Genomic DNA, 72,089 nt, shown 5'->3' on the forward strand with positions numbered 1-72,089 from the left:
TGAACACTCAACCAGTACAGCAGCCGCATAGAGCCGCGGCTTGGCCCGCACAGACAGGACTTCAATAAGTGACAAAGGAGAAGTGATAAATTGATCAAAAATGACCACAATGAATCGGGCCCCTTGTGAGGCCACACATGTCCATTATGTGAGTGTGTCTGCGGTGCTTGTGGTTGGAATACATCAAGGGCTCAGGGGTCAAGGTTCAGCTTCATCCCAGACTGATGACCCTGCAGACTGACTGACCTTTGGGGCTCTAACAGCTGGGGGAGGACGAGGTGTAGTACTGGACCGACCATGGAGAGAGGATGGGGTAAGGGGGAAAGGGGCAATTAGATGATTTGAAATTTAGCACAGGAGAAGGAAGAAGGAAAGGAAACTTTAAAGAGAATATCGGCAGGGGGATAGATAGAGGTGTGGTTGCCACAGTGGACCTTGGGGTCCTTGTGGTTCTTGTCGATCTACTATGCTGCAGTCTCCCCTGGTTTTGGTGTTTGGCTCTGGTTTGAAGCAGTGAATTAACACCTGACCCCGGCATCTGACCCTACCCCCTTCCTCCAGCTACCCCCTCCAGATTAGCAAATATGTGCTATCTAGCCTGGACACACACACACACACACACACACACACACACACACACACACACACACACACATACACACATATGCCGCCGAAGAGAATCACAATCACACATGTACACACATAGCTACTTAATGTATAGAGAGTAAAAAAAGAACAATTCAGTGTGTGTACAATGTCCACACAACCTTTGCACATCCCATCGTCTGTCCACCGTCTAATTCCCCCGGGTGAAGCCTCAGTGTGTCACTGCTTGTCACAGTAACGGTCAGTTTGTAATGACTACCTCCCCCCAACACAATGACCGGGGAGGCAGACTCTCCCCCCACACACACACTGACCCTAGTCCAGTTTACCTGCAGGATGTATGGCCCAGTGTCGGCCCAACCACCACAGCTTTACTCCCCTGACATGTTCCCACCCTGGCACCTTGCCACACCCAATACCCGTTTACATCTGAACCCTTTTGATTTCCTACCCATGAAAATTAAACCATATATTCTTGCGCCAGGTCGGTAAGCACCATGAGCAACCCCTCTTATTATGTTTAAAAAAAGGTTAAAACCCTTGATGTTCATGTGTCAATTTGACCAGTGTTAGAATTTAATAACAATCACTTAAAGACTTATTGTCCAGTAAAACGTTCAATCTGGTCATTTATAATGCATCCATAACTGTAACACATGCTTTTAATGATGTTTTTTTAGAGCATATTTAACTTACAATGTTGATTTTGTTATTAGACTTAAATAGGCACAATGTATGTATTTTACAGCTTATAATGAACAGAACAGGCAATAATATACTAAGAACATGAGAAGCTAATGGTAAATAATTGCAAAAATCACCAATTTTTTTCATATAGGATAAAAGTAGCTATTGTGCTTTTGTTTTTTTGACCCCCTCAATTATCTCGTAGAACCACTAGTTAACAGTTACATCGCCAGTAAGAGCTTCCCGTTCATAAAGGTGCAACATGTGATTTGTGTGGATTTGACCGTGTTATAAAAACTGCTAAAATAAGAGACATACCAGCATTTACCAGCTACACCGGAAGCAATTTGATAGTATTATGTGACAAAGAAAATACAGCAATTGTATATGAACAACATTTGGTTTTCAAAAATCAGTGTATTAATGTATTAGTTCACATTAAGTCTGACTCATTTTCATTTAATTCATTTTTATTTTAATATCTGCTATGAGGCGCCAATATTGCACATTAATTTCTCTACATTACTTTACAAATTTGCATCTTTGCAATCTCATATCTTTCATCACTTATTGATGATTTTATTTTATAATTAGTTCAAGACTTTATATTATAAAATAATGACAAATACCAATCACAAGTTGCCAGTCTCCAACAATTAGTTACTTATGCTGATAAACCTATAACATAAAAAGAATCATACACATTTTAACTTAAAATGAAACAGAAGCTGTAGTTCCATTTTTAATTTTTATGAAGATATAACCAGATAAGGTGTAATTTGTTTTTGTAAATGTATTCAATTGAACACAAATGATTCCATTTCACAAACATAACAGATTTTTTCTTTTGATCAAAGAATCCATTAATCATAGTAGTGTTCCAGCGCTATTGTACTGGTAAATGTAAGAGTGATTATTATGTTTATTTATCAAATGAGAGGCTTTATTATCAATATTACCAGATATCAGAGTTTTCACTACATTGGTGGAAAAAAACGACTCCAGGCTCCTACAGTACCCCCATATTTGTTTGCCTCAAATGCAGGAATCGAGCTCCTAATTCTTGACAGTGTTAGCGGCATGCGTTGCCCATTGAGCTTTTGCAGTACCACATCCCCTTCCCTCTCATCCCATCTCCCCCAGCCTCCTCCGGGCTATTGTGTCGGATTGATGGCCGCTCTCCGGCCGATAGGTGAAAGGGGTGGGGGGGGGGGTCTCGGCAGGGCTGGTCAGCAGAATCTGTAGTGCCCGCCCTCCGCCTGTGAGTGTCAGCAGAGAGTAGCTGCTGTGTCTGGCTCCATTAGGCTTCCTACCTATCTCCCCACTGTGTCAGACAGAGGAGGAAGGCAGCAGAGAGAGGGGGAGAGCAGCGGGGAAGTTACCCAGAGGAGAGGCAGGACAACAGAAGAAGCAGGAAAAATACATCTTTTTATCCATGCTCTCACACCGTCAAAAAGCCCTGTACAGTTTCTCTTTCTGTGTCTCTCTTGCTCTCCTGCGTTCTCCTCCTCTCCTACCCTGCCCGCCCCTCTCACTTTGTCCCTCTCTCACCCAAACCCCTAATCCTCCTCCTTTTACCCCACACTCGTTCCTTAATCCTAAATCTCTTCTTCCCCTCTCTGCCAGCCCTTTTCTCAATTGTTCTCCGTGAACCTCTCTGTTACCCACCTCCTCCCTCGTCCCCTTCCTGTCTATCGCATCAGAACATGCCACCTCTCAGCATAACCCTTTTACACACTCCAGATGACTGAAGCACACCTTATTTTCTCTCCTTCATCTCTTGAACCTTTTCTTTCAGTTTTTTTCCCCCTGTTGTTCTCTTTGTTATCATCCACACATCTTTTTTTCACCCAACTAAAGCTCTGCCCATCACCTCTTTGCAATGCTTGTCTCACTCTCCTGCCTGATTTAAATGTCACTTATGTCACAGTAAGTGTCCAAAATAATTCTTCTATAGTAGTAACAATTATAGTACATTGTTTTTTTTCCCTTTCTGCCTCTCCCAGCCGGGCAGGCTTGAGCTCACACCAATTTTAGTCGCTGCAGCCATTTTGTTGGATGTGATCAATTTTCTGTGATTTGGCCTCAGTGATTTCCAGGCCGTCAGTTTCTCTGTTGAGTGAGGGTTGGGCAGTGTTGCCTTGTGTAACTCACCGCTTTCAGCCTTTTCCTAAGGATTATGAAGCTTTGGTCGTAGATAGTGGATAATACCCATGGCTGGGATTTTTCCATTATCAATTATATAACAAAACGACTGAATGTAATAATTTTTTCCCCACTTGCAAGATAAATGAAAGATGAAAAATGGAGAGAAGAAAAAAAAAGATAAATTGATGTTATAACCACAGTAGAGAAACTACTTTCACTTCCACAGAGCTGGACTTTTTTGTTGTGAGAGTAGGATGTAATTTCACCCCGGAGTTTAACCACACAATGTTTCACAAATAGTGTTTCCGTGCCACCTCAGCACTGCTCATATTATTCAGATAACAAGAGAGCCTCTGTCATGTCCTACAATATAGGATATGTTTTCTTAATCTGTCAATAGCTGCGGCCCCAGAAAGACTTCATTTTGGCTGAGCAATGAAAAGGCTCCAAAACATCAATGTGTCTGAGCAGGATAAGAAGAAAGAGCAATATTCCAAGTCTGTATCGCATCCCCTCCATATCCTCCCATTTGTATGGTGCAGATATTGGCTCTGAAGCGAGAAATCAGGATTGCGTTCTCCCAGAATGGCAGCTTTCGTCTGTCAAAAGTGGAATAGGAATGTTATATGGAACCAATGCATCCAGACTTGCCTGGACATCTCAACAATACCCCTTCACACTTTTTCTCTCTCTCCCGCTCCGATCCCCTACGTCTCTTTCCCTCAATAAGTTTCTCGCTCACCATCTCCATCACCACCACCACAGTGTGGAGGAAGCGCTATGGATTAGGCCTAAATGTAGAGTCATGACTGACTGCCTCTGATGCTGGGTCCACCATGGAAATAAAATCTGTGAAGAGAAGGAAAAAAAGAAACAAAATCCACTCTACTTTTTATGCCTCTCACTTCCATTCTCTTTGTGCGTTTAACGTGAAAAAGGATTGCTGAAAATATGTCAAGAAGAAAAAAAGGTTATAGGAAAAGAAAAGACATACAGTTATCCTTGCTTTGCCTAGCCTGTCACACTACAATGTGCATGGTTGATAACTAATTCCAAAAACATGCATGGGCCGGGTTTAGCTTTTCAAATAGCTTGTTCGTCTGAATGCGATTTAGAAGGATGTTTTTTTATGCAGCTGCCTGTGGCTGATCAATGCTGTTCCTCTTGTCATGGTGTAAGAATATGACATTGGAATACAGTAATTCAGCACTGTGCAAAGGGGAACTTTTTTGCATTGGCTTTTGGATAAGGCTTGGTTTGCCGGGTGTGATGTATATATGGATGGGGTTCGGGGGCTGCATCGTTGTCCCTAACTGTCAGTGCAGAGAAAGAGAGCAGTCTCAGGACTGCAGACAGTGATTTCACCGATGTACAAATGCTGCTTTTGCCTTCTGCCTTTTTTTTCTCCCGCTCACTCATCCTATTTTCAGCCTTTCATTTTTTTTTACACAAGGGGAAAATGAGGAAGAACAAAACCAACATATGAAAACTAAAACATGACAGAGAGAGAGAGAGGGAGGGAGGGAGGGAGGGAGGGAGGGAGGGAGGGGAGAAGGAACAGAGGAAGGAGAGGCAATCTCAGAAAACAAGAGGGCTTTCAAAAGTAAGGGATGAAAGCTAGTCAGGCTGTTATTTTTGAAAAATGATCCTTGTGTAGTGCTCCTCTTAAGAGCCAGGTACATATTATTTTATCTTCCTGAGGAGATCCTGCAAGGTGTTTTGCCTCTTTTTTCAAAAATGGTTTCTTTAAAGTTCCACGGTTTATCATCATTAATGTGATTTTTTTGACAGGCATATTCTAAATCACCTCTCAGCTTCCCTCTCAAATCAGTTGTGTGTGCGATATTAAAAGGTTCCCCATAAAATTCAGAAATTTCGCCATGCAACTGCTGTTTATCACCACAGTATCTTGACAACCAGTTGTTCAAAAATATATATTTATATGTCAGATTTATGTATCAGTCCCAAGCAGGAAGAGTGGCACCATGTTACAAGCAAGAACACGCACTCTCCCTCTCTAACACGTATCCTCTTTCCTTAACGGGTGTGTGTGTGTGGGGGGGGGGGGGTTGCTGCTGGCTGGACAGTGGCTGAAACCTGAAATAGAGTGAAGCTAGCGTCCACACAGAGTCATTTTGCGCGTCGCCATTTTGTCAGATTTTTACTCCGCCTCATTTCCTCTTACCGAAAAAGGGCATTGATATGACGTCGGGGGGAGGGAGATACGCCCATCTAGATGACGTATCCCTCCAGGGTGAAGTGAGGGCCAGCGGGCGGCTACCTGTCACTCTAGAGGCCGCAGCCCTTATTATTCATACATTTTAACCTCCAATAGTTCAAAAACTAGCGTAATCCCAAAAAATTCACCCCCCTCAATGTTGCCATGGAGCTATGATCTAAACATACAGACTAGAATGTTTTTTGGACCAGACCGTAAATAGATTTAATAATGCTGTGAAAATGTCCTTCTTAACATGGGAGTCAATAAGAAATTGCTCTGTGTTGGTATCACCTCTTAGTGGCCACTTGGTGAACTAAATCATTTGTCACTTCCTCATTGGATGCTGGTAGAACTCGCTGTGGTTGGGGCTTGGTATCGAAGCACAAAGATTACCATGTTGTTGTGAAAAATATTTATAATTGTAATTCGATTAGAATAATTTTTTTGTAAGATTCATTTACAATGAATGTTTCTGCGCTTTAAACACAGCTTAACCTTCACACACTGGCCTTTCAATGTGTTTCTCTGTCCAGATCTGAAGGAATTTCACTCGTCAATACGGCATATACGTTTGTATTGGAATGTGCCTCTGTATGTGTATGTGTGTGTGTGTGTTTCGGCGCATGTTCAACACGTGTCTCCCCGTATCAATAGGTTAATAGCTGAGATGTCAGTTTCAGTGACTGGCTGATTAGTTGTGTGTTCACTAATCCACTCTGGGGCAGGGAACTATTGGCTTTCCCATTGATTTTAGCGTGGTGAGCAGGCAGAAGATAGAGAGAGGGGAGATCTATTGATTGACCCCAAATTAGCCCCCCCCCCCCCAACCACCACCACCCACCAACCCGTTCTGCCGTTCCCGCACTCAACCCCGGCTTCCTCATTGGGTGCCTGGGCTGACAAACATTCAGTTTGATTGGACGCTTCAACCGGGCAGGAAAAAGAAAATCTCCTTGATTTGGAAGAGTCGGCTTGTTTGTGACTTGGGTCAATTGATTGGCTGCCTGTCAAGGATAAGTGCTAAACTACTGTACTGTCTGACTGACTGTAGGGAGCAGCTGGCTTGTATATAGCGCCACTTCCAGAGGGAGGGAATTACTTTTGTGTTTTCTGATCACCAACCGCAACCTTTTATTTGTCACCCCTCCTCAGCTCTGTTGCATGTGTCCTTTTCATTCTGGAGCTAAAAGCCAGAAGAATATTCACATGAAAAAGTTATGGATGAGAAATCTGTCTTCTTCCACCTTCCACCTGTATCTTCCAACTTCACCTCCTCTCCTCCGTTGTCCTTCATGACTGTCACCCCACTGCATCATAATCTTCTCTTTTACTGTTCTTTATCTCTGCTGTCCCTCACTCCCTGCCTTCCTCCACCCCTCCCTCCAGTCCCGCTTTTTTCCTTGAGTCTAAAGCTTTGAGCTTTTTCTCCTGAGCCTTTGCTTCCCATATATCACTCCATCTCATCCTTCTCTGTCTGCCTCTGATATTCCTCTTTAGGCCTCCATCTCCCCCTCTCCCTCTCCCCCTCTCCCCTGTGTCTATGTAAGCAAGAGAGAGGAGGTTGTTAAACATTTTTCTTCCCTCTTAATTGTTTTGACTGTGCCGATTGGCATCCCGATTAGGCCCATCGATTTCCTGGCGCTAAGTGCATTGATTTTTAAATTTCTTATTGATCCCCGCTCTAAATCTCCCACACACTTGCTCTCACACAGTCTCACCGTACGCAAGGGGCAGGGATGGAGAAAAACGGGTTGAGGAAAGGGGGAGATGAAGAGGGAAGAGGGAAAAGGGAAGAGATTGGTGTTAGGTAAATACACTGACCGGTGACAGTGTAGTGAATTAACCGAGTGGGAGACTGAGAAGAAGAGCAGGAGGTTAGGAGAGAAAAGAGAGTTATGAGCTGGGAGGGGAGGTGGACTGAAAAAAACTGCCCAACACATACAGCGCTGGTAGAAGAAACAAAAGAGCAAACAACACTGAGATATAAACCGTTTTTTTAATCATTACAGGAAATCGACGATACATTGTCACGATTTAAGCCCTTTTTGTCTTCAACACGTCGGGCCGTATCCTTGTAGAAAAGCCATAAAATGTTTAAGACAATCAATAATTTTGCAATTATTTCAAGCATCAAGAGGCACTGGCAGCGAGTATCGCCGGCCCTGGTATAGCCGTCCAGATGGAACACGTTCTTCTGTGAAAAATGAGTCACTTTATGGGTGAACAGAGGTTTATGAGGGATAGACAGATATTGGAAATGTCAGAGATGGAATGGAGTGTTTTGTCTTTGCCTTGCTATTTCACATGGTCTGCAGAGCCTGCTGGAGACGTGTGTGTGTTATTTCTGGCTTATGACTGTGTTAGGCTTTAGAGGCCCGCTGGACTCCGAATCTTACATGCCCACTGGTGTTTCTCTGAAGGTGGTGGACCTAATTGGCTGTATCCGAGTGTGTGTGTGTGTGTGTGTGTGTGTGTGTGTGTGTGTGTGTGTGTGTGTGTGTGTGTGTGTGTGTGTGTGTGTGTGTGTGTGTGTGTGTGTGTGTCAGGCTTGAATGCATGAGTGTGTGCGTCTGAGCTAAACTATCTGAACTAAACCGTGCCTCCCTTTGTGTGTGCACAAGAACATATGCGATTTTTTCACCTGTTTGTATATTTGTGTGTGTTCGACTGTCTGCGCTTTTGACCTTTTCCTGCTCATCTTAAGTGTTGAGGCTCCCATTCAGACATTCAGTAGATAGCATTTTCTTTTTATAGCCTCCGTACTTGACCAAATTGTGCTAACCTTTCTAAAGTCATTTGCTGCTTTTCTGTCTCAGCCTGCAGTTGAGTGCCTTGCACAACACTTTGACACTACAATACCATATGGACCATATTATGTAGCATTACTGTGTTGCAATTACAATTTACTCTCTGTAGATCCACTTATGATAAGTGCTTTCAAATGGCAAGCAAGAAAAAGCAACTATTGTCAACAACATGGAGAGTAAAAACTTCAATCTCACCACAGCAGTCAGTGAAAATGTTATGCTGTGTGCTGCACTTACATTGTATTATGATGTTTTAAAGACTGCTCTTTAATGGCTGCATTATTATAGTGAAGGTGAAGATGGCAATGGCAGTGACGTTGATGACCCTGACAGAGGAGACTATTTAGCCTGAGCTTTCAATGTTTACATTTTCTGCTGACAGTTTGCATCTGCAAAAAATGTAAAATAACATATTATTTCTTGGAAGAGTGTGTGTTGGCTAGACAATGAGAGATAACGTGTTTAAAATGCATTCGCTGGGCCAAGCTCCTGTTTGCCTTGTGATGGGGCCTGTGTTTGCTCTGGTGATAGGAATGGCCTCTCAGACACACACACACACACACACACACACACACACACACACACACTAACACACATGCACTGGTTTTAAAACACATTCATAGATGAAGAATGTGTGTCTTTATGTGATATTACACATTTACAAACACACACACACACTTGCAAGCTCCCGCAGACTATAAGGCTCCAGCTGCCTGATGGTCACTCTTACTGACCGCTTTTTTCTAGATGAGGAGTGGGAACCTGCAGACTCAGCACACACACACACACACACAACTACATCTGACACACATGCTTGTGCACGTATACACATATGACCAAGAGGCAGACACACACACACACACACACACACACACACAGCAGCACGACAGCGATTCACTCACACCCATACACCGTCCTTCGGCTCGCAGACGCCACTCACACAATCACAGAGACAGACACACACTTTGCCCAATGCACACTCGAAACATAACCTTGACCTGTCGTACTCCCAACCCGCAGTCTCATACATACTTCATCCATTCACTCAGGGATGTCACACACGCTCAAATACACTTTTGAGCACATATTGATCACATGGATTTTTAAAAATACAAAAGCATATCAATGTTCATGTTAGGATTTTTTTCAGAGTGTGATATTTGAAAATTATAAACACCTCCACCTCTAAAAAAAGACAATGACAATTTTAGGCCGGTTTTTGAATTGTATGAATTAAAGTTCTAATTTTAGCAATCCGGATCCTATGTTTTTGAAGAATTTATAAAAACTTTTACAAGGCTTTAAAACAAGACTATTCACACGTGAGAAAATAGAACCAAATTGCTTTTATTTTTTTTATTTTTTTTGTAATATCAAATGATATTACATTGATTCCAAATACATTTTCTCTCAGTCCACTAAGCGATCCATTGACTAATTGGTTTTTGAATTTGACATATTTTCTCCACACAAAATGGAACCATGACTCCTCGTGTCCATCCGAACGTGTCTCTAGAGCAGCACTATAGGCCTACGCAGTGATGAATTTCACTGTCAAAGACAAATTCAAAATAAATATCTCGCCATGGACTTCCAGCATGTGTCGCACTCTGATAATTTCCACAATATCCTCTGCACCCCCAGGGGCAGATTTTTTTTTCTGCTTTTTCTCTCTCCATCTTCTGTTTGTTTCTATCCCTGTAAAATGCTGGTTGCTCTGCTGAAATACTGCAGTGCTTTATCTGCCCTCTTTTTTCTCGCTTTAGCACCCCCCCCTCTTTTTTCTCCCCTCTCTGTCTTTCTCTCCCCTGGATGAGATGGGTGTAAACCCCCCCCCCCCCCCCCACCCACCCCAAACACACACACACACACACACACACACACACACACACACACACACACACACACACACACACACGCACACACACACACACACAAAGACACACACAAACACACACATACACCCTCCCCGTTTAGATGTTGTTGTTGTTGAAGATGGTGGTGGGGGGGCTGAGGGTGAGGCTGGGTGGACGGGTGAGGCGGAGAGGGGAGGGGAGGGGCTGGTAGCAGGAGAGCAGCCGGGACCCAATGACGTGGGTGCGACATGTAACCGTGGCGCAGGAGAGGAAATCAATACATGAAAGGATGAGGAGCACTGGGGTGGATTACCGTCTGGGGCCCTGGCTACTGGAGGGATGGAGGGAGATGGAGGAGGGGGGGGGGGTGTAGATGAGGCCTGGGGGGGTTGGAGAGTGTGCGGTATGTATGTGTGTGTGTGTGTGTGTGTGTGTACGTGGAGGAGTGGGGGGGGGGGGTGGAGGATGGAGGGCGAGAGAGGCCAGATTGTCCAGTCCCCTCTCTCCTGCATCCCCTCCCCTGACCAAGCAATGTTTGAATCTTGACCCCTCCTATCAACCCTTCCCTTGGCTTCTAAACACTGCTCAGTGCCTCCAGGCTGCCATAGGTGGACCTTTCGACTTCGACTCTGCACACACACACACACACCTATGCGGGTGCAGTGGACTTTATAATGTTGAGTGAATACACAGACCGTTATGCCCACTGTGTGCAAACATTGCTGATAACCCTACACTATCTGTATGGGGGATAATCGGCTGATATTACCAGTGTAAATTAAAGAGCCCCAGAGAAATTGCGTGTGTGTCCGTGGGGTGTGTACATGTTTATGTGTCTGCGTGGCCAGTTTGCCGGCATGTAAGTCTTCGGCAGGGTGCGTCCGCAGCACTGCCACAAACCCAGATAATAAATATCTATAATAAATATCATTATTATTGGGCCAATCTTCCCCAATAACAGAGCCTCAGTGAAAGATGGCACGAGGGACTGAGCTGGATATTGGCAATATATCAGCATTGATTATTGAGAGTGCTGACATAGAGAGGGAGGCAAAGTTAATAAAAACTAATAAAAAAAGACAAGGAATACAGAAAGAACAAGGGCTTTAGCTGGATCAGCTGCTTGTACACTGAAGAAAATGGGAAGTTGGAGGGGACGCAGGGTGTGAAAAGAGGGAGATAATGGTGTACAGTCGTGGTTTGTGTGCGTGTTTGTCCGTCTTGCTGTATTTCGTGTCTCAACATGTTTATCAGAATTTAACTTTTATCACATGCATCTTTGGTGTGTGACTTTTTTTGTGTTGCTCTAAACGGGCTTTGACATCTACATGGACACACACACACACACACACACACACACACACACACACACACACACACACACACACACACACACACACAGCTCACCTTTTTTTTTCTTGTGTGTTTTCTTGGATTGATTGAATCTTGGTTGGATGTGAACTCTGGGGTTGGGATCCAAAGCCTGCATAGCCATGCCATTGACACTATCCAAGAAGCACAAACAATACTTTGCCACAAACACAAACACACACACACACACACACACTGGCAAATACACAAACAAACAAACCTCATAAAAGCCCATGCATCATATCCATATTATCTTGACAAATCTATACATCATGTCAGAGCATGGCTTTATGTGAATATTGCATTTTGCTGTGTGTTATTGGTGTGTGTGTGTGCGGAGAGGATATGAGAAAAGTGCGTTGGCGCTTGGTTTTACTGGACTGAGATGGGACGGGGTGACAGTGAGAGAGCGTTGTCCATTCTAATAGGGCCTTGTTAGGCCGCTGACAGAGCCAGTAACGCCACTGTTGGCTGCTATTGATTCCCTACCGACGCCGTTATTGATGAGTGAGAATTTAATTCAACCAGCTCGTTTGTCAACATGACATCACCATTTAACTACGACCATGACATGGATGCGAACGAACCAGCAGACAAGTTGGGTTACAAACACAAGCACACACACGCACACAACCTTACACATACACGCACACATGCACACGCGCGCACACACACACACACGCACACACGCACACACACACACACACACACACACACACACACACACACACACACACACACACACACACACACACACACACACACACACACACATACACACAGAAATGTTCCCAAGAAACAACTGCACAAGCACACACACAATGTTTCGCAAAACGTGCAGTCAGACAGTTAAATGCTGTTTCTTGGAGGCAAAGGAGTAAATTCTCAGCTACAATGTGCGGCTTCCTTTTTTTCTGCATCATTTTTAATAACAATTTTTGTTCAATATTCAAACACTGTGTTTTCAACCAGTGAAATCAATCGTTCAAAATGAATTAGCAGGAGTGCAATAAAACTACATGACTAATGCATGACATATGTTATAACTAATGTATAGCCCAAGGATACTTCTGGCTCTTTCTGATTGGATAAATATTTCATGTCACATTCTGAACCTACAGCACATGACATGGAAAACATGTTGTGGTGAGGAATTGAACAAATTGTTTTCTATGAATAAATTTGTAACTAGTAGAGAAAAACCACATCACCAAACCACCACCTGTAAATAAATACAGTAGTTTATTAACTTAAAGCATTGCAGAAATATTGTTGATTTTCTTGGCAAATGTAGTGTTATTGCATCTGTTCATTACTGAATATCAAGCATAAAAGAAATATAAATAATATTACATAAATTGTTAATCATCGTTCTCACTTACTAACAATATGAAAAGAAAGCAGAGATACTATATGTTGCAACATTTCGGATACTTTTTAATTTCAAAGTAACATTTGATACATTAAGTCTCTAGTGGAAGAATTGTAACAAAATATTAGGTAATAGAAATGTTTCCATTTATTAATAGATAAACAATAATAGGTTCTATACTCTAACAGTAGTTTTATACATTTTATATTAATATTGAAATTGGGGCATACATTATATACGAAGAGAGAACATTAATAATCTATATCATTTTTTAAATTCAAATTAGAAGTAGCCTACATTTGTCAAGCATGACATTCTTTACTTTCACCTACTCCTTTTCGGAAATTAAATTTGTAATGTTCAATATAGATATGGAACTTACTATTCTCATGTAGTACTACAAATGAGAAAAAGGACACACAATATTATTTTTTTGTTGTTGCATTTCTGTGATGATAAAACTAACAGTATATAGTGTACAGCCAATAATGCTCCTTGATTACTGCACATACTGCTAGTATCCATCCAATATGACATCCATTACAGTATTTCTTTATCTGAAAGAAATAGAGGCAAAAGGAGAGAGAGAGAGAGAGAGAGAGAGAGACAATTTTTGAAAAGACCCTTTTTCAATACGGCAGCGGGAAGATACAGCCTAGAAAACAATGGAACCAGCTATATATCTCTGTATGGATTGGGAGGCTTGATACGGAGGGAGGTGGACAATCAGGACCCTGTGGGCCCCCGATGAGAGCGGTCCAGCAGGGGTTATTGGCTTGAGCGGCCCCCCAAGGGAGCTCTCTCTCTCTCTCTCTCTCTCTCTCTCTCTCTCTCTCTCTCTCTCTCTTTGGGCCCATGGGTCCCCCTTGGTCCCTGGGGAGTGAAACTGTAGAGACCGGCTCGCTGCAGGGGCCCTATAGGCACCAAGCAAGAAACATACTGAGGGGCGCAATCCGCTGAATTTAGGTGATCAGTCCTGGACACAGATAGACAGATGGACAGACTCAAAGATAAATGAGATAGCTGTAATCTCCAGGTATCATAGCCCTTTGTTTTTCTGTGTGTGTGTGTGTGTGTGTGTGTGTGTGTGTGTGTGTGTGTGTGTGTGTGTGTGTATGTGTGTGTGTGTGTGTGTGTATTTTACTTGTTAAATTGTCCACCTGAATGTGAGAGAGTGAGTCTGATATTTTCTAAAAGAGTTTGTTTCTATCTTAAAAGTGTTTAGGTCCAACATGGACTATAATGATGCCCAAGCACGCACCCTCTGTTTGTGAATTCATCTGAAATAAATTGTGCAGGTGTTTTGATGGTGTGGCCTCATACACCTGTGAATGCTTACTTGATGGTTATGTTGTCTTTGCGACCGTGTCAGATGGAGAGGAAAAAAAGGAGAGTTTGGTCAGAGGAGTGCGTGGAGGACGAATGGGTGGATGCTGTAGGTGTTAGCATCCCTCCTCCTCCTCCTCCTCCACCCCTCCAACACCATCTTATTTTCCCCTCCTTCAATCTCACACACCCTCCCTCCATTCCTCCCTTCCACAGACGCACACAACCACACTACATTCTACAAGAAATAATTGCTTTTGTCTGGAAGGAGTGTGGGGAGGAGGGAAAAGGGGGCGCGCATGGCTCCCTCTGTGGAGGGAAGGGGGTCTTTGAAGGACAACTAGTCACTTCTCCCTTTCCCTGCTCTCCTCCTCTCTCATTTGCCTCCTCGCCTCACTCCTTTCTATAATTTTTCATCCTCTCCTTCCTTACTCTCCTCCTCTCTCTCCTCCTCTTCCTCTCTTCTCCATCTTCCTCCTTCTCTCTCTCTTTGCTCTGTCTTCCTTCCTTCCTTCACTCTCCTCTTCCTCTCTACCTCTCTTCTCCGTCCTTCTCTCTGCTCATTGGACCTGTGGATGTCATCTGTCATACATGAAGTGGAAGGGAGAAGGACAATAAAACCTGGTTGTCTACTCCAGGGAAGGACACATTTTTCATAATTAAGAATATGCCAGTTTAGCGTGTGCAGTACACATTTATTGACAATATGGCTGTGTGTTGATGAATGAGAAAATGACAAAGTCAGGTCGGCGATGATGGCAAAATTATTTATTTCATGAGCAATTTCCATTAAAACATGGCCTAATCATGCGCAGCATTAAGTGAGTGAGGGCAGGTAAACAGTCCTGCGGGGGATGATGGGGATTTCAGGGCCCTTGTAGGAGCACAAGCTCGCTCATTCGTATTGATTTGCCCGTATTGACTGTGATGTTTAAGGTATGGATTTTTCTATTTAAAAATCTATATCGACAATAATCTGGTGTGTAAGCGGCCGGCGTTGACTGATGCTGGCCTGTAATTGACAGCATGTAACATGGGTGGGAGAGGGCAGGAGGCGAAGAAAGGCATGCTGGGGAGGCCGGCATGCATGGCTGGGATGGAGGAAACAGGATCCGGGGAGAGAGGAGAGAGGAGGAGATTACTCCTTTGGTGGTTGGAGCTCATCCCTGTACTGACACCTTGGGTTCTCACATCACATGGGTGTGATTATTTGTAAGCTTTGCATTTAAAATGCCAACATTAAATATAGTGTGTGCATGGTGCATTGAACTCACTTAGTTAAAAGTGTTAAAAAAATTGGAAAAAAATACCAAAATGAAGATTTTCAGGCTGCAAAGCAGCTCCATGTGGCCAATATTTGCAACAGCAGCGGTCGCTCCTGTCTCCCTCCATCTGAATAAAACCCTAATGATACAACCTCGTCCGCTTCGGGAGGGCTTATTAAAAGCAGCAGTGATGAGATAACTTAATTGTGTGCATGCTGAGTATTATATCCTGAAAAGGTATTAGCGTTAAGCCTATAGGTATCCATGGATTCTCTTGTCGGGTCTTCAGCATTTTTTCTTCCCAAGGCAGCCTAGTAGTAGTAGGCTAATGCACTGATCACCATTGGCATCATTATAGCTGGTATTATTAAGAGAAGGGGGAAATCAATATAGGATACCTTTTGCAGCGGTAGTGAAAACAAGGGAGATGTGGGGGTGGGTGGGAGAGGAAGGAGGGAGGGAGGGAGGTGGGGGTGCGGGGGTGGGGTGGTGATGTGTGAGTAGTAGCGGGTCCTCTCTCGCCTCAATGTTGCGGCCAGCCTAGTGGCAGATCGCTACAATCCTGAAGGGAGCCGGGTCGAATGAGCAATTGGGGTTCCCACATATTAACGGGGACAAACAGACAGACAAAAAAGACACAGACGGATGGACGGAGATAGGCAAGTGTTTCGATAAAACGGGAGTCCATAACGGGATTCTATTTCTCTTTCTTTTGTTTTAGAATTTTTTTAATTATTTATTTGTTCGCTGTATTTATATATTTATCGATTGATTGCGTTTTAATTACTGCCTTGTGACAGAGAGCGAGGGAGGAGGAGCGTCAGGGCCAGGCGCGCGCGTTGTGTTTGTGTGTGTGCGTCCGCGTATAGCCTTTAGCCCCACTTGTTTATTTATTTGTTGATTATAGCATTTAATGAAGCTGTTTTTAATGTGCTCGCGACGCCATCCGCAGCTTTGCGCGAGCGGATGAATGAATTTCTATTTCTATGTAGCCTTCAAGCAAAGGAAAGAGGAGCGCGTGCAGCTAGAGACCAAATACAAAGATCAAACCAAATACTATACAGAGATCCAAATAAGACTTTATAACTCCGCTGGCCTTTTACACTGTCTCGTCTGTTTCTATATGTGTCATCATTTATCGTGCTCTTTTCAATTGCAAAGCGAATACCAAAGCTAAGCCCCGGCCGGTGATGCTAGCGACTGTTCTCATGCCTTTTCACACCTATAGGAAACATTACTACTGCTGAGGAGTGTGAGGATAAAATAAGCTCCCGGGCCTCTATGTTTACTCAAGGAGAACGCTTTAGCAGTGAGAAAGGTAAAAGAGAGACGCAGGTGCATCAACGACAGGCAGGTGACACCGCCTTTCAGAACTACTACAATAGGCCTGTAATTGTAACACAACTTTTTTCTTGTATGGCCTGTGGAAGTGAGGTCTGATCTCCTGTCTATCCGTCTGTGTGTTAGTCTGGACTGTTTAAACTGCCTGCTGCACTCAAGGGGACCATCCTACACATAGCCTCGTATATGTTCTATGCACATTTACACCAAAAACTAATGCCAGCCACCAGTCGACATCTACAAATGTAAATAAAAGTGCGCTGCTGGGCTACATGTGTACACACCTACGAACGGCGAACGCTTTGAGCTCTCGACACCAAATATTTCCCCCAAAGCTGTCTACCAGAGAAACGGGCGAAGAAACAGAAGCTTGTGAAGAGGACAGAGCTCATTAGTACGGCACTTCTTCTGTCAGATTATTTGCATCAAAACAAGAAGCCGTTGGAAGATCATGTTTGTTCCCTTGCCGGTGCCGTTCGTGTTTCAGAGAACTGCCCCTGACCTCAACGCCTGGCGTCTCAAGTCCCCTCTGGCTCTCCGCTCCAACTCCGGTAAGACATTTTTTTTCTTTTTCCTCCTCTCTTCTTCCCCGCTTTACACATCCTCCATGTCGGTCAGACTCAGCCATGCAGACCCGCCCCGCCTCGCTCGGTGCCGATGCACTTGCAGCGGGGGAGAGCAAACGGCGCACACACCCACTTTAACACACGCGCACGCACTCTCCTCCGGCTCCCTGTTTGAAGGCTTGAACGGAGTCCTTTTTTCTCTTGGTTGCTCAAATCAAAGAATCAAAGCATTCCTGAGCGCGCTTTATTGTCCAGACTGATTGAAAATGAATTGCGTAAAAAATGTCCCGTTTTTTTTTTTTTTTTGCTGTCCATTCTATGGAACGATGCGCCACCGTTACCCGTGTGTTGGTTCATTTCCACTCCGCCTATAGTGTTCTTTTCTTCGGCTATTTGTCTCTACTGCCTCCGTCCCCATCCTTCCTCTTTCCTCCACTGCCTGCGCCTGAGCCTCAGCCTCCGTCTCTCCCCAACTAGACTCTCGGCAGGCAGGGAATATTCATGCCAACTTATCGATCCTGCGGAGATCGATTCCTGGGCCGGTGGAAGCTGTGAGAGGGGGAGATAGAAGGAGAGTGGAGGTGCACGGAGGAGCAGAGACGTACGATAGGAGAGAGCACAAGCACCGTTATTCTCTTTTTATTTCATAATGTTTTGCGATTGCGCTTCTTTATTCATGTTGATCATTTGTTGGTGACTCGGCTTTGAGCATGCCGATCATATCTGTTTCGTCGTGGGGAATATGCTTTTGCTCTGGCTTGTACGCTTGGTTATGAGGGGGGCAAGGCTCGCGTCTTTGTAAACATCGCTGGAAATAGACTTCCAGTTACTACATCTCTCTGTCCCGTTGCTGCACGGTTGAAAGCGGAGGAGCAGAGGGAGTGTAGAGTCAGTCAGGGAGGGGGGATGGTGGTGCCGGCTGCTGGGGCGCCGTCTGCGTTTCATCTGCGCTGAAGCGGAATAACAGGACGCATGGTGGGAGCAGCCAGGCTGGCTTCTTCAGTGTGTGTCACTGACTTGACGTTGTGAGGGAGCTCCAGCTCAAGTCCAGCTTCGACTGTTTGTCAGACATGCAACAGCTGCTCTGCCCTTTACCCCCCCCCCCCCCCACCCCCCACACACGCACACACACACACACACACACTACATCTTCGGAGGGGGAAGGATGCACTAATGTGTTTTCTGTCCTCTGTGTGCACACAGAAGGACTGCAGAGTATAGGAAAGTTTGGGTGGGTGAGGGGGCGTGGGGGTACCATATAAGGTCAACGGGCTGTCATTTCCGTAATATTGAAGTACTAAAGTTATGGACTGATGCATAAACATACAGCGACTTATATCAGGCCATGAATGGTGCGTAAATATTGCGTGTGTGGAACCTAGCCTGTGGATGAGCTGTTAAAGGGCCAGGCACGCCCCCCCCCCCCCCCCCCCACACACACACACACACAAACATCACACACAGTGCACAGCTCCCCTCTCATTTCCAGATCAGTTCAAGCCCATTTGATTTCAGAGATGCCAGGCTTTACCCTTACTCCACATACTCAGTCAGCAGTGCACAGCATGTGACAGTGAAGGGATAGGTGATAGAGCTGGAAGAGAGAAAGAGTGTAGAGGGATGAGAGGGACCTGTTAGCGTCCATATCTCTGGAGATATACACACACAGGAGAGAGGGGAAGGAGCGTGGATAGGAGGGGGAGGAGGAGTTTTCGCGCCCCGCACGTTGAAAAATGGCAAATGTCAGAATGAGATAAAAAAAAATGTGGAACGAGAGAGCGGGAGAGAGAGAAGTGGGTGAAAGTAAGAGTAGATGACAGAGTGAAAAACGAGGAGGCAAAGGGAAAACCCAGTTTGAGCTTGAGAGGTGAGAGTAAACTACGGATGAGCCATTATGTGGCAGCGTCCCGGGCCAGGGCCGGCATCTGAATAAGCAGGCAAACTGATGGGATGTGTATACAGGCTGCTGGATCCCTGAGATGGTGGGATAACAGCGACTCACAATGCTATGCTGATTTTATTCCATTTTGATAACACAGAGGAAGAAGAAGGGAAAAAAAGCTCTGTCCTTTTCAAACTAGGAGGGTTTGTCGTTTCAAAGGGTGTGGGGTCAGTTCAACATCTCCTCAGGACTGAAACAGGACTGCGCTATTGTTTCTTTAAGATCTGTGCACTGGCAAACAACAAGGGACGGCATCACAGAAGATGTTTACTTTTGGAAGATATAGAGTTGACACACCGCAGAGGTGTCTCTTGTAACTTTTATGTCAAGTTCAGTCGTGGTGCCCTTGAGCTCTGATCTGTACTTTCCCAACCTCACTTTGTATTCCACACAGAACATTTTAATTGCCCCCCCCCCCCCCCCCCCCCCCACACACACACACACACACACACACACAACACACCTAACACACACACAGGTTTTGTGGGGAGTTGCATGGCTCTTGACTGGAGCTCTCAGTTAACTTGTCTCTTTGACTGGTCGCAGCTCCTTGACTCCTTTGAGTTGGAGCTTTGTGCGGGGTCAGAGGTCACAGCAGGAGTGTTTGACTCAGCCCCACCTGACCCTTCTCTGCCCCCTGTGTTTTCATTCTCTTTCATGTTACAACAGGCCCCGAGCACTCATGCACAACCCCTGTGGGGGCTCACGCACACACACAGACACATACACGTCCTCATGAAACAGACAGACCATCATATAGCATAAAACAAGCATGTCGGACCGTTTTCCACCCGGATAGCGATCTGCTCTAACTGATCCAGGTTTTCTTCTATTTTTAATGGCATTGTGTCTGTGAAGGTACAGGTCAGGGCAGCTGCTATGTGAACTCTTTGCGTAGATGTGTATGTGTAGCAAAGTGGTTTGTGAAGCCATCAGCATTAACTAGTGTATGAAAGTTTAATGGGACGTAGAGGGGAAACCGCAGGTTTCCCCACACAGCGCAGGGCTTGATATGATACGATATGATGGGACATCAAGGAGACTGAAGACCGCTGCTCTCTCTCTCTCTCTCTCTCTCTCTCTCTCTCTGTTTTACACACACTTACACAAACACATAGATTCAGTTCATCTCAGCTATGCTCCCTATGTCACGCACCATTAGCCACCATCTCCTACAATATACTGTCTAACTCTGTCACAGACACAAACACCTCAGATTTTAGCTTCATTTTATTTCTGTCTCTGTACATGAGACATAATAACATTGTGTTATTGCTATTCATATTCCTCATTAGTTTTGGTGATCATGTGGGGCCATTCAGATTTTTCTATTTTGTGCACATCATTCTAATGACGTGTGCGGTCTTTATCCATTTATCACCCATTCATGTCCACAGTTGAGGGTCTATACTTCGTGGCTACTTTCAAGACATTTCTACTTGTGCGTGGGGCGCTGCCATATGCCTTCGATGGCTAATGATGTGACACCATGCATGTGCTTTATACCCATTTGCAGAAAGAGCGGGAGAACGCGTATGTGTGCACAAGCATGAGCCCATGTGCAAACTAGTGTGTGTAGGTATAGATCGGCTTGTGGAGGGGAGCGTGCAAGTCGCAGTGTTAACATGATTGCAAATGACAAAATGTCAACCTGGGTTTGTTAGCAACATAATGGGGAATCAATAGACACGAGGAAGATGTCAATACTACATGCTTTATTGCATTAAGCTACCTCTCTCCTTCTCTAGCCCTCTCTCTCCTCTTCTTTTCCCTTTCCCTCCCACTCCCTCCTACTCTCTGTCACAATACAATTCTCCCTCCTCTCCTCTCCATGTGGTAGGAGAATTAGATTGCAGTATATGAACCAGCCGCAGGGTTCTAAATGCAGCAGGCCAATTGGCAGAAGGCTTCAGAAGCTAATGGGTTTGGCTATTTACGTATTTTAGACTCACGTAGAATCCCCCGACACACTTTTCTAACATGACAAGGCTCAAAGGAGCCGCAGCAGTGACGTCTGATGTCTAACTGATGCATTTATGAAATGAGCCTAAAAGCATTTGAAAACCTGCTCTGAGAAAATTGCTAAAAGTAATCATTACTAAAATCATCTGGCAACAGATAACGCTTCTTTAGGCAATAATGCATCATTTCTAAAAATGAAATCACCTGCTCTTATATGTACCTTTAAATTGATACGTAGCATTTGAGAATTAAACTGTGTCGCAATGTTTTGGATTAACCAAACATGCTGCCGCTAAGTGTGTCATTATAACGCTGTGTTATTCGTCTTGTAGCAAGGCTCGAAAATTCGTTTTAATCCTATTAACTGTTTACCTCTTTCATGGATTTTCACAGGTGTGCATTTACGCCAGTAGGTTTTCTTTCATATATTGTGTGTGTGTGTGTGTGTGTGTGTGTGTGTGTGTGTGTGTGTGTGTGTGTGTGTGTGTGTGTTTGTGTTGAGACTAATGTAGTATTAATACTGATGAGGGCCCACAGCTCATTAGCAACACTGAGTGGTATTCAGTTTCTCCTGGGGAACAGGACACACCATCAGCCATTAGCGTATTAATAACCATTAACACAGACACACACACACACACACACACACACATAGACACACTTCCACACACTCTCTCCCTAAACAATGACCTTTTACACATGTGCTTGTAAATGTGCATACTGCAACAATGACACTTAAGAGTGTACACTGCAGAACACAAGAATAAATTATGCCACCGTATTCATCTAAAGAGTTTGATGAGTAGCCGTCCATTATTCTTGAATGTGTTCGCTGCACACTATATCATTGGATTGGCACGCACACGTACACACACTCGCACTCGGAGGACTAATTTTGTGCACTTGGTTGCTGTGTCCGGTGAAATGCAGCCCAGCATTAGTCCTAATCAGAGGCCGGGTGAGCAAGCCACTTAATCAGACCTATCACCTGGAGAGTACAGAGGGATAGATTGTGTGTGTGTGTGTGTGTGCATGTGTTAGTGTGTGTGTGGGGCAGTTAATCAACACATCAGCAGGAATAAACCCATACGAACCACCTGACTCCATTGTGGGTATTGATTTATACCTCTTTCTGTGTTTCTTTGTACCTTTTCTCTCCCTCTCCCTCTCTCTCTCTCTTTCAATGCCATACAGATTATGTACATACTGAGAACTCAAGCATACTTGACCTCCACATGGGGGACATCCTGTTGTACTGTGTGTGTGTGTGTGTGTGTGTGTGTGTGTGTGTGTGTGTGTGTGTGTGTGTGTGTGTGTGTGTGTGTGTGTGTGTGTGTGTGTGTGTGTGTGTGTGTGTGTGTGTGTGTGTGTGTGGAAGCTTGGTCAGTTGTGGCCTGGCTGTTGATTACTGGCTGTAGTGGGCTTCACCACATGCCGCCAATCACCCGCATCAGAAAAGGCAGTCAAAGCGAGCCGTTGAAGTCCCGCTGACCATATTGAACACTTGATTAGCTGATTTTAGTTTGTATTTTTCACCCCAGGATTTCCTGATTTGTTCAAACAAACAGCTCAGAAGGCTCATCAGCAGACTCCCTGCATTCCCTTGGTAAGAGGGACTAGAGCTTTGTGCATTTCGTCATTGCAGGACATTGAACGCCTGGGCAGTCTATTTGCCGAGATGACTGCGGTCTCGTAAACACACCAACAATGTGTTTTCGCCAGCCGCTGTCTTTTCTTGTTGTTGATTGCCGCAGGCTGTCACCTCTGCCACCCCGCTCATGCGCCAGAACATTTAGATAATAAAAAAGACCAATAAAACCAAGGGGTTTGATTGGGTGTCTCCCCTTAGCCCAGAAGAGCGGGCGACTAAATCAGGGGTCCTTCTCTCCATTTCATTTAGCTGATAAGATTTATGGTAATGAAGGTGTCCTATTAACCTTTGGGGTTCCACTGCTGTCCTTCAGAGTGAGCGCGGATGAGAGTGCTTACCGATTGGAGGTTTTGAGGCGCAGGCAGCGAACATGTCAGCTATAAGAAATGTCACATCATCGCAAATGCACCCTCTGGAGTGCTTGCACACACAGCTCGTGCATACACACACACACAGACACACACAGAACGTACGGAGACTCTCCAGAAGCAGCTTAGCCCTTTGAGAGAGTTGAATGCATGTTTAATCTCCCTCCACTCTTTCTCTTCTCTGTGTTTTCCCTTTTCTTTATCCCTCTATCCTCCCTGCTCTCCATACTTCTCTCGGCAGGAGCGCTATGTTCTGAAATAAATCTCCACCACCTCTTCTCCCTCTCATTCCCTTGTGCAATCTTTCTTACGCTGCTTTTCTTTTGCATAGTCCCACCACCCTTTTATTTTTTGCATTGCTTGTGAAAACCAGGGTATAATAAAAAATGAAAAAATAATACATGTTATTGATTTTAAACATTAAAAAAAACCTTTTCCAAGAGATTGTTTTCCGTTCCACATTAACATTTCAGATTTGGATACACCTCCAGTGTGTTGTTAATTACCCAGCTCCCTCTTTACCTGCATCTATCCACATCAACAATATTCACTGGTTGTCTGTAAATATTAGGGGGGATGAGAGAAAGGGGGGAATGACAGAGGCGTAAACCCCTCCCTCTTCTGTACAAGGGCTGCACCCCTCTATCCCTTTGTCTGCTTGTAAAGGGGACGAGGGAGGATGGGGGGGGGGGGGTACAGAAGGAGTGACTAAATGACCTCTCTCTCCCCTTTCTTTTGACGCTCCCATGTTCTGTCCATTTTGTCGTGCACGTCCCTCTCCCTCCTCCTCTTTCATCCTCTTTCGTTCCCCCTTTTTCAGCCTGGTTAAGTCGCCATGGCTATTGGCCTCATATGTCCCGCTACCCCCCCCCTCTCTCTCTCTCTTTCTCTCTCTCCCTCTCTCTACCCACCTCTTTGGCAGCAGCACAGCCTATTGCCAAAGTGTCTGTAGGACACATTAAGGCCCATAAAAGCTTGGTCTGCGGTCGCACTCTTAACCACCAGTCAGAGGTAGTGTACAAAAGTGACTTTAAATGAGTCTGTGATTACCCTGGAACATGGCGAGATGCTGAAGTGGCCAAGAGAGTGTGAGACAAGGCCGAAACGTCGGGAAGGAAGGTAGAAAGGGTAGAAAGAGCTGTTCTTGGAATCTTCTTGTGTCTCTTAGGGAAAATTTAATATTTGTTTCTCAGACAGCTAAGAGGCAGAAAGGCTATCTGAGTGGAACCAGCAATACAAAGTTGTTACGTTAAATACAAAAGTTGTTAAATTTCCTGCCGCCCACCCCCCCTTCATTACAACCTGCTCGTCCCTCCCCTCCCCGTCACCCCTCGTCCTAATTGGCCACATGCTGCCATGAGTGACAAGTGTAATCATCAGTCAAATTATGATGGGGGAGGCCAGAGGAGACAGGAACAGCAGAAGGTGGTGGGGGGGTTTGAAAGGGAGTGCTTTGATCAGAGATAGAGAGGGGGTGAGCGGGCAAACAGACAGAGCTACATGGAAACCTGCTGTCCACACACCTGCTGCTTCATAGATGGGCAACACACTCAATATACTTTAGAACATGACTCTGTAGCAAGTCTTAATGTTGATTGTCGTTACAATTCATTTTGACCTTGGACTTGGTATCGTTTCCCCTGTCTTTAATTTTAACTCCAAAATAGCAACAAACCTTCTCTGCTCTCATTATAATTGCAACACAGACTAGAACAAGGAACTCACTGGGTGAGGTAGAAGCATGGCCTTTGATTCTCACTTGGGGCACACCAGGCCATGTCCATGTTATATTTGGACGTACTTTGTTAGCGAGAGCAGATGTTAGCTCTCCAGCCAGCTAACGAGGTTTTCAGTAATTAGGAGTGCTGATGAAGCGCTTTGATTCTCCGGCTGTGGCGGCCCACTCATTAGCGGCTAGCTAGCTAGCGCTGCAGCAGGCGCTCCAGTCACATCCCATTAGGCGGCTCAATGTACACTCTGAATTAGGAACGGGAGATTAAGTGAAGATGAAAACTGTCTGTGTACACACACAGATACATGCACACGAACACACATGCATGCGCATCCATACACAGAGGTTCTGTTTGAAAAAGACCAGCAAATACACACTGCACTGTTTTATAGGCCTAGAGGTTAGTGGAAGAAATGTTCTCCCTTGACACTAGCCCAATTATTTTATTTTTTTACAAGATACTAATTAGAGCTGGTGTGCACTGAACATAAAGCATCCCTCAAAGCTATGCATGTTCCAAGGTTTAATAAAAAGGCATATGTGAGACAGTTTATTAGCCTAAAAAGACAAAAGCAACAAAGAGGAACATATGTTGATACAACTGCATATTTTGGTTTTTAATGCAGTCAGTGGAATATTTCCTTGTGTTTCCTTCCAAATAAAGAAAACAAATAGACAGCCTTGAAAAGATATCCTTCTTTTCCATGCTCTTCTTCTCCTCACTATTCGTCAATACTCTCTACAGGCACCTCTCCTCTTTCTCTCTCCCCCTCTCTCTCTCGACGTCTTTTGTGTGATGGAGTGATTATTGAGGACGCGACTCCTGTGTTTAACGCGGGTTGATGAAGTCTGCCTTTGTCTGTCTGCGCTAACCTGTCGCAAACGGGACACCGCTTATAGCAAAATCAATACACAGAGTAGAGGAGGGAGAAAGAGAGAGAAAAGAAAGACCAGGGAGATGGGTGGACACAGCGTAGAGATAGAGGAGAGAGGAGCAGGAAGTCATGTGAAAGAAGGAGGAAGAGAATAAACTGGAAGGAAATTTAAACGCTCGAATCCAGCACTGCAAAAACGTGGCGAGAGTGAATGGCTGGTGTCACACAAGTGCCTATGTGTGTGTATATATGTGTTGAAATCACGGCATATATATGAATATGTTTGTCTTGCCTGTGCGTGGCCTTGACCAAGGGGTGGGTGGGTGTGTGTGCGTGAGTGTGATTGTTTAAGTGCATGTGCACCAGAAGACTAGAATGGGACGGCCCCTATTTTTCTATCTGTTTATGTGTGGTGATCAGTGTGTGTGTGTGTGTGTGTGTGTGTGTGTGTGTGCGCGCGCTTCTGCTTCCATTCCCTGGAGTCGGAAGCTGGTGTGAGGAGGAAGACAGAAACGACAGAGGGACAGGGAGAAGGACGAAGGAGGAGAGAAGCATAGGATGAGGTAGAAGGAGAGGTGTAGGGGGTGAGGAGGGAGGGAGGGAGGGAGGGAGGGAAGGAGGGGGGACAGTTGTGTGAGAGAGGCACAGCTGGGAAATGAGAAACGCAACCCCCTCCCCTGTATACCGCCACCTTACACTCACACATACGACACACACACACACACACACACACGATCCCCATCTCTTTATCCTCCCCTCAGGAAAGAAGGGGTAGAGGTAGTAGAGGTGGTGGGAGGGGGTGAAGGGAAGGGAGAGGTGGGGAGGGGGGGGGGGGTAGGAAGAGATGGAGAAGGGGACAGATAGAGGCATTAAAATTCATGGCCTTTTTTTTCTGCTGAAAATCAATAGTGTTTACTATGAATGAGTGGAACAGTGGACAACAGTGGTGCCGGGGGGACAGAGAGACAGAAGAGGAGGAGGAAGGAGAGAGAGAGGGAGAGGTACAGAGGAGGAGGGGTGACTTTATTGCGATAGGCAGAAGCACCAGAGGCCAAGGTTAAAGACCAGCCGGGGCAGGGAGACGGGGAGAGAGGGAGATAGAAGCACTAAGTAAATTCAGTTGTCTTCTAAAACTGACGTACTACCCTGTAAATGCTTATTTATTCTTGGCAATCGTAAGAATGTTATTCAATGTATATCATAATCTGCCCTCCTGCAATGTTCCCTTGCCGCAATGTCAACCATTGGACTGTCTTTTTTACTTCTACTAACTTTCCATTCCTCATTCCTCACTGAAAGACTGACTCAAAAACTATGTTTGTGTGTGTGTGTGTGTTAATTGGCTGCCCCTTCAAACACCCCCTGACATGGTCTCTGGCTGAACAAAACCGGAGAGCTGCACACATGCACACACATGGCCCGCCACACACACATAAACACACACAATCTCCAGACCAGTTCACACTGAGTTGTTCAGCAACCCTGATCCTGTTTCCTGCTGCTGAAAGCCAAGAAGTTCAGGATGGCTTACCAGTGTTTTGATTAAGCACTGCCAGTGTGGCTCACACTACTTGATCAAACAAGAAAAACAGTGTGTTTTTATCTGTTATTTCAGTATTATTTTTTTACTGGATATATGGCCCCTACATGTTTGATAGCAATCATAGCTTTAAAAAAAGTCAGTTGTTTCTGCCCGTCAGTAAATAGAAGATAGATCATCTGTTGGTTGCCAAATGCTAAATTCTAAATTGCAGTAAAAGTTTCCTTTTTCATGCTTTTTTTCACAAGACAAAATAGGCTTTTTTTTCTTGCTGTATTTCTGTCTTTTCTGCGTGTACTGTACCAGATTCTCACCATGGAATCCTCGTCTTTTTTGTTGTTTTGTGTTCAGCGTTGGTGGACAGCATGAGTTTGTGATGAAGGTGTGCATGGCTATCCCGTTCGTATAAGCCACTGTCATTTTGCACTCATTGGTGTGTTGCCTGCATCATCTTGCGTGTGTGTGTGTGTGTGTATGTGTGGGTTTGTGTGTGCTGTGCTGTGCTGTGCAGGGGGCGATATATATTCAGGCAGCTCATGCATTATGGAGAGTGCAGGTGAGAGCGTAAATGTGAACTGCTGCTATGTGGAGGGTTCAGGGCCAATCTCACCAAAGCCTTTTGTATTCGCATAGCATCTCCATATCAAATCGGCCCTGTCAAAAGCCAGCAGCATGTTTTATTCAGCAACAGATATTGATCACATATTATGCATACATACCAAATCTATATTGCATACCAAATCTAAGCCTTTGATGTGTATATAATACTGTTTTGCAAATACGCTGCATTCAGAATTTGGGTATTTGTTATGTGCATAAACTCTGCAACTCTGCTTTGGTGATGCAAAAAAATAAGTTTTTGGTTTTGACGCGGCAGTTATTTGATGTGGTGATGGTATGCAGTAATGTAGATCAGGCTTTAAAGTTGGGAGCTGAGAATGACTTGTTTACTCTTCAAAGGAGAGGGCAGAGGTAGGCAGAGTGCATCCATTCAGCTCCATTGTGTGTGTGTGTGTGTGTGTGTGTGTGTGTGTGTGTGTGTGTGTGTGTGTGTGTGTGTGTGTGTGTGTGTGTGTCTGTTTATAATGTGAGTGAGTGAGTGTGTGTCTTTCTGTGAGTGCATGCAGACACTGCATCGTCTGCAGGGACGAGGAGAGTTTGCCGAGGTCAGAATGGCACGGACGTTCTTTCCTTTGGGCTGGGGAGTGTGTGTTCATTTCTCTAACGCCTCAAAAGACCAAATTGAGTGTTGTGTGCTAACTTTAGTCCACGCACCGACCTCTCTAGCTTCTTGGACAAAAATGACCTCCAAGCACCAATATTCGTACAAGAGAGAGCGGACATTCCACTGTCTTTGTCCATCAACGTGTTTTTCTTTTTTCACCAATAGTTCTCCCTGTGATAAAGCAGAGACCCGAGGCCATCTCTGCCTCTCTATCATGTGCCGGTTTTTACCATCACGCTGCATCAGTGCTGCACTAAATCTCCCTTCTCTAAATGACTGGAGTGGATGAGAGGTCACAGTATATATGGGGGAGGAGGAGGTGGAGGAGGACAATGCAGTCTTTAGCTGTGATGGAGCTTGCTGTTTCACCCCTTTAGGAGCAGAGGTGGCCCATTTGCTGAGTGGGATGCAAGGAAGGCAAACACTAGTTTGTTAGAGAATGAAAATTTTACCCATCCGCATAATCTTGTCCCCCCCTACCCCAGAAAATATCTTACTGGGGTTGAATTCAGCGTTTCGTTAGCTACCTGTCTTGTACATCTTTGAGGAAAAAAAATCAACCACCTTGACCACCACCCTCTCTCTCTCTCTCTCTCTCTCTCTCTCTCTCTCTTAGTACTCTGTTCCCTTAGCGACCGTTTCCAAGGTGCCCATTCCCAAGGGCTGGAGGAGGGGTCCAGTGATGTCATGCATGCATAACTCTACACCTGTAATTCATGTCCTGGTTCTCCCCTGCTCTCAGTCTTTGTCACATTTCTCTCTCTTTATTGCTTCCTCCTCATCTTTTTTTCTTCACTACTTTTTTCAATCTGTTTCAACAAATCTCTAAATGTTTTTATACACTTTTTGTACTGACCCCCACCCCCCCATCCATTTGGCTTTTTTACACATCTGTAACTGCCCTGACACCTTTTTCACGCCAAAGTAAAATCCACTTTTGATTTGGGAATCACTTTGGTTTTGTTCCAGATTTTGATTTAAATTTGTAGTGGAGTGAGTGTTTTATTTGAACAGTATGGAGCGGTGACGCTTATCTTTTCACTAGCTGTTAAGAGACAGACAGTTGAGCTGCCCTCTGTCCACAGTGTACATGGCTCTCTACATCTGCTCCATGTTTAAAAGGTCATTTGTCAAACCTGACATTTTCTGCCCTTACCAAAGGTTCCCTCAATATCCAGCCCGGCTCCACCGTCCACAGTTTATGTTTTATTTTTTTTTCATCTATTTGTTTTCTTTTGTATAAACCTTTTCTGACAATATGTTCCTTTTCAGTGTCAGGAAATATCAAAGGAGTAGGAGGCTGATTTTTATCATCTTGTAATGTTCAATATACTAAGAAATGACAGATGTGCTCCCCCGTGTTGGGGTGTGTGTGTGTGTGTGTGTGTGTGTGTGTGTGTGTGTGTGTGTGTGTGTGTGTGTGTGTGTGTGTGTGTGTGTGTGTGTGTGTGTGTGTGTGTGTCCATGCCTGTGTTTGTGGTGTGGTTCTGGGTTGCCTGCGGGGCAAAGGATTCCACGAAATGTATGTTGCACCCGGAAGTGTAGTGAGTGAGTACGAGCACGCAGACTCAATGGGATCTGATCGGGGATTAATGCGTGTGCGTGTGTGTATGCCAGCAGGATGTTTTTACTCAGCCCAGGTTTTCACCCTCCTGTTTCACCCCGTGTCCCTTTTGTTCCAACGCTATTCCACAATTTTGGTTTTTGTCCCAGATAAAAAGAGGCCCCGCAGCAAGGCCCCCTACCTAAACACCGCTTCCCTACTGGTATTTTTCAAAGCTCCCCCTTTACGCACAGTCTCCCCCTCTCTCATTTCGAGGCCTTTCTCTCTTCTCCTCTCTCTCTCTCTCTCTCTCTCTCTCTCTCTCTCTCTCTCTCTCTCTCTCTCTCCCTCTCAAATTCAAATTAGCTTCACTGGCATGACCATAATGAAGCACAGCGCAAAAATACTGCAGCATGTTGCACAAGGTACAATGTAAGTATAATAAATCACAATGTAAAAAAGGAGAAAAAATGGTTTGCACATTACTACACACTTTAAGCGCACTATACAACATACACTACATAATACTACACTATTCCGCTACACTATTATGTAGCATGCTGGAAGAAAATTAAACAAATGATTGCAAAAGGATCATTAAAACATTCATGAAAATAACATCTATGATAAGGTATAACATTTAAAAACAAAACAGGATGTGATTCTTCATTGACTCTCTCTTTTATTTTACTGCATCAATAGCATTGTGAATATTTAATCTCCCTTTTGTCTGAACTTTCATTAAAATATTGAAACCCTTGAAGTTTTATCTTGGTAAAGAACTTGGTTCTTATGACTGCAAAAAGGCTGCTGCTTAGCCCGCAGAGTTGTCTCTACCATGAACAATCAGCGTTGGGCGTTTTTTTTTCAGCTTATTGACCATACGCTGTCGTATGTCACATGACACACACACCAACCTGAATTTTTATTTATTTTTTTCATTCACAATTGGATTGGCATCCATACTTGACAGGTAGTTGTAGGAAGTCTCTAAAATGCACACTCTCAACCTGTTCATCTCGGAATTTTTTTTTACTTTGCATGCTCTGTGGGGCCCAAAAAGTTGAATGAAGCCTGACATTTTTTTTTGTGTATGTGTCCTGTGAGCAACTCAAATTGGAAAAGACCTTTGTTTTCTCTAGGTTGCGAGGTTTGTCTGTGTCCACTAGTCTCAAAGGTCAGGATGTAGTCTCTCAGTGTGTATTTAGTTAATTTATTTTTAGTCTCTCCATTCCTCTCTCTCTCTCTCTCTCTCTCTCCTTCTCTCCCTCTCTCTGGTAAGCTGTGTACCGTGGTGATGGGAGGGCGGTGGTGGGCTTCTTGAATGAACTCTGTGGTTGTGCTGACAAATCAATGATAAAGAGTAATGATATCAGCAATGTAATGTATCTCCTTGTGCTTTCATTGACTCCCCCTGTCACCCCCCTCCCCCCCCCCACACACACACACACACACACACACACACACACACACACACACACACACACACCCCTTTTACCTCTTATGCCACCTTGAGTCTTCAGACTTTGCACCGTAAACTATGTTTCAATCGCTTTATGTTTGTCATTATATGTATCTTTTATCCTTGTCGTTTGTTTCTCTCTATTGGTCTGTCTATCCTATTACTCTCTCACTCTCCCTTCTCTCCCTGTCCTACTCTCTCTCTCTCTCTCTCTCTCTCTCTCCCTCTCTCTCTCTTTATTGATCCAGTCATAGTTTTCTCAGTCTTCACAGTACTGGGCCGCTCTAATCAATACAGATAATTGTCTGCTCTCTCTCGATGCCAAACATAGTCTCCCCTTCTCCCCTCTCCCTCCCATTTTATCAATGAACCCCGGTCTTCCCTCACCCCTCCTCACCCACCCCCATCCCCCCCAGACGGGGATTCCCCCTCCCCTAATGACGAGAGATAACCTGCTTTCTTTACCGATTTTCTCCCACCCGCCCTCCCTCCCCTGCACACACATTCCTGCTCACTCGCTACCTCCCTTTTCCTCCCTCGTTCATCGATTACCGTGAGAGTTCTGGGCCTGGCCTGCCCTGCCTTAGTGATGTAAACACACACAGCGCTCATGTTGTGGTTTAGTCGCCTTTCGACCGTTCCTCGTGTGCGGGCCCTTTGGTTAATCAGTGGGATCCAGTGATTGTAGGACCTGTGATCGTCTGAAAAGGTGATGTCACACATTCATCAATTCACAGCATCTCCAAAGTAGTTATGTTATCACTTCCATATGTGAATCCGAGGTAGACATCCCTGGTCAGTAGAAGGCCCCAGGCCCTATTCTTTTGGCCCCACCAAAATATGTTGTCACTGCATTTTGTATTATTGACGACTAGTAAAATTGGACATTGCCCAGCCTTTCTATTATGCAGCACAAGTCAAGTCGAGTTTATTTATTAAGCCCGCTATCAGAGATTTAGGGCTTTAAAAGTTGTGCATTTGACACTATTATCCGTTCCAGACCCTATAAAAACAAACAAGCAAAAGGACAAACCTCATGAGGGACTGCACTGCACAGCCGTACAATTGCTTTCTATACAGAGTAAACAAAAGAAGCAGTTTTTACAATTACAATATGACAATGTTAGGTAAATAAAGTTTCCTCAGTATTAAGTAAATATTAAATGTAATAAGTAAAGGAGTTGCCAGAAAAATGTGAAAGGATGAAGACTGGAGTGAAGAAGGGAATGTGCACAGTTATACCCAGTGCAGCATTCATATTCTGTCTCTACATATGAAATCCTTCGTGTTTAATAATGCATCCACCTAGCCAGGCAAGAAAGCAGGTTATAGGCCTGCAGGTTATTTTACTGTGTGCATGTGTGCGGGTGCGCATGTGTGCGTGTGTGCAAATGGGAACTCGCTTTTGTGTGTGTGTGTGTGTGTGTGTGTGTGTGTGTGTGTGTGTATTCTTTCTATGAATCAGGCGTGTAGCATCCAGCAGAAGTCTCTGATGTCTACTCTATCACTGAACACAATCTGGGGCTGCACGTAAACCAAACAGGCAATATCAATGACAATATATATACAGTATATGTATCCAATGTTTACACAAATATCTTCTCATATCCACTCACATCTGCTGCATCAGATAGCTAAGGCAATGCCGGGTGTTTCTGTTTGGTCTTTACCACAAGAGGAGTAGGTGAGATGGAGTTAGAAAAGGGAAGAGACTGTTTCAATCATGATGTCCATGGAAAATAAAATGATTTCCTGTAATGTGGGAAAACAGAAGATAGCGGGGGCAAATCATTTGTATTTGAATTGTAAGAAGAGTGTATTGGAGCCCTATGAATATGTTGGTGCATTGTTGAGTTATATCGGTGCGATGTGAATGTGCGTGTGTCTGTCTGTTTATGAGTTGGCCTGCATGTGCGCATGCATGTGCCCATCTGAGACAAATAGAGAGAGAGAGAGAGAGAGAGAGAGAGAGAGAGTGTCTGGAGGCGAGGCTCAGGTTTACACGTGTGTGATCAGACTAAGCAGGGCTTAAAAGGTTCAACAGTGGGATGGAGAAGAGAAAAGAGGGTTGGAGGGAAGAGAGGCAAGGGGGTTATACTGTCCTGGAGGAAGGGGGGGGGGGTGGTTGGAGTCGGACGGGAGACAGCAGGGATCCTCCTCGCCCCCTGGGAGTTGAACCTACAACCCCCTAACCTTCCTCTAGCCCTCTGGTCATGGACTTGAACCCTGTAACCCCTCTGATGGACAATCTGTTCTTCTCCCCAGCCTCACTGTGGTGCTCTGCATGCCATTAACGGATAAAAAGGCAGTCTATGTGTGTGTGTGTGTGTGTGTGTGTGTGTGTGTACACACATGGACACTTCCATGTATGAGTCAAGTGTTTGGTCAGTTGGTCATGGCTTTGACATTGGGGCTCGCCCCTTTTGTATTTAATGCTTGTGATACAGCTGAAGGTGAGAAAAGGAACACTGAATTGCTAGGACTTGTTATTTTCATTTTTCCCTGCTTTGTTAAGATTTGTTGTAAGCCGGTGCAAGAGGTGATTCTTTCTTTTTTTTACAGTCATACTGCACTCCTTGGTACATTGAGTATTCATTGTGATCCACGTGGGCTCTTTTCAGTCTCTGGTGGATCCCAGCTCTCCTAGAGTAGACAGGTCTATGCATGTTCGGACCTGGCTCATTCTTCACCTGTCAAGATAATTATTCTCACCTCAGTAAAGAAAAAAATGAAGATACAGTAGGGAAGAGGACAGGACTGGGGAACGGTCAGTCAGAAGGGAAAAGGAGATGAAGAGGACATATAGGGCTGATTTATTCATCTTGGCGATTTTTTTTTTGTATTATTATTTTTTTTACTCTCCTTTATTTCTCCATTTCTTTTCCTTGTTTGTGTTTGCGGGCTTTGCTTATCAGATCCTGGCTCCATTCAGGGCCTCGGTCAGGGGAAGAAGCCAGACGCCCTCCATCTCTTTTTCATTCAATCACTCTGTTGTCTCTCTTTCTCTCTCTCTGGCTTTCTCCTGGTCTCCCTCTCCTAACCTTTGAGAATAAAAGTCTTGAATTTGAATTTCAGAGCCAGCTATCGAGCAAGAGGAGGGTTCGGAAGGAGGAGGGGGTGTATAGGAGAGAAGGGGAGGCTCGGGTAGAGGCAGAGGGGGGAGGGGGGTTGTTGGAGCCGCGGTCGTTGAGAAAGGGCCTGCTCAGCGCGTCCCCCGGCCTCCCCCCTTAGAGGGGCCCCGATCGATACAAACTCGGAGCAATAAAGCTTTCCCCCTGTCATCTCTGCAGAATACAAAGCAGAATAGAGAGAGGGAGAGAGAAAGAGAGAGAGAAAAAGAGAGAGAGGTGAAAAGCTGTTCCGCTAGCCAGACCAATTTCCTAACCCCCCCTCCTTCTCCTATTCGCTTGCTTCACACCACCACCACCTCCATCACCCCCTTTTTCCTTACCTCCTTCATTTTATCTCTCGCTCTTTCACCTCTGTCCCCCAAATGCACAGAGCATCCCCCACCGACTGTATAGCTGAACAGCTATCTCCCCATTAGAAATGCAGCATGAATAAAGTATCAAATAGATTCCCAGTGTACCCAACTATCAGAAAGAACGGTGGGGTGGGAAAGCAAGAAAAAGTGGAAGAAACAGCAGTGTGAGTGAGAGGGAGTAGAATGGATGGATGGAAAGCAGGATGGAAGGATTGTTATATTTGGGAATTAAGCTTGTGAGTGTGTGTGTGTGGAGAGAAGGGGGGAGTAGGAATAAGGTGGAGAAGAGGAGAAGGGGGGATCGCACCCAGGGAAAGATGAATGTAGCGATACAGGTAAGGGAAGAGGCGGAGGAATATTGATGAGGAGGAGGAGGGTAGGCAGAGGAAGAGGCATAACGTGTTGGGAGATGGAAGAGAGAGAGCGAGAGAGGTGAAGGGGTCAAACAGCAATCCCCTGAATTGAGAGCCAATTACTGTAATTGTAATCTGGATTCAAAGCATAGAGACACAGCAGTGACAGGCTCACACTGGCAACACTGTACACACGCTCGCAAAACAGACAACATATTATGTGTGTCTGTGTGTGTGTGTGTGTGTGTGTGTGTGGGTGTGTGTCTACATCTCTCCATGCTGTGTTGATTGTCCTGGTGGTATAACTGCAGATGTGTATGCATTCTCTGTGTGTGTATGTCAATCCCTGTCTCCATTCTTCTCCACTGAATGGCTGTGCAGGAGTCGGCCTGCCAATCAACTATTGTACTCTGGTCAATTTAATAATATTTCTGAGGACTGACCTCCATCATATGCTCTCTATGTGTGTGTCTATATGTGCGTTTATGTGTGTTCCTATATAATTCTCTGTCTCTCCCTCTCTTTCACCTCGGTCTAACCCCCCGCCCCTCTGTCTCCCTCCACTGGCCCCTGTCTCTCATTCTCTCCTTTATTAGAAGAAGATAGCGCAAATCCTTCATCTCTCCTCCACTAATTCTCTCGGTTATTGTCCCTCCGTTTCTGCCCTCCATCTTCTTGCACTCCTTCACTTGTGTGCTTCTTTCCTTTTCTTACCGTGATCTATATTTCTTGCCGCCTTTTTTTTAACCCAGCCTTCTTCCTGTCCTTTTTAGTTATTCTTCAGCTTTCTCTCATTCTTTCGTATTAACTCTATCACCTCACACATCCCAAATCTTTCCTGTCCTCCTTTCTCCCTCAGTCCTCATCCCTCCATCATCTTATCTCAACTTTCTTCGCTCATCTCCCTTCTACCGGGCTGATGTCCTTTTTTCAGGCCATCCCTAACTGTCTCATCCTCAGCATTGTCCCTTTTAGCTTTTTCATCATCATCGGCTCATTTTGTCAAGTCTATGGCCCCCCCCCATTCCTCACCCTCCCTCATTCCCTCCCTCCCTCCATCCTTCCTTCCTCATCCCTCTCTCCCTCCCTCCACCCTGTTCGTTCCCTGGGGAGGTCAGTAATAATGGTAGTGATGGAGTGAGAGAGGGAGGTGCGATTATTGTCTTGTCGGGAGTCAGAGGAATCGATCGGCCTAGAAATATGAGGCGCGAGAAAGAGCCGCTGTGTCAGATACAATAACCACCCGCTCCCGGGGGCTTACACACACACACACACACACACACACATTTAGACACACACATTTAGACACACACAGACAACATACAGACACATACCCCTATCAGACACGAACATACACATTTATTTGCTCGGACGCAAGTGCAGGCACTGACATGCACGCACATTCGCACCATCTTTCTTTTTCATTAACACAATACACATCCCTCTCCTTCTGTGGTGGAGAAGAGTGGCGAGGGAGCCCAATCATCTACATGCTCTGATCTGAGATAAAGCATGGAGGTAGATCTGTTCTGATCATTCCTCATGCACAGATAAAGGGCAAGGCGAGGAAAATCGCTCGCACACCTTTCACTCACGTAGCTATAAACAGACATAAACACGCACACGCGCACGCCTCACACACACACAAGACCTTTCACTACTGTTGCCTGGCAACATGGCCGAGTGTCCAATCCGAGTGGAGAACAGTGGCCAGTGATGTCACAGTTGCTGCTGACCAGCAGGACTGAGAGAGAGAGAGAGCGACAGAGAGGCAGAGGAGAAAGTTTGAATTGGAGAAAGAAAATAGGGAAAAAAAAAGAATTGGATGATTATGATGGTGATGATAATGCTGAGAGGGTCTGGAGGAAATTAGAGACAGATCAGGTGAAGAACAGGAAAAGGTGAAAGAGGGGACAAGTGGGCGGATAAAGTCTGAAAGCACGTTGGTGCCACAGCTAAAGTAGGGGAGAATGGGGTAATGTGAGACAGTTTTTACATTTGCTCCCCTCTAAGCGAGCTAAAATGATTTATCAGTGAAATGTACACATTTCCCATTAATTCAGGATGTTTCCTAGCAATGGACATTATCAGAATTTATTCAGGACGAAGAGCATTGAAAATATGATTGTTTAAAAAAAAGTTGTCTTGTGTCTCAGTTTACCCCTAAACTGCTTCACCAGAGAAATCAAGGGGGTAAACCGATCCACTTACTTCTTCCATTCTAAAACTACCATAACAACACATGTTGTAACAGTTAGAATCCTGACAGCTAGCTTGAAAACCAAATATTCCAAAACTAATGTCGGACTAGTAACAGAATCATGGGGTTTGGTCAATTAAGCTAAAAAAAATTCTAAACACTTGAAAGTAACTCTGTTCAAGTACAACATATAATTCATATTCAATAATTAACATTCAAATGACAGATATAACCAGTTAGACTAAAACACAGTCTGGGGGTCAGAACACAGGACCCTTAGAGCCAGCTAGTGTCTGGGGTTCAGAGCAAAGGACAATCAGAACCAGCTATAACAGCCTGGGACTCAGAACACATGACTAGACCCAGCTGTCATTTTCCATCTTTTGAGTCAATTTGATTAATATTTTTCTGCATTTGTTTTATTGGGATCATTTATTGAATATATACATATCCTGTCCCTCACATACATGCGTGCCAAACCATGCCCTTGCTGACACCCCTTCAACCATTCAACCCCCACCGCCGGCCCGCATTGTCTTTCGTCTTATTCAAACTAATCTCCTTGCTACCTCAAATATAATGGATTAATTAAAAGAGGGTACAGACACTGTTTCACTTTACCCCACAGCATTTGTCTCACTCTACCCCACTGCCACAATTTGAGAAAAAACTACCTCTCTCAGAAATTGAGGCTAATCTTCAGTTATCATCACATGGTTTCATATGTTGATAGTTCATCAACATGTATGATAGAAGTATTTCTACCTGAATCAATTTGCTTTGGCACAACAGTTGATTAAGTTGACAGCAAGAAAATTTACTTTTACATGCAAAAAATACATTTTTGTGAAAAAAACATGCTAACAACATCACCATGAGGTCCTCTCCTTCATGGCCAAGGGGAAATGAGAGGGGCTTGAAAACATAAATCTCACATGACTAAAAAGGGGTTCCATTGCCTAGATACAGGGGGTGTCTCACATTACCCGATGTCTCACATTACCCGGTACTCCCCTACTCCCCATTTGTTTGTATTTTAATTCAAGGAGTATGAAGGCCAAGTCTACACCACAGCATGCTTTGTCAACATATAAGTGAACATTACGTCTGAAGTGGCCTCAGTGCTCCTCCATGAAGGTACTTGGTGCCGGCAGAAAGGTGAAGAAGGAGAAGAAGAAAAAGGGGGTGATACAAGCGCGTAGAAAAAGATTTGAGCCTCAACCTTGGTAGCGCCGTGGGAGAGAGCAGTGTCTGTCTAGACAAGCCCCGGCTCCCTATTGGCTGCGGAGATGATATAGAGAGAGAGGAGCGGAATGGTGTGCGAGAGGGGCTGGAGGGGCGGAGGAAAAAGGGAGCGATTGAGAGGTATTACGACAGGAGAGGAAAGTGTTGTAAAGGTGTAGGCGGTGTGTGTGTTAGTGTGTGATGGCGCAGGGTCCCTTGGTATAGTCAACAGTGTGAGTGTGTTTTGGCCCCCAGCTGCTTCTCGTACGAAAACCCTCAACCTCTGAAGTCTCTCCACCCTGCTAGACCCACTGTTTATAATCCTGCAACTCCTGGTGGGGCTACTACACCTGCGCACACACACACACACACACACACACACACACACACACACACACACACACACACACACACACACACACACACACAAACACACACACAGAGTGTCTTGCTGTTGGACTGTTTAGGACTTGGTGGGTCCATCACGGTTGCACAGTGCTCTGTCCCCTCTATAAGCAGAGGAATATGATGGATTATATGAATTAGAGCCAGTGTGTGTGCTCCGGGCCCGAGGCTGCACCAGATATAGGAGGGCTGTAGAGTTGTAGAGGGACACCGAACTGGTTTGGAGACCTTCCAAATTGTCCCTGCAAAGACCCAGCCATTATACACAGTCTCCTCTCACTGTCCTCGCACCCAGCTCAAATCCTTTCTCCAATCTTTTTATTCCTGTCCCTCTATCTCTCACCTTCATCCCCATCTCTCAGTTATTCCGCTCCTTTTTTTCCTTTACCATTCCCCATTTGTTCACTCTTAGTAACCCCCATCCTCTCTCTCTCTCTCTCTCTCTCTCTGTTTCTCTCTCTCTCTCTCTCTCTCTCTCTCTCTCTCTCTGACAGTGGAGTGATTGATGGCGCTTCAGAGGCCCCAGCCTCCCCCCATCCTCCTCCCTAGGGTCCCACTATCAGATTGTGCATGTGTGTGTGTGTGTGTGTGTGTGTGTGTGTGTGTGTGTGTGTGTGTATTTATTATCTCCTGAACATAACTTTGGGTGGTGACCACAACACACTGTGCTAAAATGTATCACAAGATAATATTCCTTATAAGAACAATCTCAATAATACACGCTAATTATTTTGTTTTTATTTATCTTTGTTCCGAGTTAATTAAATCACTGTCTTGCTTTTTTGAACGTGATAATATGTCGACTTCAGTTGAGACCATTTGCCGATGGCCTAATATCATCTAAGTGGCAAAGCTGGACTGCTGCTAGATGTGGTCTCCATGGTAACCAAGGCTCAGACCTCCTTGGGGCAGGAAGGCCCCCCATGGCCATGGCTGTACAAAGCAACAACACACACACACACACACACACACACACACAAACAAAGAGCATTTAGATTTACCGGTCCTCTTTTGGAGCCTTTCAAACAAATATGTACACCCAGACATGTACGCACAAAGACACACACTTTGGTAGTTATGTGGGGAGATTGGAGTTTGAACAAAGGTCACGGCCAAAGCCAGGCTGCCCAGACGACCTCTGACCCAGAGAGACGCCCCCTCCCTAACGTGCAGTCTGTCACCACGCTCGGACAGGCCAAGCCCATGGGTTCGCTCATACACTCTCTCACTCTCCACTGATTACTTAAAGGTAGACAAACAAATCTTCCCATTCTTCCATTTGTCAAATCATCAGCCAAAACTATAGGCCAGAACCTAAAGGCATTTGGTGGACTGTTGTATATGAAAAAGAACATTTAAAAAAAAAGAGCAAATGCTCACATTTGAGATATTTTTGCTTAAAAAATAACTGAAATTATGAATCAATTATAATAATAGCCCTTCATAATTTTTTGTTGGTTCGACTAATAATTAATAGGCCAATAGTTTCAGATTGTCTCCAAAAATATTGTGCGTTTCCGAGTTTGTCGGAAAACTCTATCCACTGAACCAAAGTTTCCTTTCGGATATTTTCTCCTTAGATATGTCATGATGTCAGGACATCAGTCTTTTGTATGTATTTGAGGACAGATTTTAAAAAGATGTGTGTGTAACAGAACACCTCCAGTGCACTGCTGTGTGCACTTCTCAGTGAGCGTCTATCCAGCAAGTACATTGGCCTGTTGTAAATCACCACATAAAGTATTTATAAGGTTAAACTTGGGAACTCTGCTGCCGTTAGCGTTTGAATTAGTGAACCTGGACCAAGGGAGAAGGAAGGAGAGGGAGGGAGAGCAGGGTGATCAGTGCTTTGCCTCTCAGTCTCTTCTGCCATAGACTGAGCCTGTTCCTTCATCCGGATTAGAGAATCAAGAGTGCCACCTTGTGGTCGGCTCGGCCCACTGTCACACCAGCACATCAACAATTTCACATCTGAAGATCGGGCCAGTATATCTGCTGAAACACGCTGTTCTGCTTCCTCGATATAACTCCCAGACTATATAGATTATTCACCTATTTAGCAGTTTGTGAGTCTGTTAATCCAAGTGGGTGGCACTGATAGTGGGTCATGTCTTGTTTTTGTGCAACGTTCCACTTCCATGGCACATCCACCTGTCACATGTAGCGATTCACAGTGCGTCTTTCTGTGGTGTACCCACACTGTGGGGTGGTCAGCGGTACAGTGTGTGTTGTGATGCTGATTTTCCTTCCTCTGGGGTTAGAGTGGAGCTGTGGCTGGTAAACGTATCTGAGGATGTCTCACATCTTCTCCGGTCGACTTCCCTCGACAGACCACCTTCCACCCACTGATGTACTACTCGCCATAGACGGCAACCCCACAGTCACACATATACTGTAGACACAGATATGACCAAGCAGAGTTGGCCATGACTCATGTTCCACAAAAACAGGCAACGAGAGCGTGTTAAAAAAAAATTCTTAAAGTTGAGGAAAAACTCAGTGGAGTTTTAGATTTAGATAGATAGAGGTTATTAAACCTAAAACTGGTTAGTATATCGTGAACATGTATCAAATGGTCTTTGGTCAGAATGTCAAGCTTGCTATTTTTCTTCTTGCGTGAGTGAGCGTGTGTTTGTGAGTGGCTGTTTCCAGCCGCGCCATCACTTTCCGTCGGCACCCTTCATCCCCCTCTTTTTCATCGTGTATCTCTTCAATCTCTTCGCTCACTCACTCGCTCTCTCCCACTCTCTAACCTCTTGTGTGTCCCCCTTTCTTTCTTTCATTCTTTTTTTCTTGGTCTTTTATTTCTCTCTCCTCTGTGCCGAGCTCCTACTCTTTTGAGGCTTACTTCCTGTTTGTTGCAGGATGTGGGGAGGAGGTGGGGCTTGGGGGTGTGGACTGTCATGTGTGTTTGTAAGATATAGAGAGGAGGGGGAGAGAGTGATTCTCTCAGCCATATGATTTAATTCACTCCTCCTTTTTAGTTAGAGAGAGACGGAGGGAGGGAGAGTTTGTCTTTACGTCGCGCACACACACACTCTCTCTCACTCACAGACACACAGATATGACCAAGACAGCGGCAATAGCAGCAAAGGACTTCTCCAGTATGTGGTTGCCAGGTGAGTGACTGCCTATGCAGCCCTCTCGCTCTGCTGGCCTTCATTTACCAAGACCAATTAAGCTTTGCGCAAGGGAGATGGTGCTCTGTGTGTGTGTGTGTGTGTGTGTGTGCGTGTGCGTGTGTGTGTGCGTGTGTGTGTGTGTGTGTGTGTGTGTGTGTGTGTGTGTGTGTGTGTGTGTGTGTGTGTGTGTGTGTGTGTGTGTGTGTGTGTGTGTGTGTGTGTTTGAAAAAGAGAACTGTGTCTACACTGTTGATTAATGTCACTGGGTCTAAAAAGCTCAGCTAATTAGAGAACATCAAAGAGCAAGAGGTATGAAGAGAAAGATGTGGATGGATGGATGGATGGATGGATGGATGGATGGATGGATGGACGCCTGTCGCAACCATAGGGAAAGGTCAGACACCTCGCCAGCCCATAGCATGCATCCGTGTGTGTGTGTGTGTGTGTGTGTGAGTGTGTGTGTGTGTGTCTGTGTGTCTGTTAGTGTTTGAACTGAATACTGAATGCCAACAAATATGGAGAAAAAAAAACGTTTTAAAAAAGTTTTTGTGAAATGTCTATTTCTCCTGAAAAACCAGTGATGCAGCTTGCATTTTTCTTTGCTGTGATTATTTGTCATTTGTCATCATCAAAAACACCTTTCACTGTGGCAGTTTATAGATATTTAGTTGATAAGTTTTATTCCCTGTACACATTTTTTTTTGGGGGGGGGCATTTTTGCGTTTTTAAATTTTTTCTATTAGACAGTTTGGAGAGACAGAAATGAAAAGGGGTAGAGACGGTGCGCTCCGGTGGCGTAGAGGATAGAGCGTGTACCATATTGGCTCCGGCCTTCGTTGCAGTGGTCGCGGGTTCATATCCCACCCGTGGACCTTTACTGCATGTCATCCCCCCTCTCTCTCTGTCTCCCCATTTCAACTCTGTACTGTCAAATAAAGCTTGAAAATGCCCCTTTTTACCCCTTTTTTTGCATGTTATTGATGACATGCAGAGAACGACCCGGGCCAGATTCGAACCCAGGTCTGCCACGAGTACTCCCCCTCACAAACACATTTTTAAAGCATTCAGAAAAAAAGGTGCTTGTTAAAAAAAAAGAGACGGATAACCGAAAGGGGAAATGCCTTTATATAATTGTCTTTCTCAGTATTTGAAAACTGATACGAAAACAAAGCAGAACTAAATTAGACTATTCTTGTGCCCTACAGCCTTGTTTTGGTGGTGGCCGACACATTGATCAGACAAAAAGTGCAGCAGGAGGTCAGCTGACTCACCAATTACCAGTAAACAATTATAAATGTCAATTAGCTCATATTTCGCCTAATTTGATGTGCTGATAAGATTTATCGAAATATGTACAAGGGTATTTGATGACGTGCTGATTGTTTATCAGGGAGTGATTCAGGGATTAAAAAACCACTGAGTCACTTCTTAAGCTGACACTGTCACCCTTTATGACCCTCTGTAAATGACAGTACTCTGACCGGAGTGACACTGAACACCAGAATGCAACACACAACGAACCCACCACATTGAAACACAAAGGCCTACAAATATTAACTTAATATTCTACCAAAATAAAACAAAGATCCTTACAAGTGTTATAGTCTAGAAGGTTAAAGTAAAAAAATATATATTTTAATTTCGCCCTGTTAAAAATGATGACACATTATGTACTATTATTTTAATTAGAATCAGAAATACTTTATTGGTCCTCCAATTTAGAATAGAAAAACACGTAGAGAGATACAAGTGTAAAAGATATGTGCTTAAGGCCAAGGTTAAACCAACAATAAAAGCTATCAATATAAGAATAAGAAGCAAATAATTAATTAAGTAACATGCTATTATCTCAGATCTCTTCAAGTCATCTTCAATTTGATTGAATACTTTTTTTCTATTTCATGCCAAAATAATAGGACGATAATTGAGGAATATTAAGCTTTGGCTTTGGCCACACAGGGCTGATTTCCCGAAAATGCATACAGTACAAACTGTAAAAGAGGTTCTCATTGACGAAGGCCTGCCACAGTGGCATCCACTCCAGCAGAATTTGCCTTTAATCATCGGGTGTTATATGAGCTCATATATTTAGCATTTTAAGTTGGTGGTATTGTGTGGTGGACAATACAGACACACAGTAATGTAACAAATTAAATAACCAACAATGACTGTAATGAAATTTCAACCTGCTGCTAATGTGACATTTCCTTTCATTTCTAACTGCATTGATAGATTTTCCATTTTAATTCCTTGCTTTAATTCTTCTGTTTTTTTTTTCATCTCCTAAATCTCATTCACAAATATTTACTCCATTTACACCATTTTTCATCCCTCCGTCAGATGTGCTATAGAAGCACAATGAGCCGGTTGAGCCGACAACTCCTTTGTCTCAGTTCAGTTTTAAATAGAAAATATTTCTTTGCGATCAAAATGACACCTTAAATCCTTAGTTAGCGAGTGCTTTGACTCCAGTTCCCAGACACCCCCCTTGGTGAAGGGCTTGTGTCCTGAATCAGGAAGTAGGTTGAGGGGTAGCGGTGGTAGAGGGGTCTCGGGGGGGTTGCAGTTGAGTTTCATCTCGGTCAAAATACCCCAAAGGAAAATAACAGAAACAGTCCACACACTTTAGCACGGACACTGTTGTTCCTTCTTCCTTTCTATTGCATCACTTATTCATGACACAGGATTATACAGCATTAAATTTGCTCTTTTTAAGACAATTTAAGTTTGGCCTAGCTCTCAAAGATAAACCTAGAGCTGTGTAGTAAGATTAGTATACGCTGTAACACCTTAATGGTGGACGAGATAGACATAGTAATTGAACCTTTTTCTTACACTTTAGCTGTACTGTACATTTAATTTGTACCCCTTATACAGAGACAAACTAGGAACCTCTTTTAAGAGATGCTGTCTTATTCTCTTGCTGGTTTAGACAGGGTCAGAAAAATTATTTTCAAAAACAAACAGGTAACTCTGCTCTTTCTCAAGTGAAATGAGTTGTGTGTGCAGCAATGTTTTGTAAAAGAGAGGAAGAATTTAAAAGATAGAGGGAGAGACAGAGAGAGACAGAGAGAGAGTAGGCTAATATTAATAGCCTCATTGACAGTAAGTGTTGGGTTTAGCACTCTGCGTTCAACCCGGTACAAGGGGAAGTCGGGAGGGGAAGTGAGAAAAAGACACAGCATCTTGATATACTGTCCCGCCACTGTATTACTGACCACATTATCCACCATGCTACTGTCTGTAGGCCATTTTCAAACATGAATCAATACACACCTTCCCCGGGTGTCCTGCGCACGGGCTGTGCAGTACAAGAGGCGGCACTTTGGGCACTTCACATTACAGCTGTTTTATGAGCTGTTCAATCATTTTATATGGTGGGGTTTTGGCTTTGGTGCCGTACACTGAACACAAGGCAGTCCAATGTTATCTAAATGACACATATTAATAGTTCTGTTCTGCATTAGATTTTTTTTTAAGTTGTGATTGTGAGGGAGAAATTTTGGAGCAGTCGGCTTTTCACCAACAAATTTAGTAACATTGGACATGGTCGTGCAAAGCCAAAAGCAGAGCCTCATGTAATAATGGAATAACCACCAATACCCTTTTTATGGATTTACCAGATGTTTGCATCCACATTGGGAGAGGTGACAAAATTAGCTTTTTGCAGAAGTCCATTTATTTAAAGGGAAATCCTGTGGTCAGTGTGTGTCTGTGTGTGTGTGTGTCTGTGTGTGTGTGTGTGTGTGTGTGTGTGTGTGTGTGTGTGTGTGTGTGTATTCCCTGACCCTGGGTTATAGCCAGTATGGCGGCAAAGTGGAGCTTTTCTAGCTGATCGCCACTTCCTCTTTCCCCTAAAAAACACGGCATGTACCAAAGTCCACTGTTCTCGCATCTGTTTGACTGAAACAAATGTGTTTCTGCAGCTGTATGTGCTTTTGGCTCTCAACCTTTTGTAATGACTGCACTGGACTGATGGCTTGGCTATTTATAATTGGCAGCAGGTCAGTGGTGGTCAGTGGAGCAGGTTTTTGTCATCTTCTCTGTGTGTCACTGCTGCCCCCCAATGGTGAAAACCGGGCTTGACCACCTGCTTGTTGGCAATGCAGTGAGACAAATAGGAGTATTTTTTTTAAATAATTTTAATAAAAGTAAAGCAATAAGCCGATGGGAGGATTACCATTTGCTGTGGTGTCACTGCTCTCTCATTGGCAATGTGAGAAAAAAAACAGACTAAGAGAGGAGAGATTAAGGGGAGAGGAGGGGTAAAAGGGGTAGAGAGAGAGAAAAAAGAGGAGGGAGACTGAGAATGCAATGCAGGTGGCAGATATAATTAGTTGGTCGTTGGTCAGATTTGCATGTTTTCACAAAAGGGAAGTTGCTCCGTGTGTGCGTGTGTGTGTGTGTGTGTGTGTGTGTGTGTGTGTGTGTGTGTGTGTGTGTGTGTGTGTGTGTGTGTGTGTGTGTGTGTGTTTGTTCTTGTCTGGGAGAGAGAGAAAGAGAGAGAGAAACTTGTCTACAGTTTCTGGTTTCAGACAGATAAAAAGGCTTGCGTTGAAAATTGGGTCGATTGATAAAACAAAACCACACACACACACACACACACAAGGGGCCAAACCCGAATCCTCCTCAAATCATCTCCTTAACCGTCTTTCCTACACCAAAAAATACTTATTCCTCTAATAAAAAATATATACTAAAGACTTTAACGTGTTGCCTATCTCCCATAAATGCTGTTGGGCATAGGGACTGTCCCAAATACAGTATCAATCAGGAAGTAATGTGGTCTTGTAATGAATGACACACAATTTGAGGTATTTTTAGAACCGAATTGCTCCCACATAAAAACCTTGAGTTAAATTTAGAACCAGCAAACACCTTACCAACCTACTCTAATGTACAAACCACTAATTGGAAAGAATGAATGAATGTGGGCTGGATTCAACTTGTGAATGATTCAGTCACATTGTTTGGTTTGCTGTGTGTAGGCAAGCGCTGCATGTGGCCTAAAAACCCTCAACCCTCACCTATCTCTGATCAACACCCTGGCTATTCTCTTTCCCCTTTCGTCATCGAGATCACATACTTCACAGATGTTTATTATTCTGCTTCTGTCTGCATTTTTTTGTTGGTCGGATTTAAGAATCAACCTCGCTGACTTATTTGTCGGTGTGATCTTTCTGTTACAGATATCAGGATGTCAAAGGCAGTAGAGGTGGAGAAAGGAGGGGCTGACTCACCAATGGAGGGCACAGGTAAGATGTACCAGTGGCAGTAAATATATATTGTATATCAAAAAGTTGAACATGTATAATACTGTATATCGCAGTTGTCTGTTACAGTAGATCACTTGCTCAATTTCTCACTTTTTCCTTTCCCTCCCACACAGATTCAGAGCGGAATGGACCTGAATCAAATCACCACCAGGTACATCTGACTCCTGTTATTATTATTACGGTTATATTCCACTGCGTTCACCTCTGTGATTGATTGCAGGGTCCGATTATTTACATTCTCGCTCGGTTTGCCGATTCCTCGTTATTTAATCCTGATGTGAGACAATAGTGGAAAATGCACATCACATTTTTTTTTTGCTTCTCAGGAGGCAATGTTGACATCTTGAATTGCTTGTTTTGTTCAATCACTGAAACAGAGCAAAATCCATAAATATTCAACTATGAATGCTAAAATTCAGAAAAAGCGGCAAATCCTAATATTGTCATGTAAGCAATTACAGTCAGAGCGTGTTTCAGTAAATCACTAAAACAAAGATCATGATGTGTGTGTTTTTTTAAAGTAATTTGTAACTTGTCTAGAAGAAAGTGAAATAAAAAAAACAGTATATAGTAGAATGCATTCTAAATCATTTTTGGATGTTGTTTCTGATAATATGTTGTGTCTTATTCTCCCACTGTAGGCTCAGTCAATGAAAGTCAATCCCTTTCCTCTTTCACCGAACCTGTGCAGCAGCAAGGTCAGTTTGTGTGTGTGTGTGTGTGTGTGTGTGTGTGTGTGTGTGTGTGTGTGTGTGGTGTGTGTGTGTGTGTGTGGTGTGTGTGTGTGTGTGTGTGTGTGTGTGTGTGTGTGTGTGTGTGTGTGTGTGTGTGTGTGTGTGTGTATGTCTGTGTGTCTGTGTCCATGTTATTGAATTGCCCAAGCATGTCGGTGCATATGTCTGGGCCTATGTTTGAGCATCTTTTGTGTTTTTTAACGTCACACACTATACCTTTATTGTCAGTATAGCTGCCTCTGCTTTGTTTTCATCTCTGTTGTATTCAGTTGCTCTTTTTTTTCCTTTCGACTATTTAGCCCAGCCTTGAGTGTCAATAGATTAAATAGAGCGTAGAGGGTCTGATGGCCCTCTTCTTTCACAAAGCCCATTCAAGATTGAAACAAATCTATAATGCTACAACTCACCTAAAGTCTAAATGGCCCAAATTTGCATACCACAGAGTATATGCAAATCAGTAAGTTGGAAGAGTTCCCCCGTTGCCAGCTCAAACATGCCTGTTCCTTGGAGAAAAGATCATCCCTTTGTGCAAATAAAAGAGGGACTAGTGGATGTCCATTCCCTTAGACGGACCAGGGGCACATGTCTGATCCCCTTGCATGTTGCCGACTATGAACTTTATCTTACACATGAAATTGAAATAATCAACACTGCCTATCATGATCCTAAATAGCCAGGTACGTTTATGTAGTTGTACGTTTTTCTAATTTGCCTCATTTGTTTTTGGTATTTTTTCTTTTTGTCTTTGTCTTTGCACTGCAGGCATGCGTTAGGCATTTTGTTGTTGCCATTTATTTTAGAATGGATCACTGCCATTACTCTTTTTAGCAACAATAATGGGAATGTTCTGGGCCGAAAAAGCTCATTTTAGCCCTTACATTTTCGATGTACATGTGTGTGCGAATGTTCCTTTACATGTGCCCGTCTATATCTTCTGTCCTCCAAACAGAACAAGATGGAGGAGTGTGGTGAGATGTCCCCGGCCCTTCCTCTCTCTCACGGCCCGACCCCTTCGCAGACAGCCCTGCAACATACACAGCTCATGCTGACTAGCTCCCAAATAGCAGGGGTAAGACAGACTCATTATATGTGACAAAGACACTTTGCTTTGCTAAAACCTTGCTTGCTTATCTTGTGCTGCTTTTTGAACACTTTGGCTCCCTATCCATTTGCCTTATTTTCTACTCTATATTTTCTCCCTCTCTTCTCTTTCCTCCCCTCTCTTTCTTTTTTTTCTCTTCACCTATAGTTGACAGCTCTGTTGCCACCACAGCAGCAGTTGTTGCTGCAACAGGCTCAGGCGCAGCTCCTGGCTGCAGCTGTGCAGCAGTCCAGTGCAGCCCACGCCGCTCACGCTGCCCACGCAGCCGCCCAAGCCAATCAGCAAGCTCAGGCGGCTGCAGCGGCCAATCAGCAAGCCCAGCAGCAGCAGCAGCAGCAGCAGCAGGCGGGACACACAGGGCAGCAGGCCCAGCCACAGTCCCAGGGACAGGGACAGAGCACACAGGAACAGAGCGCCCAAAGTGTACCTGTCCAACCTCCTCCACCCCAGCTCACCCTCTCCCAGCCCATCCAGCTCACCGCCCAGGTACTGAATGCCAATCAAAGCCACTGATGGGCGGCTTGATTGAGGAACCAGTATCAAGCCATGGAACAATTATTCATGCATTTTTACATTTTATTTCATGATTCACAGTTTCCCGCCATGCCTGAATGCACACATTTTCTGTTTCTTTTTCTAACGTTATACAATAACACTGGTTTTCCTCTTACTTCTACTTTCCATGCATGTCCAAATGTGCTGCTCTCCTCAGATATACTGTATTATATACTTACACGTTTTCATCTATCTAAATGTCCGTATAAATTCATAAATTTTTATTCTGTCTCTGATCTGATCTGTCCATTCTGTTTTGATGGTACAGGACATCCAGCAGTTGCTGCAGCTTCAGCAGTTGGTGTTGATGCCCGGCCACTCGCTCCCTTCTCCGGCCCAGTTCCTCCTCCCACAGGCACAGCAGGGCCAGCAAGGTGGGCCGGACTCTTACTGGAACAGTCAGTTATATTTTTCACAGAAATAAGTTGGGGGGATCTTAACATAAAATCAGCTTTTTTCTTGATATAATCATAGTTGATTTTTTTTGTTGTTGTTGTCAGGACTCCTATCGACGCCAAATCTTATTTCGCTACCTCAGCAAAACCAAGGGAGCCTGCTGTCCGGTCCAGCTCGAATGGGACTCCAAGCACAGGTAAGATAGTAGGAGGAAACTTTGAACGCTTTTTAGAAAGTGGAAAAAGGAAAGCCTCTGCAGCAGTGATGAACAAACACTTTTGACTCCCCCTCCTTCTCGTTCTCACTTTCGTTCTTTTTTTTTGCAGCGAGATAAGAGTTTGGAGATGAGCATTGGTGGAGGCATGACCACGGTGCCTTCAGTCACCTCGCACTCCGAGGAGCCCAGTGACCTGGAGGAGCTGGAACAGTTCGCCCGCACTTTCAAACAGAGACGCATCAAACTGGGCTTCACACAGGTAACTTTGTGTTACATTAGCACTGAAGGTTTTGTGTTTTTGAATTGTGTAAAGACTGTTCTTCCTCCTTTGTGTCTCTTCACCAGGGAGATGTTGGCTTGGCCATGGGGAAGCTGTACGGCAATGACTTCAGTCAGACCACAATCTCCCGCTTTGAAGCCCTCAACCTGAGTTTTAAGAACATGTGCAAGCTGAAGCCACTGCTGGAGAAGTGGCTCAATGATGCAGGTGAGCCCTCATCAAAACAACTGTACTTTGCATTTCAATCCATCAATCAACCTTTATTTACTTATTGGAGGTACAGCCCTCATGTTCAATGGAGTTGAGATAACACAAAATGGCATAAATCAAAATAAATTATAAAAGAATCATGACAACGTAAATCACTACTGCTGGCTGTGAACCAAATTGCCCCTTATGGATCATAAAGATACGTTGAACCTTAAACAAAAAAAAACAGAAACAGGAATATTTAACACCATTGCTCAAAACGTTCAAAGTCGAAAGACAATAACATTTTAGTGACTGTTGAAGGGGGGTTGGGCATTAAAAAGATAAGGCAGACTATAACGATACTCATTCATCATAGAGTATGACTGTTATAATTAGTCTGACATTCCTTCTCTTTCCTTCATCAGAGACCATGTCCATGGATAGCACCCTGCCCAGCCCCAGCTCCCTCTCTTCTTCCTCCATGGGCTTTGACGGGCTCCCCGGTCGCCGCAGAAAGAAGAGAACCAGCATCGAGACGAATGTACGCGTGGCCCTGGAACGTGCATTCATGGCGGTAAAATAATCCACTTTTTCATTTCATTAGAAAAAGCAGAGATTGAAATGATTACAAATGTGAAAAAGCTGATTATAGATTACTTTTCACTTTAAAATGACACAGTTAGTACTCTGTGACAAATGCTGATTCATTTAATAATAATTATTTCAACCTCCTTGATAACTAATAACAGTGTTGATTTATGTAAAAAAAGGTCAATGTATGCCAATGTTGTCACCACTACATATGACTAAGTTGCTGACGTTATAGTGATTGTGTAGCAGGAAAAGAGAGTTTTACGAGATTTTAAAGCATCATCTTATCACTTTACTGTAAGTTTTCTGAGTCATTATTTTTTCGCATAGTCGTTAAATGTCAAATTCAACGAGGCCATTGTGTGGGCTAAAATGATCAGAATGTTCCTCCTTCCTTTAGAACCAGAAGCCTACCTCAGAGGAGATCCTTATGATCTCGGAGCAGCTCAACATGGAGAAGGAGGTGATCCGGGTGTGGTTCTGCAACCGCCGGCAGAAAGAGAAACGCATCAATCCGTCCAGTGCCACCCCTCCCCTGCCCAGCCAGCCCCCCACTGCCCAACAGACGCACAAACAGCCCTGCTACAGCCCTCACATGGTAAGGCTGCAACATCACTGTTAACTCTTGTTAGTGTCATTTGCATTAGGGATGGGGCGCTCCGATCCAATATCGGTATCGGGGCCGATATGGCTGCAATCTATGTATCGGATATCGGACTAACAATTTATTAAAACATTTAAAATCTAAATTATTTTAACAAAATTAAAATTTTAAGACCATAGCTATGTGTTATAGCACACATTAATATTAGAATTTAGCAATTCATAAGTAGAGTTCTGATGTTCTTCTGCATTCAAACCGTTCAGAGCATTTCAGATAAATCTTTATGCATTTGTGTATGAATGAATACTTTATTCCGGACTCAAAGTTCCATATAAAAAGACAATACAAATACAATACAAATACAAGTCAACACAGATTAAAATACATACAAGCATCGATTCCAATGTTTCCACAGCCCAGAGGAGTACCTTGTATCACTCTGTTTAGTGTCAGTGAGTGCAATTATTACTTTGTTTTTTGACTCAAGAAGTCGACACATAAATGTATACATTAAATTCCTCAACACAGCATGAAAGGTGGGGACATTACTTGTCACAAACAAGGAGCTAGCACTAGTCCACCTTGGAAGCTTAAGGAGGATCCTAAAGGCATCGTTATACGCTACCTGCAGCTTCCTTAGTTTAGCTGTTCTATATTTACACCAGAGCTGAGCTGTGTAAAATGGGGTACAGTAAGCTCTGAAGAGACTAACTTTCACATCTTCTGTGCACATATGAAATTTGCGTGCCAACATATTGGCCTGTGCATAAAGTTTACAGCACTGGCGCTGGACATCATCATCATCACAAAGATCATCAGTGATGATGTGACCTAAATAACGTACCTTTCTAACCACCTGTAGAGTACAGTCTGACAGTGAGTGTATATTTGTTGCTCTTTAAATTAGTATTGTGTGTTGCTTCCTCTGAGGTCTACGGCCGCGCGTGCACGCATATCTTTATTAATATCTCCCTGAAGATATGGCTGAAAAATAAAATGAAAACATCATCTCAAACTAGAGGTCCTTAATTTTTCAGCATTCAAGCCAATTATTTATATACTCAATGGTCTAGGACATAAGTAGACCTCAGAAAACAAAGGCCTAATGTGTTCTGAACATTTCCATATAAAACACTTTGGTATAATGTATCTTCTTGCACATTTGAAATAGGTATTGATAGAAGTATGTAAAATCGGAGAAAATACCCCTAGACCTCGGAGGGTTTAAGCCTTCTTAACGTTACACATAAAATCAACGCCTACAAAGAAATGTCTAATAATTATGATATCGGGCGGGCTGTATCAGTATCTGAACTGGATCGCACTGAAAAATCTAATTTTCATCAATGCATCACAGTGCTGAATGTTTTTCCTGCATGTGTTTTCATCAAAAGTTGTTCAAAAACCCTGTCATTCAGCTGTCTACAGTTTTAATCTGTAGTTCTCTCTCTCTCTCTGTCAGATGTCCAGCCAGCTGTCGCAGGCCGTGACCAGTCTGAGCAACACCACAGTCCAGACCACCATGTCCTCTGTCTGCCCCCTGACCTCCAGCCTGACCTCCACCCACCCCTCCCTCAGCTCCTCTGCCCCCTCCCCAGTGACACCTCCCCCCCCTCCACGCAGCACGGCCAGCCCAGCCATGCCCAGCCACAGCACACTCAACCTTAACACAGGGTAAGAGGCACTATAGGCAGTACCACCTGGGATAGCCCACAGTTTACTTCACAAACAGTTGTGGTCAGGGCAACATCCCACAACCTTTTTTTTAAAGCGCCGCTTCACCCAAATAAAAAATTCAAATTAAATAAAATTATGACTCCTACTTCTCTGCAGAGATGCCCAGCTTTTAAGATCATATCGTACAAACTCGTTAGTCACAAGCAAATTTGGCCTTGTGATGTCTGCAAGCCTCTGCCCCAAATGGCGGAGAAGAGTGGACATTTGTTTGTGATGTGCTTTAAAGTGCTACATTTTAAGAATTTAACAGCAACATTTTTGTCCCTGTTAGTCTGTATAATGTAGGAAACCCACTACTTAGAGCTTTTTAATGGAACAACTTTCTACTGAAAAGATGGTCCTATATTAATGCCTTTTTTTTCTTTTCTTTTTTTTTTACTTTTCTTTAAACACTTTTTTAACTTATACGAAATGTGTTGCTCTTGAATTTTTCAAATAAAGCTATAAACATCAGACACAATTCAACATATTTCCGGTGTATGGCCCAGCAGCAACAATCTCAAAGATGAATATTGCAAAACCGGAACAAATAAAATAAAAATACAGTGTTTGCCTGGCCAGGTACTACTTGTGTTATTGGGTGAGCTGGCGCTAAAAAGGTCATTGTTTCTCCGTCTGTGAAAGCCAAAAACCACTCTGTCAATTTAGTCAAAACATTTAAAACACATGTGAGACACTACAACTACACATGACCACACATTTACATGAACACACCCATCATGAATGCTGCACTGCTCCATGCTCGGTTCACCTGCAGTTTGTAGTGAAATGGTTGATACTGTGTACACACACACACACACACACACACACACACACACACACACACACACACACACACACACACAACACACACACACACACACACACACACACACACACACACACACACACACACACACACTGATATCCCAACATGCCAATGGGCGCAATTGCTCCCCTTTGTGCATCAGTTCCTTTTAACCCTGTGTGTATTTGTGTGTGTGGTTCTTGTGTTCACAGCTTATGGCGTATGGGTAAAAAGAACGGTGATGTGTCTAACTACATCACCGATTTTGCTGCAAACTTGAGGTGAATACGACAGTGATACGACACTCACATGTGGATACACAGTGTCATACTCTTTAGTTCATTGCAAACTGCTGTATTCTTGTCTTTAAATCACTGAACCCTTTCACATAAGTACATAGTTAAGGAGAGTTTTGCTGAATTATAACATTTACCAAGATGTCCGGTTTCCGCTCTGCATTTCTAACCTCTTGTTTACACCTGTTCACCCAACTTTAAGCAAACTACTGCTCTTTAAATGTGCAGGGCTGAGTTTGCTCTTTGCTTGTCCTTGCCTTGCTAAACCTGCTTTTTTCCCACCCTTTTTCCTCTGCCTGTCTGTGTTTGTTTATATGCTCGCACACGTATGGTGGTGTGTGTGCGTGTGTGTGTGTGTGTGTGTGTGTGTGTGTGTGTGTGTGTGTGTGTGTGTGTGTGTGTGTGTGTGTGTGTGTGTGTGTGTGTGTGTGTGTGTGTGTGTGTGTGTGTTCGTGTGTGTGACACAACAGGAACACTGTGATGGGAGTTAACACAGGGATGAACCAAGCCCTTCTAGGTAACAATTCCCTGGCCACTATCCAACGTGTGTTTGTGTGTGTGTGTGTGTGTGTGTGTGTGTGTGTGTGTGTGTGTGTGTGTGTGTGTGTGTGTGTGTGTGTGTGTGTGTGTGTGTGTGTGTGTGTGTGTGTGTGTGTGTGTGTGTGTGTATGTTTGTGAGAGAGAGAAAGGGAAAAGAGACACAGAAATGGGTTGATTTCAGGAGAGTGGGAAAAAAAGATAGCAAACTTTGCATCAGCACCATTGGTAAGCAGAATAAAATGGATAGGTCAAGGTGTGCTTTAGTATTTAATTTCTGAAAAAAAAAGCCTTGGGGTTGTGGAAAACATAACAATATGTTTGGCTTTCAGCACACTGGCAATATATTTCTCTCCTCTCAAACACTTACACAAACCTTTGTCTCTCACAAACTCCCACACACATAAATGCTCAAACTCAGCCATACACTGTACACGACACCTTCCCACACTTGAAAACAGAATGAGAATAGCACAGGGCAAAAAAACAACAACAACTTTGCAACCTGCCTTTTGAAATGACGACCCCACAGTCCTCCTGACCGCCACCAGCAGAGCTAATTTTTAATCATAGAATGTGGTGTGGGGGTAAGAATGGGGGAGGGAGAGATGTATTGAAAAGAGAAGTGTGCTGATGAGTAATACAGTTATGCATGGTAGGTGAATCAAATCGCACTGTGTACGACTGCAGGCTGGAGAGATAGATGAATAGGCAGTGGAGGGTTTTTGCTCATCCAGAAAGACAGATACTGTCACAGAGAATGAAGAATGACTTATTTCTCGTGTGTTGCCATCTTAATCCATAACTCCATCCCATCAAGTGTATGCATGTGAGTGATAATGTGAGTGATAATGTTTTAGAGTGGGACAAGTTTTTTTTGCATGTGTGCTCCTGTGCTGTCTCACTCATCTTTAAGCCTTTCATCTCTTCATTTTGTCACTGCATGGTTGGGTCAAATTCAGCATTCAACACTTCAACACAAATGAAAATGCTGTTCTTTGGGATGATTCTCGCAATTCATTTAGTTGTTCGGGGGACTGTATTTGATTTTTAATGCACCATTAATGGACGGTCAACTTTAAACATCAAGTCCCTGAGCAAAAGCTAAATTTTCCACTTTGATGTTCACACGAATAAATCAATCATTGAAGAGGCAGATATAGCAGTTTCTTCACCAATAGCCTCTATAGACCATAATGCAGTGCACCCACAAGGCATTTTGAGCTGTGAGTTGTTTGGGTGCTTAATGGTTTCTGTGAAAATGAAAGAGGAAAAAAAAACGAATCTGCGTCGCTGTTGCTAAGCAATCACAAATGTTATTAGGCCGCGTTCACATTTAGTGTGTGAAAGAAGCGCTGCATGAAATGCCGTTCACAACCAATTGTCAACCTTGTTTCCATAACAACAGACCACTCATGTAAGCTTACCTGTTGCAGCGCTTCATCTGATCCCAAAAGATTATCTTTCTAAAGATAAAGAGTAATATTCAGTTATTACTGAACCACAATCTTTTATCTTTTACCGCTATTGGCAGTGTCCAATTGTGTTCTTTGGAGAAAGCTGAATGTTTTTTTACAGAGCAACCGAGCTCCAAAGCGCCTTGTGGCCTCTCACTGTGTTTTCATCTAACAAAGGTGGTGACGGTTATTTTCCACCCAATTCTGATGAATGCAACCAGTTCAGGCACTTTCTCCTGTGTGGTTTTGCACTGTAAGAAATTGTTAACTTGTGTAGTAAATGAGGAAGCCTGACCGAGCATTGATCGACCGATAACATAAAATTAAACACCTAACGACCAAAAAACAACCCAAGAGAACTAAATATCACTTATTAATGACAAATATATCAGTCTTTAAAATGTGACAAATAAATGCTCATAATGCAAAACGGAGGACTGCTTTAGTTTTCCTTTATGAAGGGTCTGATTGACAAGTAGTAAGGAGGACAAGTTCACACCAAAAATTTCACCTGAGAAGGATGCAGAAAAAACATACATTCCATAACTGCCAAATAACACAGAGAGAATATAAATAATGTTGACTCTGATTCTGATATACTGTAAAAAGCTTACTATGCCTCTCACTCTCCCTCTCCCTCAGCCCTAGCAGCCAGTGGTGGCCAGCTGCCTCTTTCCAGTCTTGAGGGGGGCAGTAAGGTGATGCTGTCTGGGGGTCAGGGTGGATGCCTTCCCTCCTCCTTCTTCCTCAACCACCCGGCTTTTCTCCAGATGGGCCACAACAACCCCAGCGCTGGTCTGATCAGCGCGGCCGTAGCCAAAGCATCCCAGGCCTCTCCCTTCCCCTCGGCCAGCAGCATCAGCCCGACCCCCTGCTCCCCTTCCCCCTGCTCTAGCCCCGCCTCTTCCTGCTCCTCCAGCGAATTGGCACACAGCCCGCCTTCTCTGGGCGGAGCCAAGATTGAGTGACCGCGCCAAGGGGCCAATCAGAGAGGGGGGGAGGACAGAAGGAAACGACAACCCTCGCCTATCACACCAAAGCTATCTCTTTCTATCTCTCTTGCGCTCTTCTTCCGTTATTTTTTTCTTTTCGCAATAGCTCTCTCCCTCTTTCTCTCCCAGTCTTTCGATGCCAAAAATACACAGAATGAAAGAGGAGAGAGGGAGGGAAGGACGTGAAAGAGGGGAGAAGGGCGGGGGAAAAGGGGAAGATTGAAACCAAAAATCTTTATCTATCCAAACAGACGAGGAGAGGAGGCAGCGTGGGACCTTTTTTGTCAATAACACGTGATATCGACATGGCACCTCTCCACTCTTTCTCTCTGAAGGAAAACAAACCACTGACTCTTTGACATAGAGACTGCAGAGATGCATGTCGGAGTGCATAAACCAAAAATGACAAAAGATAACTTTACTATGTGACAAAGGAATGGCGGCAAGGACAAAAGAAAAAAAGCAAATAGGAGGACTGTGCTTACATTTTCCTTCTTTTTTTCTTTTTCTTTATTATTTCGAAAAGCTGCGGGTCTGAAGGAAGAGGAGAAGTTTAAACCAAAAATGTACCTGAAGCGGAGGAGGAATACACAATGAAGAAAAAAACTACAAAAAAAAATTAACCAAACGACAACCATACCAAAATCCCAAATACCAAAAACCAAAAATACGGAGAGAAAAGCTTTATTCAAAAGGACGTGTAAATACTGAAGCTATCCAGGACCAGGACCCTACTGCTACTGCTACTGCTACTGCTACTCAAACTTTCACTTACACATACACATACACAGACACACACACACACACACACAAACACACATTGAGCGCCAATCCATCCTGCCATCCAATCATCCTGTCTGTCTGCGTCCGCTTATGTGTCTCTTATGGGTTTTCATGCCAGATGTTTTGTAAAAGGTTGTTGCTGAACGGGTCAACAGCTCATGTATGCATGATTGCCAGCACTCCTGTTTCTTTACATGTTAAGTCTCTTTGCCTACCTCTGGTTCTAAGAGCATACAATAGCTTTCCATTCTCCCTTTTTAATTCAGATTTTCTTGAGGAGGCTTCTTATCCTGTGTACATTTTTTTTACACTTTAAGAAGGACACTTTTTTTATATTATTATTATTATTTATTAGTCTAATTTTACAACTCCAGCTCCTATTTATTATTACAGCCTTTTATAGTGTTAGCTCTTGAGGTTTTTTAACCGTCATCATCATCATCCTCATCATCCTCATCGTTTCGCCTTCATCACATGCATAGCTGTTGTTGTTTTTTTGTTCTTATTGTGACTATTCTGGAGTATAAAAAAGACGCTTGTCTCAGTCCCCTTCAAGTGCTGTGCATCCATAAAATAGAGTTGACACGCCACTAGCTGATTTCAAGGTGTAAACGAAATCATTGTTGACCTAAACATGTGACATTCTGTGCTCTTAATCAAGCCACTCTTCCCTCACTCACTCTTAAAGATAAGCCATTATTGTGGACTTACCATGGCTAAATAAACATGCCCTGGAGAAAACTTCACACGCCGTTAAAACGACGTTTGTTAAAGAGTGTGAGTGCGAGTGTCTCGAAAGTATGAAATAGGGCTCTGATTGGAGAATTTGAAGTAATAACCGTTGAGAGTGAAGGCTAAATAAGTCAATAAACCCAAGGTTTAGTCACAGCCGGCTCTCATTCCTGCCTCGTCAATCAGCATAGACGCCCCCCGACACCTGTCTGTCTAGACATGTTTACTGGTGTTTGTCTGTTTCCATCATCGCCCCATCAATCATATTTCACTGTCATTTTCCACCTCAGACCTGCCATTAATTCTCAAAATGGAAAACCAAAGCATTCTCAAGGCTGTCTCCTCTTAAAGAGCCTCAGCCAAGACATAATGAACACAATAAAAGACACACAGGAGGGGAGATTGGGAACAAGACGTTACCACTGGACGCCCCCTGGTGTCATCCCCTCCAACCTGGCCTGTCCCAAAAAAAAGAAAAATACCACAAGGGGGGTAGCTTTATTTAGGGAACTGATCCTTTACTCTGAACCCCCCTAGAAAGAAGGGTATATACTGGGACAGGCGCATGGAGGGACACACTGTAGTGAGGGGGGTGGAGCAGGTGTCACCCACTTTTTTGTAAAAGGATACCAAAAATAAACCCAAACCAAAAACCCAAATGAATGACAGAAGCAAACCAAAAAGAACCCTAACCAAATGTGGCTGGAGGGAGGAGGGGAGGAAGGACAACGTGTTGAGAGAGGAGCTAAAGCCGTAAGGGTTCCGTCTGTCCGTCCGTCTGTTTAGCTTTAGGGCTGCAGCATTGCCCCCCCGCCCCCCAACTCTAAAACTGTGTAGCATGGATGAAGGGATGGACAGACGGGCAGAAGAAGAAGAATGAAAAAGGACAGACATTTCCTTCCCTCCTCTGCCTCTCACTCTCTCCGGCTCAGCCCTCTGGTCCTGGATGGAGTTTATCGCCAAACAAATGACCTCACTGAACTGAAATCTTCTAAAAGAAAAAAAAAATCTGTTTTTATTTTTCTGTTGGTTGGTTCTGATTGTTTTATCTCTGCTGTGTCTCTTGATGCCGTTTTATGTACTGTACTTTACTGCTTATTACTCATTTGGAATAACTACTCGCTTACTTACTACAAGAGCTCCCTTATTTTTTTCGTAGTCGTGCTAGAGATTTTTATCAGGTTGGTTGGAAAAAAATACTGTGAAAATTTAGCTTCCAGATTTTTATTAGATAAAGAAACAGACTGTCCTGGCAGATGAAAAAAAAACTAAAAGACACAAACAAAAAGCCAAAAACAAAGAGTTGAATAGCAAAACCTTAAAAATGCCAAAACCAAATACTGAACCAAACAAAAACACAGTAGAAAACATCAGGAGCTGCCTTCTCTGCATGAGGGCACAGGAAAGGGTTAAAGTCAATTTGTCTGAGGTGAAAGCTGTGCGTTTTTTCCTGTATGTAAGTGTTTATTGGAGACCAATTGAAAAAATGAATTGGGTATGCGAGTGATGTCTTGTCATTCATTTCGACCCCAGCACATGCTTCAGATACAGATAAATGCACACAGCAGAGGCCTCAGTCAAGTTGACGGTTGGAGAGTTGGACATAAGCATATCCAAAGAATATTTGGTTTGATCCACAAAACAGTAGCGAGAATCGTTTCACCAAACCAAACTTTAGATGTGGGGGTTTGCGCCGTATAGAAGGGCCAAACCTTTTCTCCACATTGACTCTTAGACGGAATGTATCTGTTAGTGCTTCTATAGATTTTGTAGAAAAAAAGATCTATGTTCTACTGCTTACTTATCGCTAATGTATTAAAAAGAAAAAAAATGTACAAAAAAGACTGAGAAAAAAAAAAGATCCTAAAAAACATTGATGATAATAACTTGATTTTAGACCAAAAATTTTAACTATCTCTCTTCAGACTTTTTTATTTTATTTCTCTAATTACGTTGATTTAGACTTTTGATTGTACTATTTATTCAGGGTAGGATTTATTTGCCTGTTGTCTTTTTTTTCTCTTGCTATTTATCTGTAATTTATTTCTATAGGTGCTTTTTTTCCCCAAGACTGGGATGTATTTGTGATATTTTTTAAAAATTGTATTCTTTATTTTCTATTTTATTTATTTTTTTGCCACGCGCTGAAGTTCTTTCTTTCTTCTTTAAACCAAATAATACCAGAAATGCAAACCCGAGTACTAGTCGGAACTTAATAAGAGAACGTGGCTGATTGGATGGTCGGCCATAAAGATTTTCTCTTCCTCAACAAGACGAATCTCCTCTTAAAGTGGAGGGGAAGCTGACAGTGACGAAAGGCAGCACCGTGTGGACAAACACCTCATTATTTACAGGACAAAAAGAATATGAATTTGGTATAGATTTTCTGGACAGACACATGCTTTTGTGTCTACTGAAAAAAGTTGGAAACCATTCTCCAACTTAAATAGGATTTATGTATGGGAAAAAGTGTCTGAAATACAGCATGAGGTGTTCTTTGAGACACGGTGCCCCTTCTGTTCGCTATATTTACTCCGAGGGGAGAAACACACTGAAAGCTTTACAGCTACACAACCAAAAAACACAAAAGAAGAAGATCAACTGGGGTGACGGATAAAGTTATTTTTTTTACATGATAGAGAGAATAGAAGGAGGCCGGATAGAAGAATTGTTTTCTAACTTGTCACTCTCTCTCTTTTTCTCTCTGTGGCTTTTTTCCGTTTTTTTGTCTCATTTTGTTTCCACTTTTCTGTAAGTTGGCCTCAGTGTTTTTCGTCATCCACTGTAAGGATGTAAAAAGGAGAGATAGTTCATCATATACCTCATATTCTTTGATGATAAACCAAATAGATGAACGCTTTAAAAATGTGGGGGTTTCAAGTGTGGACCAGGGATACCTGTGCAGCGTGTTTGTGTGGCCCGGGGGCAGACAGAGTAAGGTCAAAGGTTGTTGTCCTAAATGGAGATAAAACGGAGAAGTTAAGGGATTGATCTGTGAAGTTTACAGATCATTGAATACGCCGCAGCCTTTTCTCCATGGGAATCAGATTAAGGTCAAAAGGAGCCGTTAACAGGTTTATGTTACCGGTCTACACAAACACACCTCTGTCCCCCCCTGGAAAACACCCCCTGCTGTCTGTGTTGAGCTTTGAACACATCAGCCCTCTCTCCATATATCTGACCCTCAGCGCTCCCTCCTCTGCCCAAACACGGACTGTGGGGCTTAAAGCTGCTCTTTGCCACAGATCTAGGATCAAATCTGGATCAATTTTTTGGCTTAAAAAAGCGTTTTGACTGAGAGCAACTTTTATCTCCAAGGTCTCCAAACAGCCCTCTCTCTGCCTTTGGGTCTTCATTGCCTGATGAGAGGGCATGTTGACCAGTTGATGTCCATGTGTATCGGGGGAGTGCCGTAGGGCAGGTAACTGGGGGGGAGCGGCTGAGGCTGGGGTTGCTAGGTGACGCATTCAGACATTTCTCACAACTGTGTGTGTTTTTTTAGACTTTGGAAGTTGGATGGAGAGGTGTGCATGTGACCAATTCTCTTGTTTAGTTTTTTCCCTCATTTTGCTCTCCTGCTCTCTGTGTGCATTCAGAGGAAATGGAAGCAGAGCTCTGCTGTGTTTCTGACCAGCCACTCTTTTTGTGAACCTCAGGGTTTGAGGGACTGGGTGTGAAGTGTATAGATCTGTGTGGTGGGGATACCCCCCAAGTGAATGATACCAAAGTAAATGCCCTGCCATGAGATCTTTGTACGATATACACTCTCCTTTAAACCCTGACGTACACCCAGGTGTTCAGAAACTCCACTTTCCTCCGTGTGGCTCTTTCGTCGGCAGATTCATTATAATGTGTGTCCACACAATCACAAATTTAACTTTACAAAAGCATCTAAAGAAGCTTTAAAGAAACTTGTTTGGGGGAAATGCGGTTATTTGTGTTCATGGCGAGAGTTAGATGATAGGATTGATACCACCTCTCTTGTCAGTGAATATTCACATTGCAGTACATATGAAACTGAAACCTGCAGCCAGATGGGACGACAAGACTCCAGGAAGTCATGGCAGCTGGCCAAGAAACCGTTCCATGCCCCACTCCCCTAGACAACAACTTAATTTTACAAGTTGTTTTTACAATTAGGTTTTTGAACAAACTCAAGTTAAATTTCTATTAGCTTTAGAGGTGCTGTTAGGTCGATTGTGTTACCTGTAGACAATAGTGGTGGTGTTTTCAGCAAATGCATCTTTAACACCATACCCAAACTTAAACTTACCCTATAGCCTTTAACCTGAGCTCCCCTCACTGGTCACTCGGGGGAATGTTTTTTTAGCTCAGCCTTGTGTCACAGGTTATTGCCTGGTTAAAGGGGTAACTGACAACCACCTAGTGTTGCTGAACTACTGTATATTAAGACAGAGCTCGTTTAGACCTAGTTTTATACTGAACCGAGAGTAAGAACTTTAATTTCCCATGAGAGCAGTACAAGTCCTGACAACTAACACTTTGCAACAAAAAAAAGAGAGCAAATGAGCGCATTCCCCCCAAATGTCACACTATTCCTTTTGAAATACAAGAATCAATACTTGATTGAAAAAATCTATCAGCTGGACACAGAGGTGTGAGGGATGTAATTGTTGTCACCGAAACCAGAGAGACGCAGTGTGCGGAGCAAAGAAAAAACAACAAACAAGCTGCCACTTCTTCCTCCACCCACTCTCATCCACACATACACACACCATCTTCCTCCCTCTCATACCTTCCTGCTCTCTCTCTCTCTCTCTCTCTCTCTCTCTCTCTCTCTCTCTCTCTCTCTCTCTCTCTCTCTCTCTCTCTCTCTCTCTTCTGCAATACAGCTTTAGTCCAAAGGTTTCTTCAGCAACACAGCAAACGCGAGTCAGATGTTAAAGAATTAAAACCAAAGAGCTCTAACTTGACCTTCTCTTCAACACAAAGCCTCCTCTATTCATCCATCCATCCATCCATCCCTTCCTCTCCGCTCTCCCCTTAAACCCTCCGTCACCTAGCGAGCCTGTCTTTGAAGCATTCACCTCAGCTGTCCAAAGGTTGAATAATAATAATAATGATAATTAAGATGATGATGAAATGTATATTTTTAAGTATTTGTCATTGGAAAAATAATCTTAAACTTCTCATAATTATGATGATCATGATGACGATGACGACTATGATGATGATGATGATGAAGTTTATCTTGGTATCTTTGTAGCTGTTCTGATCCTTCTTAAGTTCTTGTCCTTTCTGCTCGTGCTGCGAGGGAGTAACTGCTATCTGCTGTCAGCCCTCTCTCACCACTCCCCACCCCTCCCCTTTCATTTGGTTTGCCCTGATGTTTGATCCAAATGTCTACCTGTCTGACCTTCACCCCTCTGTGTGTGTGTGTGTGTGTGTGTGTGTGTGTGTCTGTCTGTCTGTCTGTCTGTCTGTCTGTCTGTCTGTCTGTCTGTCTGTCTGTCTGTCTGTCTGTCTGTCCGTCTGTCTGTGTGTGTCTGTGTGTTTGTGTGTGTAAGAGAGTGAAAGAGTAGACAGTCAAACAATGATGGGGGAAGTTTAAGGTTTTCTCTGGTAGTGCTTTCTTGTTGTAGGCGGTTTAAGATGGGAGGGCTTCGCTCTGTACATTTCCACCTGTGAGCGTATGTGCCTGACAGGGTTGGGTGGGGGTTGCAATAAACTGGGACAGGTGCAGTTTTGCAAAAATAAAAATCCTTGTTCATTGGACAAAAGGTGTCCCCTCCCCCTCCCCCCCCCCCCCCCAAACACACACACACTAACACACACACATACACACACACACACACACACACACACACACACACTAACACACACACACACACACACACACACACACACACACACACACACACACACACACACACACACACACACACACACACACACATTAAAACTGTAACAAACTGTGTTACCAACTTCCCAGAACATGTAGCTTTAATTCCCCATATCACATCAGTCAGCTTGTTTCCTTATTGCGTGTGTGTGTGTGTGTGTGTGTGTGTGTGTGTGTGTGTGTGTGTGTGTGTGTGTGTGAGCCCTGCTTTGTGTCTTTCATTCTGTGAGCAGCCATGTCCCTCCCCCCCCCCCTTCTCCCTTGTGGTAGCAAGTTAGCCTTTTAGTGTATTTATCTTGAAATCCCCAAAAAAAGGAGAAAATAACTCTACTTGTTCATTGTACAGTGTTGTTCATTTTAAGTCATTTTTGTAACTGAAAGTGTTTCATTCATCCAAATAAAACAGGAGACAAAAACTGTACAGATGGACCTCCCTCCCCCTCCGCCTCCTGATGCCTCTTGTCTTGTTTCTTAGTCTCTTCCATCAGCTTTTCTAGTTTCAACTTGAACCTCACAAGGTTCCATCACTTGTTTTTGTGAAACCTCGTCTTCGGACGGGAAGTGTACCTTGACTTGTAATGCCAGGTCTTCACCAGAGGAGGGCGCCGTTAGACTTAATATCATTCCCAATAGAGGCCAAATCAGCTGCTACCATAAACTGTGGTTTCTGTTGCTCTCTGACTCTCTGAGGTATGGACGACCACAGGTGTCATGAACATAGTTATAAAGCGTTCATTAATCTATCATATATCATTTTTAATTGGACAAAACATTTATTCAAATGCACCTCTCAAAGGATTCACATCAACATTTTCTAAAAAATAAAACATTTATTGATTTATCAGTATAAAAAAAATAAAGAATTACATACATTTAATCTACATATTTGTATAAGCAAATTTCATTTAGGTCGTTATTTCAGTAAAAACCATAACATTTGGTTGATTCCAGCTTCCAAAATTTTAAATGTAGTTGCTTTTCCTTGTCTTGCATTGCTTTTTATCTTTGGGTTTTGGGCTGTTGGTAAGATTAAATAAAACCTCTGATGATGAGTGTAGGTTTTTAATGGTTTCTGATCAAAGGTTTGAATAATCTCAGTTACAGTCTGGTTATGAACGTATAATCTGCTCTAGCACTACTTTAAACAAACCCTATTTATAATATCATTGTGTGTTGTGTCCGACAATGGGTTAAAATAACCATAACTAATGATTATTTTCAGTGCACGATCAATCTGCAGATTGTTTTCCCAATTATTAAATAATCATTTGGTCTATATAGTGGAAAAACCCTGAAGATATTCAGTTTACTAGGAAATGGAACAAAATCTCACATCTGTGCAGTTGGTATCTTCCTGATGTCAATTACCCAACAGTAATTAAAAAATAAATAACATTTGTTGTCTTGGGTTTGATCTCATCGATGCCATATTGACCAAAACACATTTAAAAAAGGTGATTTTAGACATGTGGGTTGAGAGCAGCTTGTGAAGACGAGGGCTGCAGAGTCTCATACTTTGTTCTCCCATAGAATGAGTCAGGGGACATCTTTGCTAATTGACACACATACCCAAACGTTTCCCTCCTCTCATCAAGAAGAAATGTAAGTATGTGTGTTTGTCCATTTCCCTCCTCTTGTTAACTGCCTTTCCTTCAGTCCATCTCCCTCTTCCGCTCTCCTGCTCCCCCCTGCTGTGTGGCACAGTAGGTGGGTGATTAGGTAGGATGTTGGAGTGTGTAAGTGTGACAGCTTTCAGACACCCACCTCCGAGTTGAGTCACGGACGGTGATGGTGAGCATGTGATCCTATCACCAGGGTGACTCGGGTAGATTTGTGTTGCTGTGTCGTCGCATCGATGTATCCATTTTGGATCCATCTGCTATGGATTTATGTGACTGTCATATTTCAAAAGGAAACATTTTTCTTTTTTAAACTGTTTATTATTCAAATTAGCTCCACCTCAACCTGCTGTAGAAATACAAAATAGAAATAAAATGTTAATGTATCAGTAACAATAATCTATGAGCATAACACTCACCAGGGCTGTAAGGATTTGTCTGACTTTTGTTACTTCAAGCACATTTAGCTGTTAGTACTTCTTTGCATTTCCTCGGCTAAGATTTTGATTGCTGGACTTTATTCGTAATAGTGTTTTTGTATTGTAATACTTTAAAATCATAAACCATAAACATGTGGACAATACACCAAAAGAGGATTTTTCATATTGTAGATTTTGATTTTCACCATGCATACATTTCAATTGGTTAACTTTCATAACTGTATATGCTTTAATTAATGTACCCTTCGGACAACACAAAGTATGATGTATGATGTGAAAGAGATAATTGTGTATTGTGTGGAATTGTCCGAAAGAATAATAAATAAATAAAAATGTGGATGGTTTCTTTTCAGTAAGATGTATCATACATTTCTTGCATACAGTGTTGTTTCTATGTTACAGCACTGAGTCAAAATGTCATGGCATGTCCAGATAGTTATTACAGGAGGGAGCAAATTACTTGCTGTGGCGCTGATGTTGCACTATATGTTTCACATAATCTTTGAAAACATGCGCGCAAAGTCACTCTCCATGACTGTAAGCCACACTATGGCATCAAGCGGGTAACTGGAGAGCAACATATCTGGTTAGGTGAGGAGTCGGTTAACACAGTAGTAATTCTTTTGGCTTTGGAAGACCCCCAGTAAAGGTGGAATTGGCTACGAATAAGGCCTCACTGTGTCAGTGGTACGAGAAGATGGGATGCCAGCTGTCAGTTTAACCAGGAACAGTGCCAGTGTGTGTGTGTGTGTGTGTGTGTGTGTGTGTTTTATTGGTGTCAGTGAGAGGCAGTGCCAGTGGTGAAGTGCCACTAGACGGATTTGGTTTCCTTCCCTGAGCAGCAGTGTGTGTGTGTGTGTGTGTGTGTTTGCAAGTTGTGTGTTTTGCATGTCAGTCTAAAAGCTGTACTGTTGCCTCACCCGTCGACCTATTGCCCCTTACCAATGTCACTCATTGAAACAAAATATGGTGTATTTGACCCAAACTGTATAGTGCTGGGTGGTGTAGTGGTAAAGCGCGGTATTTTATTAGGTAGTATTTTTTGGTTTGTTTGATTATTTTCCTTTATAAATAGTCAGAAAATAGCCAAAAAATTCTCATCACAACTTCCCTGACCTTCAGGTGACATCGTTTTAATTACGCTACAATTTTTTTCTTGGACAAACTCTCAAAAATCCCAAGATGCATTTACATAAACCTTTTGTTTTGTTGAATACCCCTCTATCTCTCCCCTTGTTTCCTGTCTGTTTCACTACTATCACTCTCAAATTGAGGCAAAATGCCCCGCAAAAATATTTGTTTATTATATATTGGGGCAACCGTGGCTCAGGTGGTTAAGCGGGTTGGCCAATGATCCAAGGGTTGGAGGTTTAATCCCCGCTCTGCCACCAGTGTCATGGTTGTTGTGTCCTTGGGCAAGACACTTCACCCACCTTGCCTCGTGTGAATGTGTATGACTGCTGTATGTTTGAGGTGGTGGTCGGAGGCTGAATGGCAGCCACGCTTCCGTCAGTCTGCCCCAGGGCAGCTGTGGCTACTATGGCAGTTTACCACCACCAGTATGACTGTGTGTGAATGAATGGAACCTGGAACCCTGTAAAGTGTCTTTGAGTGCCTTGAAAAGCGCTATATAAATCCAATCCAATCCATTATTAGAGTTGATCAATTAACCAATCAATTGTTGTAGCAGTATTTTCAGTTTCATCAGCAAAAAAAAAGACTTGTTAACAAGTAAAAACTAAATACAGTATTGTTAACGTGAAGCAGTATGTAAGACACTGGTGAGGTCAGAGGGGAAAAAACAGGCTTGCAACTCTGCTTTTCACTCTGATATAACACTTAAGGTGTACTCATCCTCTGCTGTTTTACTGTGCACAGTATTATAGCACAAATAATTTGTCCAATGTGTTGATTCTTGAATGCGTAGGACGAGGACAATAATTGAGTTTTTGTTGCAGTAAGATCTCTTAACGCTCCAACGGGAAATCACTTTAAAAAAACAACACATTAATGAATGGATTGGCCTTGTCCTACTATAGGCAGTGTAATTCAGCCACCTCAAGGTTTGTGTGGATAAGTACGCGAATAAAAGAAACGTGTCTGAAGCAAGCTTAGCTTCTTGAGGCCGATGAACTCTCATTTCATGCTTTGGCTGTTCTTTGGCTTCCTGTCTTTTCAGTTTCAATGAAGTGTTTAAAATGTAGTGCTGCAGGGTAAACGGAGAACAAAGGTGCTAATCAGCATCACATGATTCCCCCGCGGAGAGACTGTTGATATATGATGTATGTTTTGAGCGGCTCTCTTCTCTTATCCGCCTCCTCTTATCTTTGCTGTCATTCACCTTGTCAATAAAATACCCCCAAAAAAACCTGAATGAATGAAGGCTAGGAGACCGACGCGCCACGGAAATTAACATCAGAGCGCTTTGGGAGAGATAAGGATGTGGCAGTCATTTAGTACTCAAGTGCCTCCTCCATTCCTTCACAGTTTTATGGGATTTTAAACAGCTCTCGGAATCATACACGAACACACACTCACAGTATAGACTCAGCAGGGACGCCATCCGCCCCCAGTATGACACATCAGCCAGAGCTCTCCCACTGCCCACAGAGAAACCCTCCAGAACATAACACCTCCTCTCTTCCACACACAGTCACTGATCAAAAAGCTGCAAAACCTGTCAGGTATCCAGTGTGGACCATCAAATATATTGACTCCATCCGCTGAGGAAGGGCCTAGAAGATGCTAAAAAGCTCCTGCAAATGCTGGTAAGTATAATGTCCAAAGTCATGGGTGAACCCTCACACCCGACAATGAAAGGATATTGTATAGCACTGTGATAGTGTTTATTGAAAGAGGATAATGAATGTACAAAATGTTATGTAAAGATGAAGATCACATGAGCAGAACATGACGACACATTGTACAAGAAAAATGATTTAATTGTGTTTCATTATTTATCCAGAATGCCCACATGCAAGTACAACACTAGCCGCAGGACATTTTAGGCACATGTTAACAAAGACAGTTGTTGTTTTCATCCCCTTTTTGTGTTGATTAATAGGACTTCAGCTAGCTGTACACATTGAAGATTGTAAGATAATGTGACCCTGACACTATGCAATGTGAAAACAAGTCTACAAATGTTACAGCCATGCCATAGAAATGGAGGGTAGCCCAGTAGGTGGGCTCCCCATGTTGTATTTGACGAACAAGCTCCCGTTCAAATTTAGACGTTTGTGGTTGGTTCCAAAAGGTAACAAATCTGGGGCTAGTCCATGGGGCTAAACACTTCTCAACTAAAACAAGCCTGCAAAACAGGGGTAGGCTCGCTCCAAGTCCAACAAAGTCTGACATAGCAGCCAATGCAATCGACAACCAACTATAACAACTTCAAAGATTGCTTGAGATATTTCATTGACCTTGGAAACAGTAGTTTAACCCAGGCTTTCAACATCCTTATACTGTCTTCTTCAGCCAATCTAGTTCATAGTTATTCAAGGTGCCCCATCCTCTGAAGCAGATCATTAGATGCTGTTAAGCACAGTTACAATTTTACCTTAGCTCACTACAAAATGTTTTTGATTGAGTCTTCTCGTATTAAAACGTGGATTATTCTATTGTCTATATTCCCAAATGAACCATAGCGTCGACTTATTCTCTTCACACAATGCAATTATTCCCAGGAGGAGCGGATAATTAGTTGAGGCTTCAAACCGCCATAACACACAATGGCACACACAGGTCAGAACAAAATGAATCTGTGCCACTGCATAACAGCAGCTCCCACACTGTGAATGAGCCCACTGCGCGGCACCTCCACAAAGGGACCTACAGTACAGCAGCACAAAAACAAACACACACACGCACACACACACATATTCAGGCACGCACGTATGAGGAGATATCCGACAAAGCAAAGGATGATTGTGATTATGACACATAGCAATGCCACCCACAGTGGAGCCTGTGCGAGGGCAGAGCGCATCAAACTGAGCAAGTGTAACACATGCTCTGTGTCAGTCCTCCTCCCCTGCACTGGCATGTAATGTATTACACATAGTTGAACCACCTACAGGCCTGCTGTCTGCATGCCCATGCTGATGATGATGATGGGAGCTGAGGGTACCGGCCAAGGAGACGGGTTCTGCCGGATTCTGACAGATCTTCCTCTTGGTGAAAGAGGGGGCAGTGTGTGTGTGTGTGTGTGTGTGTTTCCGAGCTGCTCACTGTGTGTCAATGAGA

General features: G+C 43.6%; 1 protein-coding gene across 1 annotated transcript; it reads left to right on the forward strand.

Annotated features, from left to right (window-relative positions):
• Positions 1-17,451: 17,451 nt before the first annotated feature.
• pou2f2b (POU class 2 homeobox 2b) lies at positions 17,452-58,383 on the forward strand (the record flags this gene model as incomplete). Its single annotated transcript, XM_080039612.1, has 16 exons — positions 17,452-17,551; positions 47,844-47,909; positions 48,044-48,081; positions 48,572-48,628; positions 49,614-49,733; positions 49,914-50,252; positions 50,590-50,695; positions 50,822-50,913; positions 51,044-51,193; positions 51,280-51,421; positions 51,832-51,980; positions 52,398-52,595; positions 54,064-54,275; positions 55,338-55,406; positions 55,892-55,965; positions 58,058-58,383. 16 exons carry the CDS (start codon positions 17,452-17,454, stop codon positions 58,381-58,383), a joined length of 2,238 nt encoding a protein of 745 aa, XP_079895738.1.
• Between the last annotated feature and the right edge of the window lie 13,706 nt (positions 58,384-72,089).

Source organism: Ammodytes marinus (assembly GCF_949987685.1).
Source record: "Ammodytes marinus genome assembly, chromosome: 13".
Classification (NCBI taxonomy): Eukaryota; Metazoa; Chordata; class Actinopteri; order Uranoscopiformes; family Ammodytidae; genus Ammodytes; species Ammodytes marinus.